This window comes from Talpa occidentalis, unplaced genomic scaffold, assembly GCF_014898055.3.
Source record: "Talpa occidentalis isolate TD23 unplaced genomic scaffold, MPIMG_talOcc4v2.1 talOcc4.6, whole genome shotgun sequence".
Lineage (NCBI taxonomy): Eukaryota > Metazoa > Chordata > Mammalia > Eulipotyphla > Talpidae > Talpa > Talpa occidentalis.
This window is the reverse complement of record NW_023604972.1, coordinates 30456066-30523128: the sequence shown is the minus strand read 5'-3', so window position 1 is coordinate 30523128 and position 67063 is coordinate 30456066. Positions and strand designations below refer to the sequence as shown.

At 40.6% G+C, this 67063-nt stretch overlaps 1 long non-coding RNA gene across 1 annotated transcript; it reads right to left on the bottom strand.

Moving 5' to 3' along the window:
• Window positions 1–6621: 6621 nt before the first annotated feature.
• LOC119260829 (uncharacterized) lies at window positions 6622–29720 on the bottom strand. Its single transcript, XR_005128830.2, has 3 exons — window positions 29654–29720; window positions 7593–7759; window positions 6622–6970 (listed from the first exon to the last, which is right to left on the bottom strand). It is a non-coding gene; the product is annotated as an uncharacterized LOC119260829 (long non-coding RNA).
• Window positions 29721–67063: the final 37343 nt, after the last annotated feature.

Below are 67063 nucleotides of genomic sequence, written 5' to 3'. Positions count from 1 at the left end.
ATCGCCATTTCTTTGGAGATAATGGTTTTTCTCCTTTACAGCTTTAAAGATTTTTCTTTTTGAATTTAATGTTTGTAGTTCAACTACAGTGAGACTTCTTGTAGATTTGTTTTTAATCTGTACTGCTCAAGTCCTGGGTCGTATAACCTGAAGCCTCATTTATTCCTTCATTTACAGAAAATCCTCAGTGATAATCTTTTTGAATATTTTCTCTCTTCTATTCACTATAAATTTTCTATTACATCGATTGGAGATTGGAGATTTTCATTCTATTACTACGTTTCCTTGGTTTTTCTTTTACATTTATCATTGTGTTAATTAACATTTCTATACCTTAGTTTCCACATTTGTGACTTGTGAGTTAAGTAGTTCTCACAGGCCATGGGTTTATGGAAGAGAACAAGGCAGTAGGAAGCCTCAAAAATTGTCTCCAGTGATCTTTAAGGGGTGAAGGAAAGAGGATGTGAGAGTCATGTGGCTGCAACATCTGTCCCCCCATTGCCTCCTAGGGTTGGCTGGCTAGGCGGGTGCCCCCTTCTTCCGTCAGGGTTCCTAGTGCGGCCCTCCTGAAACTGTGCCTCCATCAAAGAGGTTAGCCTCCCCCAGTAGAGACCGGCTGTTCTCCCTTTCAAGCGTATCCCAGTAGCTGTGCTGCCCTGCTAGAACCTCCAAACAAGCTCTCAAAGAGTGAAGGAAGGAGAAGAAAGGAAGCAGAAGACGGAGAAAATAGAAGAAGGAAAAGGAGAAGAAAAAGAGAATGAAATTATTATCCCCTACATTTTCTTTGTAAATAAGACATTCCTGCAAGTCTATTGTGCAACAAAAATGTCAAGGCAGAATGTAGCAATGAAGAATGCCCATGCATGCTCCAATCACATGCTTGGAGATTTACCCAGAAGGAAGATGAAATCTCCAGCACATGTTCAAATATATAAAGAGAAGTCCACAAAAGTGAGCAATTACAAAACAGGTCAAAGTTAATGTTTTAAAGCGTTATTTGAGCAACAAGGATGAATCCTATAGATGGAGTGTTGAGCGAGAGATACCAGTGACAAAAGAATAACTTTGGTTGGGAGTTTTATGAAGTCCTCTTACATGAAGTTTAAAAACAGCAAATCCTTGTTTGTCTGGTTAGTTCAGTTGTTTAGAGTACAGTACTAATAATAAGAGTTGGCAAGTCCATAATTATTCATATATATGTGTATACACACATCTATGCACATATATACATTTATGTGTGTTTGTGTATGTATAATGCACTACATCTATATCTATATAGTAAAGAAGAATCAGGAATTTTTTTTTATCATTAAAGATTGACTAGTGATAACCTCTGATGATGAAACAGGGGAGGGCATCCCTGATGGCCTAGGAGTTAAGTCTCAGAGCTATCAACACTGCAGCCTGAGTTCAATCTCCAGCCACATAACTAACCCAAATATGGCGCAACAGACTTCTGTCTCACTTGCTGCTCCCCTTAGCAGTGTATTTCACTAAATCCTCTGCTCTGTTCCCCACTCTTGTTTCTGATGAATCCTCTCATCCCACCTCCATACATACATCTGGTGTACACCCCAGTGTCCTCTATGCAAAAAAGGAAGCAGGGGAATGTGATTGGGGAAGTTATGTAAGGGACTTTTGGGAGAGTGGCTATATTCAATTTCTTAAATTAGTTAATCTCAGAAGTAAATCTCTTATGGAATTTGGATATTAACTTTATAATTATTATTTTGTCTATTCTTATAAGTCTCATATGCACTATTCTGGATTGTCACATATTTTATATAAAGCAGAAAACATGGAATTTTATTTTTTGACCAATTTTCATATTTAATAGTATGACATGTATTTTCAGGAATTTAAAATATTCAGGATTTATATTAAATCCATGTGAAATGAAAGGTACTTGCAACAACTTGTCATTTTGGCTGTGTTCTAGAAGTCATTTGTCCTAACTGAAGTCTACAGGTAGGTAGATATTCATTTCTCAGCAAAGGTCTAGCTCAGCAAAGGTTTTCAGCCTTCCTTTTTAGCTAGAAGAGAGAGTAATGAAGCATGGAGGGATAGTGATGGGGAGTGGTGGATTATACTGAAGATATTTTAGATACCTCTTGATTGTCTGCAGAATGAGCTTCTGCCCTGGGCTTCTCCTCATGTCCCTGTACAACTGTGATTCTCATACTATTGTTTACGGAGGCTTGTGACCAAAACAGGAACACTTAAACATATCCAGGGTTCAAATAGATGTCCAGTGGGGAGTGGACCAGGTTTCTGGAGTGTCCATTAAGGGCATGGAGAAACAACAAACCCAAGGAGCAGTCTTCTTACAAAAACAGATATTAAAAAACAAAAACAAACTTAAAAGCTATGCTGGGTGGAGAATAATAATACTGGGGCAATCACTTCTACTAGAGGTAGGAAGCGCTTTCTGGTTTGGACAGGCTTGTATTTACTAGAGGGGGAGGAAGGGAGAGGCGAAAGGCCAGGGAGGATGTGCTTCCTTCCTCCTTTTAATTGTTTAGGCATTTTCTACACACACTCCTTGGTGTATAGAAGGTGTTTGCCAAGAGTGGATTCTCCATATATGCACATGGGGAAAAGCAAGCTAACTAGTTGCTAGCCTTTCTACATTTAGTTATGTGTTATAGTGCATAGAGCACGAGAGCTAAGTGTTGTAAATAAGCTTTGGAGTTAGGCAACTTGTATTTGAATGCTCTGGTCTTACTAGAAGTATATCCTTTGGTAAATTATTAATCCTAGCTAGCTTTCTCATCTCTTTCTTACCTTTCAGGATCAGCGCAAGGATTGACAAAAGAAGTTACTTAACATAGCCTCTAGACTTATAGCTCTTGCTCAATAAATGATAGTAGCATGAGCAGTGGATAGTATTAGTAGAAATGTTTGTTTTTTTTTTCCCTTACTGGGAAAACATATTAACTATTTAGACAAAGACATAAAAGTCCATATTTAATCAAGACTTTGCTAGAAAGTTGCTCCTTTAGTGATGAGTAGAGAGGGTACAGATACAATGTGTGGACCATTTATTTTGAAAGTTGTCCCAAGATTTCTGACAGAAGGGTTCATCTTTCAATCATTTGCGTATTCAATAAATGTGCAGCATGGCTTTACCTAGTGCTAGATACTGTATTAAGTGCTGGGGATGAAATTGTGACATATTTCTGCCTTCATGGGAGTGATAATACAGAGGATTTTCCCTTTTTTCTTTTTTTGGAAATTATCTAGCAACTATATCTTGTAAATCCTTAAAGATATTCACTTGTCAACCTTATCCTTCTGACAGAACTCTCAGTCTGAGTGATTTTGGAAGTAAATGCTTACTTTATTTGGGGATCTCTAGCTCAATCCCAAACAGATCACTAACCATGAACAGGCCATGGCAAAATCATGCAAGGAAATCTCCTACATCTTCAGGAACCTGGACATTTCCGACCTATTCTGGAAGGATTTGAAAATACTTAATATAGATATCCTGCAAAAATCTATTCTACTGGGATCTTTGTTTAGCTAGTATTTACAGAAGCATTTCTTCTATTTCTAAAGCAAGAATCACAACAAAAAAGAGGGAACAACTCCTATATATCACTCTCTGCCTCTATCTCCTCTTCTCAATAAATTTTTGGCTTCTTTAAACATAAAAATTCTAGCACTTCAGTATGAAAAATTTCAAGCTACAGCACAGTTGAGAGAATTTTATAGTGAGTACCTCTGTATACCATCCACCTAGTATTTGCCATTGACATTTAACTATATTAGCTTTATCATGTATCTATCCATCTTTTGATCCCTCTTTGCAACTATTAATTCATCTTTTTTGATTCTATTGCAGAGAAAATAGCAGATATCAGTTCGCATAATATTAGTAGAGGGAAGGATTTGCTTGCAGCTTTTTCCTTTTATGTAAAATATACAAAAAAACTTTAGTATTTGCTGATTTTGACAATTCATAAACTTGCATACCTCAAATAGCCTTCAGGATATAGTTCTCTACCATCAGGAAGTTTCTTTTATGCCTAGGAAGTTGTTGTATGCCCTGCTCAATCAATCACTGTCAATTCCCACCCCATTAATATTTTATTGTGTGTATCAGTAGTTCATTCTTTTATATTACTGAGTACTATTCCATTTTATGAATATGTCACTGTTTATTCATTTTCCTATTGAGTACCAAGATTAGGTTCAGTTTTGGCTATATAAATAAAAACACTGAATATTTTTGTACAAATCTTTTATGAACCCGTTTTCATTTCTTCTAAGTAAATACTTAGGAGGAGAATTCTTTGGTCAAAGACAGGCATATGTTTAACTTTAAAAGATATTGGCAAATTATTTTCAAAGTGAATGTATCAGTGTACACTCCCTCAATAAATGAATGATAATTGTAGTTGACTAACATTGGGAGCTAGTAAATATTTTTCTGTTAGAGGCCAGAGAGTCAATATTTCAGACTTTGCAAACCGTGGTTTCTGTTTCAACCACTCAACTCTCCTTTTGTAGTATAAGAGCAGCAGTAGACCATTTATAAACATCAGTGATTGTGTTCCAAAAAAGATTAATATAAAAAAAAAACAGGTGGTGAACTGACTTTGGTCTGCTGTTAGCAGTTTGCCAACCCACCTCTATGTTCTCACCAGCATTCAGTGTCATCTTTTTTCATTTCTTCCAGATACTGTGATATTTCTTTTCTTCACTGCTGTCCCTATTTCTTTTAGTTTTGTATTTGCCATTTTATTTTTCAGTGTTTGAATTATTCTCCTGAAATACTCCATTTCTTAACTTACTATGCCCTTATTTTTCTATAAATTACTTAACATACATATATAATAATCGTTTCAATGCCTTAGCTTTGGACTGGTTATTCTAATAGTGGGCCATCTTTGCATTTTCTATTGACCACTTCTACATACTAACCTGAAGTATAGGTTCTCTCACATTTTTAAAAAAAATGTCAGTTCTTCCAAGCTGCAACTTTTTATTTGTGTTGATCTGAAATGTTAATAAAGTCTCTTTTCTGACTCAGAACTTACGTAGGAGATAGATGAAGGCAGAATCACAATGGAGTAGGTTCAGAGAAGATGGAATATTTGGTTGGCTCTAGATCTGGATAATCCTGAATAATAATCTGAATAATCATTATATGTGGGAGAGTTTTCTGGGCTCAGTTCTACATCTATCATCTTCTCAATCTATGTACTTTTATTGGATCCTTTACATTTTCATGTTCTGTTCTTTTACATTTTTATGACTCTGATTATCATTGGTATGTTAATGAATTTCAAATCTGTACTTACAGTTCAACCCTTTCTCTTGAGTTCCAGACCTACATTTTCAGTCATGTATATTTCTTCTTGAAGTTCACAGAGTAGTGTGCCAAAAATGTAACACACATGAACAATCTCTCTCTCTCTCCTTTTAGACTTTACGATTTCACAATAAGAATGTACAAAATATTTTATGTAAAATTTTACATAAAAATTTTTATGGTCATTAAAAATATTTGAGTGCCAACATTAGATTCCTAAAGGTATTGTTTCTTGTTAAAGTGTGCACATTAAAAATTAAAATAATATGCAATATTTATATAATTATGCATTTGAATTTTTTCCATTATTTAAGCCTTGAATAGCTAATATTTATGATACACATTTGAAGAGCCTATTAAATGATGTTATTGCTCAGACAAAAAGAAAATTCAAAAATAAAACAAATGACTGTTTCCAAGGAATGTAAAAGAATAGTGTGCAGAAATCAAAGCAATATTTCTTTTTCTTTTTTTGTTTTATATATTTCTTACATCATTTTTCATTTTTGCACAATATATGTATTTTCATCTTGGTTACAGTCCCCATACAAATCCCACCACCCTTGTTTTGATCCTACTCCCTTCTCTCCCCCCTGTAGTTTCTTTGCCATTTTATCCAAAATACATATTAAAAAAACTTGGCTAACCTGACTGAGTTTTCCTGAGTTGATAAACTCTATGAAAGTAAAAGATAAGCATGAATGATATCTATGTTTCTGAAACCTGAAATGACAAGAAAATTTGTTGGGTATATACCAGCAAACAAATACATTCTTAAAAGTCTTGTCCAGTATTTGCCACTGATTTCTATGTTTTTCTCCTATTTTACAGCTTAATGATCATGCCAACAAAGTCTTGGTGTTGGTCTCAAAACCATCATTAGGAAATTCCAAGTTCTATGCTCATGTCATCTCTGAATTGGATTCACAATTGGGCTTTGTTTTTCCATGATCAATAAAGTAGTCAAAAGAGTAGAATGGATACAAAATCAAAGAGTCAAAAAGACCTGTATTCAAAACCCAGCTCCAAAACCATTGCTTGGATAACCTTACAAAATACTTACCTTTTCTTCTCTGAGAAAAATGAAAATAATAGTACGGTATTACACGGTTGCCATGGCAATTAAATAAGACATTCTAGTAACGTTATACGTAATTTGTGCTCTAATAATACTAATTTTCTTCCCTACTTCTTTTCCTTTCAGCCTCTAGGCAAGCTATGGGAAAGAGTGGTGAAAATCACTGATGAGAGCCACAAAGACATTAGTAAAAGTAAGGTCTGCGGAAATGGAGATTGTGCATTTTTGCATTTTTATTCCCCTTTATTCTTTGTTAATCCTACAGTTTGGTACTGAAGGAAAGAAGAAATTATGTTCTTCTCCTAAGGTTGGCCAATTTCAGCTGAATCCAATTTGTTTTGCAAAATTTCCTTCAAGTGGAGAGCAACATCTTGATGCTACTTTTCTATCGGCTACTCTGAGCTCTGAAGGTGTTTGCTCTTTGCAGGAAAATTGCTTTCTGTAGGGATGCTCTGTACTGGTGGAAGGTAGAGCCTGGGAAATACTCATGGTAAAAACAATCAAGTTGACAACCAAGGATTTCACAGTGATTCAAATTTTTCTCAGTTTAGTAGCCACTCTCCATATTAAACCTAAAGGAAAAGAGAAGCTCTGTGAGGAAGGTGAATTTGGAACACAAAAGCAAAGGATTTCTGATATTAATAAACACATAACCTTTTTTCCCCCGGTGGCTCACAGGGAAATTCAAAAACAACACTGCTGTTCTGAAAGCTATTTCAGGATTCCGTACTTCTTGTTGACGTTTGGATACAAACTTAAGCAATGGTGTGCTGGTAACTGGCTCTCTGGGAGGGCGGGGATCCTATTTGCGGTAACTGCTGATCTTCATGGTGTAAATACTTCCACCATGGCCAATTATAAGCAACCATCATGACGTCACCGAGTATGGTGTTAGGAGAACCATGAACAATCAGCTCTCCTGAGTTCGTACAAGTTGGCTCTGCCACAATGCTGAACTTGAAGCTCCTGTTTAGGAATAATAGCTATTGGCAAATTCAACTCTTGTTGAAAATAGACATCATCAAGTTCTAGAGTTCACTGCTTCTTGTTCGATGGCCTGCATTTCAGCCATTGTTTCTCCAGTCTTTTGAAGCAGTTAAATAAATCTCATGGCAGTGCACCCAGACCTTTTGACTTGATGAAGATTGATACCTTCATTAGATTTTGAAAAGGAATGCTGGGGCACTTTATTACCTGGTTGCTGGGGCCTAGTATTCTCTGTTCCATGGTCCATCTCCCCCACCTCCTGTGACACATTCCTGACAGGGCTCCAGGAAAAAAATGTTACAGCCTTGGCAGATCAACATTTTCTGATTGTGCAATGTCCTTCCTGAGAAACCCCATCTCCAAAGGCAGTCATTCTGAAATAATAGCGAGAAATGGGGGTACAGGTGGGCCACTGGGAGGGTAGATAGTGAGCCAGGTCAGAATAAATCTATGGAATATAGCATCCAAGTGTATCTCACTAGTTTTATGGATTTAGAAAACTGTCAAAAGTTTAATCAGAAAGGAGGTATGAAAGAATGGTTACTTATCCAAATATTCCATTTTAATTTTGTTTGTTTTTTTGTCTCTTACAACGCAAAATTCTCATTTGATCCTCACAGCAGGCTAATGATACACAATAATATTATTGTTAGTATTCTAAATGGCAAAATATATTACATATACTATGTTATGTTGGTTTAGTATGTAACATCATAAACATTAATAATAATGTGATAGATGAATATTTTCCCCTTAGAGATGAAGACACCAAGACTCAGAGGAGATAAATGACTAGCTTAACAGTCATCTTAGTGACAGTGGAGGAATTTGCACTTCTAATGTCTGATGCCAGGCTAGAGCTCTGTCTGTACCAGACATTGTGTATACATGGTGACTGGAGGTTTTATCAGTCAATCTCTAGTTATTTAATTACTTGTGTTAGAGTCAGAATTGTTAGAACACTTAAACAAGTCAAGCATTAGGCTACTGTCTGAGAAATTTCAACAGGCTTCTGGGGGCCGATGTTCTCCAGGGTGTAGTTCAGTAACACCTTACTTATCCAAGGTTGGCAAGAAAGGGGGGCATCCTGTAAACATAAAATGTTTATGTAATTGTTCATATACCTTAAGCTTTCAAATTTTGTATGGAATCTTTCAAATTACATTGCACGTCTTCCTATGTTCTTAAACATAGACTGTCAAACATAACTTATTTAACCTTTCCTTGTTGACTTAGGACATCATTGTAAAATCTCAAACCTTTTAGACTTTGATTTATTATCCTTTAAACTCTCCATTGCAAGATTCCAGATTGCTGTGCTATTTCTTTTTTTTTTTTTTTAAAGATTTCTTTATTTATATAAGCACTGGGTACAGTCAGAAGCGCGGGAGGGTGAGAGAATTCACCAGAGCCAGAGCAGGGATCAGAACAGGCAGATGGACTGAAAACACTGCTGAGGGGAGCAGCGGGTGCAGCAGGAGGGGTCTGCGCACCTTGTGGGACCCTCACCAGCAGCCGGGAATCGAACCGCTTCGCAGCCCAGCGCTCAACCGCTGCGCCACCCACCGGGGAGGCCCTGCTGTACTATTTTTGATTTCCTAATTATTTCTTGCTTCTTTCGGTGCACTTACCTTTTAAAAGTATTTTGCTGTTTCTAATTTATTAAGGAGTGAGGAATAGTTCAAATAACCATATTGGCTAGACTTGTTGTTCAAGCAGGAAAAGATAGGTTTTAAATAAAGGCTTAAGTAATTCTTCTTGGTGTAAACACTTTCTATCATCTTTACTTTTAGGGATGAGGAAGGGGCTTTTTTTGTGCTGCTCAGACCCTTTGACCAGACCATTCTGTTGGCACTTAGCTGGTGGAAGCATTGGTGACTAGTGACTTGTAACTGTACCTTTCAGTGAGGACTCATTCTTGACTACAGGATGTGCAACACTCAGAAATGCCAGAGTTGTGGTCCCCCAAGCTCTGAGTACGGCTTTCAGCTAACTATTGATACAGTGTACAAAAACCCTTTGCCTCAAAGTGGAACATTCTGTGAGACCACTCTTGTGCCAGAACTCCCCATGTGATTAGGGTGAGGCTGGACTGTGACTGAACCCACAACCTTACTTTGCTTCTCTCATGCCCTGCGTCACTTTTTTTCAGGCCCTTGTAAGAATTTTATTTCAACAGATCCAGTCTTAACTTTTTGTTTTTTTTTTAAAGATTTATTTATTTATGTACACAAGAACTGGGGTACAGTTCAGAGGTGCGGGGGGAGGGTGAGAGGATTCACCAGAGACAGTGTGGGGAGCAGAACAGTCAGATCTACTGAATTACGCTGTTGAGGGGAGCAGTGGGCGAGTCAGGAGAAGTCTGTTGTGCCATGTGTGTTGCCCCCTGGCAGGCAGGGGATCAACTTCGTGCTGCAGAGGCTGTGGAGAGCTTCATAGTGCTGTGCTTAACCCCTTGCACCACCAGGGAGGCCCCTTACAAGATTTTTTAGTGAGCATTTGCACAAGACTCACATCTCAGCTTCTGATTCCAGGGCCCCTAACAAAAGACAGGAGGCTTCCTCTCTTCCCTGCTTTTTGTATTCCCAACTCTATTCTGGAGAAATAAGATAACAAAAGACACCTGTTCTCTTCCCTCTCTTCTAACTCAGTATTAACAGAGAAGGAAACAGGGAACATCCATATAAGGGGGAAAAGTCCTTTTATATAAATATATTTTCTAAATAAAAAGGGAAAAAATGAAAAGGGAAAAAAATCATGTTTGCAAAAGATATATTAGAATTTCATTCACTTGTCAAACTCTGACTTCAATCTTCCATGTGAGTCACTGTAATAGGATCTGAGGATACAGTTATAAAAGATATAATCTTCCTTCATCTCACCCTTTGAAAACCCACAAGACATTTGGACAATCACCACACATCATAGCAAATGATCATGCATTTACTCAAGAAATATTTCTACTTCTTTTCTTTTTTCCCCAAGGGATATTTCTTATGCATCTACTATGAGCTCACAACATTTTGGGGTCTAAACAATCCAGGGCAAAGGACTAGAGAATTCAAAGACTGAAGAGGACATGATAGTTTCTAGTTTGGAAATGATACCAGAGGCGGTCCTGGCAGCATGAGCAGGGGTTACCAGGTGAGAAGGTGAGGAAAGGTGTTCAGATTGAGGGATGGTATCCAGAAAAGGTGTTTGGAGGGGAGAGGGAGAAGTTTATCACAGGAGATGAAAAAGGCAAAGAACTAGGCAAGGATGGATATGAAGCACTTTATCTGCTGGACTAAAAAAATTGAGTTTTAGCATGTAGATTATTTGAAGGCGAGAAAATTTTATGAACTAAGAATGTGGCCAAGGTCATTTCTGTAGGAACATGACTGCCACACACTGGTCAGACTGGGCAGGGAGGGGGTGGGAACTCACAGCTTAACCAGCAGATGCCTATATCAGGGAAACTTTGTGTGCAGTACCCAAACTATATAATGGTATGATGAATAGAGGTTTGGTGGTGCAGGCCTGGAGTCTGCAGACCCCAGGTGGGATCTTTCTTGCTTTTTGTCTTCAGAATTCAATATCGAGACCAAAGTTACAGAAAAGCAAGAGGTTTATTGATAGATAGGAATAAGGACAGTAAAGCTGTCTGAGCAGAGAGGGGTCCTGAATGGGTAGCTGACTGAGGTAGCAAGAAGTAGGTACTTATGTGGATATAGTGGGTACAGGAGTGGGAGAAGGTGTGTTAAGAAGGTAGAAATCCATGGGGTTTTCTTATTCTTAACACACTAGTGGGTTTGGCTGTTGAATGTCTCCACGTTGTGTCTTTGGCTGATTGTCTGGGCCCATGGGGGTCTCCTAGGCAACCGAGGCCCACTGAGGGTTTCCGCGTTACCCAGCCTACTTTTCAGAAACTGGGGCGGCGGGGGGAGGGGGGCGGGGGTGGGCAGGCACCCTCCTGATCTCTGATCTGTGATTGTTTCTCAATCAGGCTGATAAATGGACTTGGGGCTTGGGGCACCCTGTTCCTAACTGACTGCCTGTACCCACTTCCTAACTTCCTCCTTCAATCTGACAGTCCTAATGAGCTATGACATCTTGGCTTAGATATGGCATCTGTGGCCTATTCCATGTCTCTGCCATCAGGAATATGTAGAATTTTTAAAGTTCTCACTCTTTAAAATTTAATGTAAAGGAACTTGAAGTTCTCCTGCTAAGTATTAATTGTGTTCAAGGTGGTTGGCTATCTGCATAGAGGACTAGATAAGATCGAGAAACATCCAAGAGAATCTCTGTGTCCAGACCCCATATTCTCTTATCATTGCCTGAAAAGACCACACTTGCACATGTATCCCTATGACTCATCAGGCTTTATCGAATCTGGGGTCTGGGCAGTGGAGAGCAGAGGGCACAGAAGAGATTGTGAGCTTACTATGGCGCAGTGGAGATAGTGGGAAATGATGGGAGAGGGAACTGAAAGAAAGTGAACAGGCAATAAATCAGATATTGAGGGAGGTAGTAAGTATAGATTTTCTTTACAATGCTGCATTGACAGGTTCTCTCTGTTCAAATTTACATAACTAATAATTGCAAGTATTTTGACTTTTTTGTTATGGGAAAAAAGATTTTCCCCAGGACAGACACTAATTCCTGCCTTTGATCATGTTTTCATCAACAGCAACAACAATAAACAAACATTGTTTGAACAGTTACTATATGTCTTGCATTGTGCTAAGAGCTCAGCCTGTATCTTTTCAATCTCCCCTCCACCCGCCCCCTCAAATAAAATCACTTAGAACTCATTTATTATGGAAGAGGAAAGTAAAACTTAGGAAGTTTACTCAACTTGCTCAGGATCACACAACTGGTGAATGGCATACCCAGGTCAGCCTGCTCCTTCGTGGTCAATACTTAAACGACTGTGCTATATGACTTCCCCATTTAGGGTTACTTGCTCCTTCTCCTCCCATTTCAAATGCTTTTCATCCTTCAAGGCTCATTTCAAGTTTCTTAATTCACTTAATTAACACTATTGAACACCTTCCTTGTGTATTGTGTCCTTGTCATCCATGGGGTTTTCTTATTCTGATCTCTACCTCTTAACATACCTTTGAGCTTTTAAAGTGAGGAATGAATCTTATTATGAATGGACTGGTTTTGTTCTCAAAATGGCTTCAGTGGATAGATTTTGTTTTCACTCCCTGAGTATTTTAACTAATTACCAGGTCAGGATCACTTTGTCAAGGTCTCCATCTTCTCAGTAGCACTCAACACAGTGTTGAGTGGATGTGGCAGGAAGTCCCTGACTCTTTAAGGCAGAAGAAATGCATGTGTCCATGTGATAAGGTCTGAGCCATATCTGGAGAAGATGCCCAGGGAGGGGGGATCAGCTATGTTTACCATTTACATCCACAGCTGTAGGCGAGATAACTCTCACCCAGTCTGTGGATAGAAGTTCATGCAGATCACTGCTGGACAGGCCAGGGTAAAGGTCTCTTTCTTTCAAAATGTGTGAAGGGGCAGGAAGCGTATGTACCAGGTGCTTTGTATTCATGACTGCCTGGGAGAGATAATTCTGTCTGTCCGATAAGAACATTGTGATCTACACATCAGGTTGTTTTTCCAGCAGCTATTTTCTGCCTGCAAAAATGAACATCGCTGGCTCTCAACTTCTTTCCGCAAAACCCTCGGGCTATAAACAATAACAAAAGGTATCTTATATTTATACAAAGCTGTCCTCGGAAAAGCTCAAGGACCTGAACCAAGTTTGTTTTCATATATGAGAGCTCTTATATAATCCCCCGGGGGAAAGGAGCAGAGGGTGACAATTGAGATAGGAATGTTGTCATTCGCAGCTGACAAAACGGAAAAATGAGGCCTTTCTGCAGAGCACAGGGATGGTCATGACCAGGACAGGAAGCCCTTCTTCTCCACTTCCTGTTCAGGGCTCTGCACACTGCCTTGTCAGAAATCTGAAACCCTAGAGTAGACCACTGAATGGAAGCGACTGGGAGAAAAAACCCAGCCACACGAAAAGGGATGCTGCGGTCTCACTGCCTTTTGGAGACTTGTTTCCACTGGTGAGGATTCCGCAGCTGCTAGAATGCGTGTCCCTCTTCCACGGTAACTGATCCTGGGGACAATGGTCATCACCCTCACCAGGAGATATAGCTGAATTACAGATTTCAGAGGTTTGGGGAAAAAGAGCTATCCGAGCAAAGGGAATTTTGTAAATATTTATTGCACATGGGATACAAAAATGAGTAAAACATAAGCTCTGTACTCAGTAAGTGTATCTTCTAGCAGGGGAGAGAAACACAAGATGAAAGTCTCTATTAGTGCTGGATAGCCCTAATAAGTCAGTGTTTTTGACTGTGCATTTGAATCAGGACTCCATGGGAGGGGGCTTTTCATCTGGGGCTTGAAGGACAACAAGGCACAGATTAAAGGGCCTCTGCAGTGTGTTAGGATGGTAGCTCTATTAAAACCACTGGGCCTCCCTGGTGGCGCAGGGAGTTGAGACTCAGCACTATGAAGCTATCGGAAGTCACTGCAGCAGGAATTCGATCCCCTGCCACAGAGGTGACCCACTTGGCACAGTAGACCTCTCCTGACTCGCCTGCTGCTCCCCTCAGCAGTGTATTTCAGTAGATTCACCTATTCTTTTCCCACTCTGTCTCTGATGAGTCCTCTCACCCCCGCATCTCTGGCCTGCACCCCAGCTCTTACATGCATAAATAAATAAATCTTAAAAAAATAAAATAAAACCACTGGGGAGCATGTAGAACACACCCCACTTCTACCTAATCAGATTAAATTTTTTCCAGTGAACCCGGGGTCTTAGTATTGTTGAAGAACTGCCAGGTGTTTTTACCAAGCTCCAAGGATAGACAATCAGAAAGAATGCAGGCTTTGGAATTAGTTCTGTTTTAACATCCTGTGACCTTGGGTTAGGCCCATTGAGGGTAGAGAGTGCTATCAGTCCCCTACAATTTCAGTGTTGCCTCTCTTCTCCCCTGTGAAGCATCTCTGTATGGGAAAGTCCCCCCCCCCTTTTTTTTTAAGATTTATCCATTCATGCATACAAGAACTGGACTGTAAACCAGAGTTGTGGGGCGGTGGTGGGTGAGAGGATCCACCAGAGACAGAGCGGGGAACAGATTAGGCAGATCCACTGAAATACACTGCTGAGGGGAGCAGTGGGTGAGGCAGGAGATGTCTGTTGTGCCATGTGCATAGCTCCTTGGCCTGCTGGGGGATCGAACTCGTGCTGCAGAGGCTGGGGATTGCTTCATAGTGTTGAGCTTTAACCCCTTGCGCCATAAGGGAAGCCCGAAAGCATTCCATTTTTTAATGGTATGTTTTTATTTTACCACAATTTAAAAGAAGTTTGAGAATCAAGGGGCTAGATCATCTCTCTGGACCCCTTCTTCACCTGTATAGCTTGTGACATTTATCTTGAACCATTTTTGTGTGACTGCTTTTTAATTAGTGCCATGTAATTCTACCTATCATTTATTTTTTTAAGAGCGAGGTGGGACAGTGGAGTGGTTAAAAGCACCCTTTTGAATTAATTAAGTCTATGTTTGAATTTCTTTACTTAACGAATAACCAAAGAATTGTACCTGACTTCTTTCAGTCTTGGGCTTCTTATGTAGATGATAACACCTTGGACAGATGATGATTTAAAGATAAAATAAGATGCTGTAAATAAAACTTTTAGCACAAATCACCTTGTTCACAGATGCTGATCGGGATATGGCAGAAATTATTACTTGACTTCCTGTTTTAGGTTCCCAGAATTTAAGGCACAGTCTGTCATTTAGTAACTGGCATATCCATAATCATAAATGCCTTATGCTCACCTGGTTGGAAAAGCATGTGTTCCAACCTCAAGAAGAACCTAATGCTGGAGAGAAGCCATTCTCCATTCTTTTCTCATTACTACACAGGTTTTGGGAGGAAAGGCAGGGAACTCTGTGTCCTCTATCTGCACATCCCCTTCAGCCTTTTCCTCTTCTAAGATCACTTAGCAAGCAGAAGGCAGATACTGGTTACAAAGGATCAAAACAACCTTGACACCTCAGTGCCATAAAAATCAACAGACAGATGGAAACTCAGGAGCAGTCATATCCCAAATGGGCTACCTACTTGAGAAAGTTTCAGAAAGAAGCACAGGACTAAGAAATGAGAAAGAACTAACTGGTAACCAGAACACTGACAAACTGGAGGTTAGGTTCAGGCAGTATGCCAGGAATAAATGGCCATCATCAAACAGTAAACAAATAAGTAACTCACAGGTTCCTAATTGTCATACCAAATAGTCTGGGAACCAAGGCTTTGTCTTGTAAATGATTCATTTCAGGAAATACCCACTAATCAATTACTTGGGCTTCTGTGTAATAGTTTCCCCAGATTTATCGATGCTGATGGTGTGAATTGGATCATTGATTCTAGAATGAGATAAGCAGCAATACTGGTAACCTAATCTACGTACACCAAGTAGCTGCAAAGAAATTAGCCGCCCTCAGTGGAAGTCAGCCCATTACTGAAGAGTGAAAAGAAATCCATTTATCATGGCGGAGTCTCACACCAGCCCAGTCTCCCTGGAGCATTCGGCTATGCTGAGATGTTGATGGAGTAGGGGATAATGACCCATAAATAGATATATGGGAAAGGAGACAGAGAGGTGATGGTGGGGGGTTGGGAGGAAGGTCCCATGAGCTTGCACAGGAAAAAAGTGGACCTTAAAATGATGAAAATGATCAAAGTACAGTATCACAAGGACTAAATAAATAGTACTGTGAAGAGCAGGATTGTTAAAAGTAGTACTTCAGTCCAGTGTCTTTTTCTGGAAGAATACTTAGTTTGAAATTATATGGTGAAAAAGAAAAGAAATGTATGTGAACAATGTAACCCCACCTAGAAATATGTTGCTAACACAATGGTTTTTCAGGAAAGAAAAGGCAAGGATGCCTGGAAATAGCTGCATCTAATCAGCCCCCATCCCCAGCAATCAACTCAAGTCCAGGAAATTCCGTATGTAGCCAGAAGAATAGACATCCTGGAGCATTTTGCCACAGTTAAGATTAGCGGAAACAGACCCCCATCAGTGCGAGCAACAAAGAAGAACTAAAGGTGAAGAAACTGCTGTGGGTCCTGCGTCCCCCTTCTGGGAAGGTGGTGGCCATTGGGGCGAGAAGGATGGAAACTGGGTCGTGGGCAGTTGTGGCTGTGCCCTTTGTTCTGAGACTACTTCTTCAGCAGCAGCATAGAGCAGTGCGTTCTCCAGGGAAAATAGCCGTGGCTAGGGCTAGCCTATCCTTCTGACTTATCCTAACAATTCTTAAAAATGTTTGTTAACAAAAAAAAAAAAAATGTTTGTTAACAGAACCATGGCGCCTTGGGTCTTGCTTAGGAAATCCTTCCCTACCCAGTATTAATAGACATTCTCCTGTAAATGTCTTTCTAAAATATTTAAAATATTCCCTTTCATAGTGAATTCTTCCTTCTCTATGGAATTGAAAGACACAAAAAGCACAAGGATGCTTGTGGATCAAAAAGAAAAGGATGAATATATTTCATTGCATTAAAATCAATAACTTCTGTTTACTGAAAATCTCGTAAAGAGTAGAAAGATAAGCCGCAGACTTGGAGAAAACTTTGACATCACATCTGACAAAGGTTCGGGATCCAGAATATATATAAAAAAGTTTACAACTCATTGAAAAACAAACTTGATAAGGTAATTCACTTGTGGTTTTGATTTGCATTTCCCTGATGATAAGTGATGATGAGCATTTTTTCTTGTGCCTGTTGGTTGTCTGCATGTCATCTTTGGAGAAGTGTTTATTTCACTCTTCTACCCATATTTTGGATTCAGATACTTTCCTTTTGCTGGGTTGCCTGAATTCTTTATACTTCTTGGATATCAGCCCTTTGTCATATATATGATGTGCAGGTATTTTCTCACATTCAGACAAGTGTCATTTTGTTTTCTGTTAGTCTCTTTTGTTGTGCAGAAGCTTTTTGGATCGATGTGATTCTATTTGTTTATGTCTACTTCTGTTTCCCTTGCTTTTGCAGATGAGCCACAAAGACATCACTGAAGCCAATATCATGGAATGTTTTCTTCTATGCAATATAGAAGAAATCTTATTTTCTTATATCCAAATCTTTAATCCAGTTTGAGTAAATTTTTGTGAAAGGTGCAAGATTGTAATATTGTTTTATTTTTTTTTTTGCCTAAAATCAAGTTGCCTAACACTTGAAAATAACTTATTGTGGCAAAAATTTAGTAAAGGAAGAAAATAGGAAAACATTCCTAATGTAGTAAAGACTGCATATCATCAATCAACATTCTATTTAATAATAAACTACTACAGGCATTTCAAATCAGCAATAAAACAATGGTGCTATTGTTGAAAAAAAATAAACTCAGGGATGGAATTCTTCTATTATAGCATAACATTTGTTATGCTAATATCTTTACAAATTGGACTTGAGCCATAGATTGCAACACACTTGTTTTCAGTAGCATTTGAGTTTGTGCAACTTCACTTTCACTGACAGAGATTTACATCTATTCTTTTTGAACAACATGTAGGATGTTTGCAACAATGGCTGGTTCATAGCTCATTTGAATTCCCTATAATCCTGTATCTATGTAAGAAGTGTCAAAAGACTGGAAGCTATGGCAATGTTGCCATGACAGATGAGTTGACCTTGCTTGCTAGATAAAATTATTTCTTCTCTGAAAGGACAATCCGAGTTAATGATCAGTGTGTTTGTAATTATGAGAGGGAGTATATCTGAGTTTTCCCAACTAACACTTCTTCCAAGGTGTGCCATATCTTGTCATTACTCACATGGATCTCATTTCCTACGAATTTGCAGAGAGGCAGAGTTGCTGTATCTCCCTGTTGTATGGACAGAAATCTCCGAAAATGAAACTGCCAAATCAGGTTTTTTATCATAGGAAACACCTCCAGTTACAGCTACGATCATTTTTGATCCCTTGTAAAGATTGGGTACATAGTCTACTAAGTCCTTATGCTTTTAGTTTTGATAATTTCAGTTGGTCCTCCAATTGTCCATCCAAGTGAGAAAGGAAAGGGTCACATTGGTGGGTAGGTACCCAACATGAAGTACTTAATTTTGAGCTTCACATCAACCTAATGAAATAAATGGCATATCTTTATTATATAATTAAAAAAAATGAAAAATTGAAACTCAGTTTTTAAGTTAGAAGGAGCTAGAATGTTCTGAAAGATCAACCAGGTATATTATCCTAGAACAAACCATTAGAAGACCTGTGGGTGGGCCATCCTTACCTCCCTCCCTCCCTCCATCTATCTATCCACATGTGAATTTATTCAATAAATCTTTCCTGATAACTTTCCATATATATAACATTGTGCTAGACACTGAAACACAAACATGAATAAGACAAAGAGATTACATTCTCACATGGGAAGACATATAAACAATTGTGATATAGTGCGGTGACATAAATGACAGGGATTATGAGAACAGTGGGAAAGGAATCCTCACAAAGACCATCTCAAAAAAAGCATTTAGGTGAGTAAGGAGAAGATGGTTACTGATCAAAATGGATGGTGAGAGAGAGGTAAGAACATCAATAACAATGGGGCAGCCTTTCATTTTGAATTTTATCTGCTAGGAGATGACTGTACTTTTTCTATAAAAGAAGAGAAATTAGAGCTCAAAACTATTATCTTTTAAAAGGATTTATCCTTTCCAGTCATTAAGAACAAAAGCTGTTGCAGTCCAGGATCAACTTGTTTGATGGAACACATCAGTGATGGCTTGGTTTCCAGTTTGATGTTTTTTGTAACTGATGCATCACAAAGGGGAAAGACTTGTCTAGTACAGTTGCTTATAACTGCACTTTCCTTTCAATCACTCAAGTCCCTGTGTCAGGAGTTCTAATCCAATTTTCTCAGACCTATCTACAGTTTAACAAACTTTCCATGTGCAATCTTTCAAAATTAAGCTATAAGCTTTTGTTCTATCAACAGCTCAAATCTGAACAAAGATATCAGATCCAGCTACCCCAGACACTCTTAAATTCCTACAAGAGTAGATTTGTCTCATACCTTTTTAATGGTGTGGAATTTTCTTCTACTCAACTACTTTCTTTCCTTTGCTGGTTATACCTAATTAGGTTTATCTTTTGACTCAACATGATGGACAGACCTTTTGACAAATGGACTGTGTTTATTTCTAGAGCTTAAAATATATGGGTCATAGACACCACTAGAGGCTAAATATCCACTGGGAATCCTTATCCCACTCAAGCTGTTTGTTCTGAAAACAAAACTGTCATCAATGACCCTGGAAAACAGAATCTGCAGCTTTAAGGATGTTGTAGCAGTTATATGATATTACAGCTAAAGTGAGTATCCCCAGTGGTGTTAATTGGGGTCAGCTTCCAATATGCTTTTGAGGTCTGTGATTGCTGTCACTACTACCTAAGACTCTTAGAGCCCAAATACTTATCAATAGCCCAACTGGGTTCCTGGTCTTTTAGATTAGTCATGTAATCATAGTTGAGCATCTATTTGGAGGATGGTGTCTTTCCTAACTAAAATTTTGCTGAACAGCCTCTAATGAGTCCTTTATATCTGAATTTTTTGGTAGTGCAGTTTGGATAGGACAGAGAGATGTGTTTCAAGAGTTGTCTGATGGTTTCTGATCCTTTTCTGTGGGTCCCCACTGCAAGATGCTTTAGACTTGTGGCAGGCTTTGGGGCCTTGCTCTGGGCCAATCCCATTTGGATGGACTTTTACCCATGAGGGGACGGGTAACTTTGGGTGCTCGATTTAGAAACTATATTCTTTGCCTTTCCTGTATTGTTTCCTAATTGTATTAAAGTTCCTTCCCATTAAAAAAAATAAATAAATGTGTGACCTTGGGCATGTTACTCAAACTTCCTAGGTTTCTTCACCTGTAAAACTAGGACAGCAATATTGAGTTCAAAAGTTTGTTGTGAGGACTAAATGAAAAAATGAATATAAAACACCTAGCATAGGAGCATAGCATAGAGTAAGTGCTCAATAAATATAATTGTTCTGATTTCCCAGTTGACAAGGGCACCATGTTCTCAGTTTTACTGAGAAGGAAGAGAAACTACAGACTTGCTATCCAAACTGCATGGAAAGCAAGAACCACCGGTCAAACTGGGGACTGGTTGACTAATTTTCCACTCATTTCTACTGAAATGAATATTTTTCAAATGTCTCCTGCTTTTGATCACATATACTTATGTGATCAAATTTCCTTTTCATTAGAGCACGAGTTGGCAAACTATAGCTCATGGGCCAAAACTTGTTCATTTTAGACCCCACAAATCTAAATTTTGTTGGGGTATGGTCACACCTTTTCTTTATGTATTGCCTTTGGTTGCTTTCATGCCTTTCTGCAGAGTTGGGTAGTCATGACAAAAGTGCTTGTTTTATAAAGCCCTAAAATATTCACTATCTGGTCCTTTCCAAAAAAACAAAACAAAACCAAAAAAAACAAACTTACTCACCCCTGCTGTAGAGAATAGATTTCTTTATTTTTGATATCCTATTCCATTTTTCTTGGATTTCCCATACTTTTCCCTTATATCTTGAGTTGTTTTTTTTCCATGCTACATATCAATAAAAGAGATGCAACAACACTAGGTGTTTGTCATAAAGCAGGACGCAGAGACTTCCCTCAATTGTCCTTGATGATGATTCGCTTTCTGATTGAGTTCCTTGTCAGGTCTACAAAAAATCAGTCTAATTTTGTGTCCAGTCAGTCCTTATGCAACTTGGCTCTAGCGTTTCAAGAGATTATTTCTATCTCCAGTCACAGTTTGCTTCTCAAATACAAATCTAATGAAATCATTGGCATTTCTATTACTTTTGAAAGTTGATAGAATTTTTGGAAGCATGGATTCAGAAACTAGGTTGTCTGGTTAAAATATGGGGGGGGGGCGGGGGAGGAGCACAGGGGACTGTGGTGATGGCGCACCGGTGCATTGGTGAAGGAAATTCAATGGGGACTACAGCATGGGGCGGGGGGAAGCAAATACCGTTTAAAAAAGAACAATGATGTAAAAAATTAAAAAAAAATTAAAAAGAATAAATGGTAATTAAAGGTTTTTTTATAAAAGAAAAAAATCAAGTCTACCACTTACTGACAGTGTAATTTGGGTAAATTCCCTTTGTGGCAGTTTCTCATCATCTGTAAAAGTCACGGGGGTTATATTGTTTCCTTCCTTACAGGAGGTGTGGAAGAGATAGAGCTCACTGAGATATTCATGAGCTTCTCAATCTTTCCTGGCCTCCCTTGCCGGGAGTGGGGCCATGTGACTGTTCTAGCCATTGCACAGGAATGGAAGTGTCATGTGTCATTTTGAGGTTGAGGCAATTAATCTCTGGTTTGCCCTTGGATCCCTATCCTGCTGTCCCATAGCCTGACTTGGGTGGTATCACAAGATGGAGGAAGCCTGAATCCTTTTCAGGAGTTGCCCAATGGAAGAGAGTCACTGCTTACTCAGATCCAACTTTCTATGAGCAAGAAATAAACTTTATTGTGTTAACTACTGTGATTTTGTAGGCATCTTTACCACAAAATAGCTGAAGCTGTTGTGACTAACACAGAATTTTTCCAGCACTAATTAATGCATTAAAAGTACTTGGATGAATGCCTAGCATATTAAGTGCTGTAAAAATGTTTCCCTTCCTATGCGTTATTATTATTAAAAGGACTGATACCCATTCTCAGCATGGACTTCCAGTTTTTTTTTAAAGATTTTTAATTTATTTTTATAGAAGAACTGGGGTACAGGCCAGATGTGGGGGAGGGAGAGAGGATTCACCGGAGACAGAGCCGGGAACAGAAGGCAGACTGAAGAAATACACTGCTGAGGGGAGCAGCGGGCAAGACAGGAGAGGTCTGCTGCACCATGTGGGATTCTTGCTGGCCAGCCTGGATCGAACCTGCGCTGCAGAGGCTGAGGACAGCTTCACAGTGCGGTGCTCAACGGCCAGCGCCACCAGGGAGGACCTAGACTCCCGGTTTTTGACTCACAGCTTTATAACTCATTATTCTACTTATGATGAACTGGCCTTGTAAAGATGCATTTTCTATCACACACACACACAGTGTTGCTTTAAATAAATGGAGAGTCTACAAATAGATTTAGAAACTTGAGGGTGAGGGGCAAGAAACAGTTCTCTCTCCATCTCAAAAGATAGCCAATCACATATAAAGTCCTGTTTAGACAGACTCTGAGTCTCTGAGCCAGCGTGTAAGGCGTTTGTCTGTTTTGTTACCTGCTCTCAAGTTGCTAGGCTATTCTGTTTCGTGAGGGAAAACTTCGGCAGTCTGCCATTTTGATTTATCAATACACTTCAGTTCACCTTGAAGTAGAATTAGTGGAAATTACTAATGAGTAAATTAATAGAAACTTCTCACAGATTCTCAGTAGGTTGTTTTTATTTTTCAGTGTTAATCATTTTCATTTTTTTCCTCGAGTCTCCATTGTCTGTAGCAAATCATTCATCTCATCTCAAGACTCCGGTGGCATTCACACAGTCACGCCTCTCATCCAGATTGTCTTTGGTCCATACGTTCTCATCCTCAATGCCAAATTTAGGACTTTGTATTGTAGAGAATGTGGTAACTTGATGCAATATTAATTTTAGAAAGACCATGCTAGTGAGAAACATGGAATCCAGTAAACAGGAGGAAGGTGATGAGGCCTGGAGCAAAGTGAACAGGTCCAAGAGCATTTAGTTTACTTGCTCACCCTGAAGGTAACAGAGGCACGTAGAACTGATAGGTCTTAGGATCTGGTTGACTAATCCAGAGATAATAATAATGATCTGGTCAAATATTTATTATTTGACTGACTTGTGCCACTGTGAATGTTAGCATCATTTATTAATGAAAAATCAGCCCACAGGAAGAAGAAAAGATTTTTGGAGAGGGCATTTTCTCCTTGGGATGTATTATATTGGAAGTATCTTTGAGACATTTCTGTTGAAATGTCCAAAAGGTATTTGGATTTATAGGACCAGACCTCAAAAAAGGTACCCAGGAGAGAGAAGAGCAGAGAAGCAGCTCATCTAACCATCAGCTGGGAGAGTCAGCTGTGAGGCAGTGGTGCTGCAGGTAGGGTGGATGCAAATTATATGAAGTGGCAACTGGGAACTGAGGGATGCCAGCAGTGTGTAAAAGTTAGCATTAGTCTGTTGTTCCAAAGTCACACTGGAGATCTTCAGAAATTCTAGATCTTCAGAAATTCTAAAGGGAATTTCTGAAGATCTCCAGGAGATCTTTTAAAGGGAATTTCTGAAGATGAGGAAGTAGGGTCCCGAAGTTAGCTGATGGGGGCTTCGGAGCCAGCAGAAGCTGACACATACATAGCAGTATCATCTCCTTAGCAGCCACCTACAATGGTTTGCTGATTCATCATTCAAGATTATCTTATTATTCAGTAACAGAAAGTCCTTTTCCTTGCCTTTTCAAGCTTTATCTTGATCCTTTCCCCCTTTCATTCACACAGAGACCATTGTCCAAAATGGAGGCATCATGTTGTGGAAATAGCAGGGACTTTAGAGCTTTTAAATCTAGATCTGAATTCTGGGTAGAAACTTACTAAGTAGGTAAACTTGGAAAAATGACTTTGCTTCTTTCAGTCTTCTTTTTGTAACCCCACATGTTGTTGAGAAGATGAAATAAAGTAAAAAAAAAAAAAGAACATTTAACTCAGCAGATTTTCCCTGTTTATTTTAATTTGTGATTTGATGTCAACATATTAACCAGTGACTTTTTTTCCTGACAAAAGAAAATTTTTGTGCCACCTTCTGGAAAAGTTTCCTGTACTTTTCATTGAGGTCCAAGAACCTGATCCTCATTTTATGAGTGTTGCTTTTAGTTTCCTTTCGGGTATCTGATTAATTAAGCAGGGTCCTCTTTCACTTCAGTGAAGTACCAGAAAACCACTCTTCAACAAAACAGATGGATTCTCTCTTTTTCAAAATATGGCTTTTGGAAACTGCAGTCAAGTCCTCTTGCCTGACACAACTTTGTTTTTCTGAACAACATAGATGGATAGAGATCTCTGTTGCTTTTGTTTCTCTTTCTGCCCATGAAGGTCTAATCTATCTCATTCACCTCTTTAAGGTTTGTGATCTCAAATTTCTGTCTTATTTAATGTTTTTACTGATTGAACTTCATACCCCACCAATAATCCTTGGCCTGGGGAATCTGTGAATTCCTCCAGTCTTTTATAAATGGGGTAGCAATTTTATGATTGTTCAAATACCTGCTAAAAGCTAGGACTATCTCCACCAAAACACTTGGTCATCATTGTTTGCTTATGATCAATGAGTGAGGTATTCCTGAGATGAATTTAGTGATCCTTTTATTCCATCAAGCTTTTTCTAAATCAGATTCTTAAACTGTGTGGGTCCTCCTTTTGTCATTGTTAGCTTGGAAACACGGGCATTGAAAACATTTGGGACAGCTGACCCATAATCCCTGACTTTAGATTACAGAGACAACTTAAAGGTGAAGATAATGTATGGAATATTTCCAAGGCAATAATGAAAGACCAGTCTCTCTTGGACAGTCTTGATGATTTTTTAGGAAAATGAGCCATTGATACAACCTTTCTCATCCATGCTATCATTTGATATTTCTTTGTCCCTTTCAGGAGTTAAATATCTAGTGTTTCATATCCTTAAAGTGACCCATATCAGACTATGGAATATGTCGCTTCATCTCAACTACCTTCAGGAAAGTGCCTCAAGGTACTACCCTTGAGTACTATCCTATTACAAGGTACTATCCTTGTAAGTCTTATTGTTCTAAAATACTTTAAAATACATGGAATATTATTTTACAGCTTCTGTGAACATCTTAAATTCCTGAAAGGCTTTTAAACATAATCATTGCTTCTTTATCTTTAAAGTTGTCTTTCTTTTTTTAAAGTTACTTCAGGGATCATCTTTCAGAAGAAAAACAACCTGGTAAATTATCACTTCTGAGTCTGTTTATACAAAGTGGAAGGTGAGGACTCTATTTGGTGTGAAAAAACAATTTCATGGATATTAAACTGTAGTTCCAGGATTCACCTTTAAGGACCTTATATCTTAGGCCACTGTTTAATAAGAGGATAATGATGCCAATGTCTCTGGGGAAAACTGGAGGCTAGATCGAATATTAAAGAATTTGTTTTCTGAATAAATATTTAGATACAGCTACCCTTCATGTTTCATCTTCCACTGCACAACAGATTAAACATCTAAAAAAGTAGCTGCAAAGTTGAATAATCACCATGGTGAGGAGCAGATATGATTGTAACTCATGGAGAAGGGGCTAAAATGGGATGGGATAATAGCATGTGGTGATGACTAGGGAAGGAAGACAAAAGAGACAATCAGAGATGAATCTCAGGAGAAGGATGGGGGAGATCATTCTGGAATTTTCCCAATCTCCGCTATGCCAGGTAGGTACAAGCTGAGATAAGAATTGATATATACTTGTGGTCATTGAGTTAATTATTAAATGAATTTGGAAACTATACATCAACTTTGAGGTTAAAGGTTAATGGGCAGGGTTTCAAAACCAATTTCATTAAGTACATAGTGGTAAATTATAACTAATTTCTTGTGTTCCTGCATTAAAATAAGAAACTGTCCTGGATTCAAAATTACAAAAATGTTTGTGAGACTGAAGGAAGCTGAAAACTTAAGACAGAAATAAAACAGTAATGTAGTATATAACATATATTGTTATAGGACGTTTGCTGGGTATGTATTGATTTTCCTCAATAGATCATGATTCTATAGATAATGATTCATGGAAGGACCTTGTCTTCAACTTTCTGTTCCTCACAGTGTATTGAATTAAACTGTATTTTATAAATGGGAGTAGAATTCAATTCAATTCAATGTCATACGTCCACTGTTGTTATGCATTATGTATGGAGGTGGGAATCAAGGAAATTGCTTATTTGCTGAGAATTCCCTATTACGAATTTAATTCACTTATACCTTTAAACTGAGAAAAGAATTAAAAAATAATAAGCTAATTATTCAATAAAACTAAGGTACATTTTTAAAAAAGATTTATTTATTTATGCATACAAGAACTGGGGTACAGGCTAGAGGCTTGAGGAGTGAGAGGATTCACCAGAGACAGAGTGGGGAGCAGAACAGGCAGATCAACGGAAGTATACTGCTGAGGGGAGCAGTAGGTGAGACAGGAGAGGTATGCTGTGCCATGTGGTAGCTCCCTGACAGGCAAGGGATCAAACTTGTGTTGCAGAGGCTGTGGATAGTGTCACAGTGCTGTACTTAACCCCTTGTACCACCAGGGAGGCCCTAAGGTACATTTTTTAAGCAACTGGAAAGAAACCCAATTGTTATGTGTCACTCAACACAATCAAGGGGCTGAAAATGGATTGCTAAATATTACCATACCACAATAAAAATAGCAAACTCTCAGAGTAGAGACACTATTTGAAGTATTTTACATTAACATCTCATACAGTCCTGTAAGTACTGTTATTGTCCCTATTTTATAGACAAAGAAACTGAGACCCAGGGCATACACTTGCCCAAGGGCATACAACCAGTTAGTAGCAGGATCTGGATTTGGATCAATGTTCCAGACTGCTGTGGACCCTCAATTTACTGCTCTGTTACTGTAGTATGAAACAAAATAGAATAAAACTAGAAAAAAATACTATAAAAATACTGAGGTATTCAAGAAAAGTTTTATAAAGGAGGCGCCATGTGAGTTGAAAGAAAGAATTGGATTTCAGTAGATGGAGGACAGACATCTTATAGGATAGGCTGGGTTTGCATAGATGGAAGGAGGAGATGATGGAGAATGAGTCAAGCAAGAGATAGGGATGAGAAATTATATAGAGGGGGCCTCCCCTGGGGGCTCAGGTGGTTGAGCGCAGCACTGTGAAATTGTCTGCAGCCTCTGCAGTGCCAGTTCTATCTATCCCTGCTGGCCGGCGAGGGTCCCATAGGGCGGGGCAGACCTCTGCTGTCGTGCCCGCTGCTCCCCTCAGCAGTGTATTTCTAACGAAAACAGTCTGTCTGTTCTGTTCCCCTCTCTGTCTCTGGTGAATCCTATCACCCTCCCGCACATCTGGCCTGTACCACGGTTCTTGTATAAATAAATAAATAAATCTTAAGAAATAATTATATAGAGGAAGGTAGATTCAAGGAAATTTGGGAAAGTAGTGAATAGACCGTTTAGCAGAAGACAAATAGAGTACTGAAGGGGGCAATAACCTTAAAAAGCTCCTGATGATGAAGAGAGGAACTTGATCCCTTTGGTAATGGGAAGTATTGAATACTTTTGAGCTAGTAAATGACAACAATAGAAAATCTTCCTGGCTTTCTCTCCACCAAGAATGGACCTCAAGACAAGGAAACTCATCTGGTCACTGAATGAATTTAATTAAAAACCAAGCCCAGATATAATGCATGGGTTTCAAGGGATTGAAATCTTAGTTTTACAATTATATTATTTTGTTTAGTTTCCTCTTTAATTTTAAAAGCACTATGGTAGGCTCTGAAGGTATATTAATAATTGAAACAAGCAAAAATTGCCCTTTTCTCATGGAGCTGACAACTTAGCTGGTGAAAACAATGTACACGATAAAATAAATATAAAGAATATATAATTATTTGGTAGTGCTACAAGAAAAAATAAGAAGGGAAGGGAACAAGAATGGTGAAGGTGTTGCATTTTAGACAGGGTTTCCTGGCAAAACCTCCATAAGAAGTTACCTTGAGGGCCTCCCCAGTGGCGCAGCGGTTGAGCGCTGGGTTGTGAAGCTGCCCCCGGTCTCTGCAGCGCTGGTTCCATCCCTGGCCATTGGCGAGGGTCCCACATGGCGCGCAGACCTCTCCTGCCGCCCGCTGCTCCCCTCAGCAGTGTGCTTGGGTCCTTCTTCCTGTTCTGCTTCCCGCTCTGGTGAATTCTCTCACCCTCCCACGCTTCTGACTATACCCAGTGTTTGTATAAATAAATAAAATAAATAATTTAATAAACAAATAAACACAGAACTTATAAAAAAAAAAGAAGTTACCTTGAAAAAAGAATTAAAGGAGTTGAGGAGGGAGCCCAGTGAATATTTTGGGCAAGAGCATTCTGGGAAGAGTAAATGCAAAGATCATAAGGTAGAAGACGTCTGGAATATTTGAGGAAGGGGGTCAAGAGGCTGGAGTAGAAGGAGTAAACGTGTGGTTAATGGAAGATAAATTGAGTGAGGTGGGTGAGGGACAGATCACATAGGTCCCATGGGTCTTAGTAAAGATTTTACTCCCATTGTGGATTTGAAGCAGAGGGTTGACAGGATGTGACTAATGTTTTATCTGGATCAGCATGGCTAGTATGTTGAGCATGGGCCACGAGGATGAGTGAGTTAGGAGTCAAACGCAGAAGCAGAGAGAACTGTTAGGAGCCTTTTGAATATATGTTAAAGGTAAGGTCTATAAGATTTTCTGATGTACAAGATGGGGAGTGTAGTAGAAAGAGGTTTCGTGAACAGCATGATGGCTTTGCCTGAGTACTTAGTGAAGGAACTGGTTTCTTTTTGGTAGTAGGGGAAGGAGAGCTATTAGCTCAGTTTTAAATTGGATGGGTTGGAGATGTCAATCAGACATTGAAGTAGAAATTCAGTTAAGAAGATAGATAAAGGCCTCCATAGTGGCACAAGGGGTTAAGCACAGCACTGTGAAGCTATCCACAGCCTCTGCAGCATGAGTTCGATTCCTGGTCCTGCCAGGATGCTGCACATATGGCGCAGCAGAACTCACCTTCAGCAGTGTATTTCAGTCGGACAGCCTGTTCTGCTCCCCACTCTGTCTCTGGTGAATCCTCACCCCCTGCACCTCTGGCCTGTACCCCAGTTCTTGTATGCATAAATAAATAAAATCTGAAAAAAGTAGATAAATAGATAAATATAAGATCTGGATTCAGCAAAGAGCTAGATACACACACACACACACATTTTGGAGGGGTAGCACGTAATGATATTAAAGCCATAATTGGAATGGATCACCTGGGGAGTGAGCATGGATAGAAAAGAAGAACTATAATTGTTGGTTTCTGGACACTGAGAGGTTGGAGAGATAATCCATCCAAGAAGGAATGTCCAGGTAGGAAGAAAACAATGAATGTGACTCCCTAGTTGCCGCAGGAAAAAAAAAAAAAAAGAGATTCAAGGAGAAGCGAGTTACCAGCTGGCTCAAATGTTGCTGATATGGCAAATCGGCAGAAGCCAGAAAAATGTGCCCTACAGCTACCACCTTGAGGCCATTGTGATGTTGAGAAGAGAAGCAAAGGTCAAAGGGCGAGAGAGTGATGGAGTAGTTTGAGACTATGTCAAGTTTATTTGAGCAATGTCATTCTCTTGGCTTGGCATATTCTTAGGTGGGTACCAGGTAGGGGAAATATTTGGCTCAAAACAGTGCTTCTATGGAGCTCTGCATTTGAGTAACTTTTATCATTTGTTCATTTATGAGTGTAAGAATTTTCTTGCCAGTAAATTTGTATTGATTGAACCATGCTTTGGGGCAAAGATATAGTGCTGGATATATTATGCTGGATTGGGATGGTAGAGGAGATTCGGAGGAATCAGAGACATCATTCCAGCGGTTGCTACAGTGATCTTTACACTGCCCTCCCCTTGACTCTGGAAACACACTTCACTGTGGTATGGATATAAGTGAAGTTGTCACACCCCCACCCAAGAGTTGGCAGGTGACCTAGACCTGGCCAACCAGAATGCTGCCTTTCCTCTGCTGTGGTGACTGGTTCAAGAGCCAGCAGCCATCGTAATGATGGGCTCCAGCCTGCAGGACCTGCATCCAACTGTGTGCTGACTTGGAGAGGACTGGGGTGTGACTGTGCTGGAATGGGAAGTTTTCAGCTCCCCCTACAGGCCCCAAACTGTCCACATACATAATGCAGGAGGCAGTGTGCCTTCCAGAGGGCAAATGGCAAGCTCCAGCAACAAGAGGGCAGCTGTTTCTGCAGGGAGATCCCTAGCAGAAGGGCAAATCACACAGGGAACCTCCCTTCCGACTTGGTCCCAACAGCTGACTCAGTCCTTCATTGGAGTGACCTCAAGAACTGCCTGTCTGTTTTGCATTATCAGCATCCATTACAAAGCCATATGATAAATAATGACCTGTTTCCTCACTTCTGTTTTGAGGGCACCACCAAAGGACATCATATTCAATAGCGATGCTGGGCCAGGACTCTCCCTGCACACTCCCTCCCTCCCCCAACATGAGTGAGGTTCTCCCCAGTTCATGACTGATTACAGGAATGGCAGGACTCCAGCTGAAGCTGGGGAGAGAGGAAGGATGGGCAGTGGGATTAAAGTGGATGGAAAAGTTAAAAGACTGAGAATTTTTATTTTTGCAGTGTGCCCCTCTGCTAACCATTATTTCAAAGCTTCCTGGATGGAAACAAATCAGGAAACAGCAGTGAGACTAATAAAATCTTACTGGGGAACAGCTGGGGTTAGCATCAGTGATCATTAATAATATCGCTATTGTGTGGGACCTTTGGCCATACATAAACTTTGTTGATACCTTCCCCCGCTTCAATGTCCCAAAGTTTAATTTTTTTAGGCAATGAAAATATAATTCAAAGTGTTAAGTGACTTGTCCAAGCCCCCCCACCCCCAGTGGATCAATACAGAACAAAAATTGAAATTCAGTTCTTATAATTTACTCTTTTTCAGCTCTCCAAGCTGGATGAGCCTATTTTTCCTGGTAGTGCCCTTCTGTCCTCTCCCCTCCTCCCTACTACTAGGGGTAAGCAGGGAGGAATCCAGCTCATTTTCAGTATCAGTTAACAATGCTGAGGTTACTTAGAAGATGAATATCCTAGAACAAATTTCCATTGTTTTCCCCAATGATTGACCTGGTTGACCTAACTTGAATATTGCCTTAAGCAAAAGCACTTCATGTCTTAAAGAATTCTTTTCTTTTCTCCTCTTTCTTTTTGGGTGGGGACTTCTGTCCTCCTAGTTATCAATTTAAAAAAATCACATTGATTTTAACGTCTCTCATTTGCTCATTCATTCATCAACTCCAGTTATAAAGCATCAATATTTATGGAGCATTTACTAAGGGCCAGATGCCACGCCAAGTTCTGGAAGGTCAGTAATCCAAACTAGTTTAGGGGGTCAGGAACTCATTCTCCAAGGAAGGACCAATTAAGGGTGAATAGGTGAGTAGGAGCTGGAAGTCGTCCAGCACAGCCCATACCTATACCTGCAGGAAATAGTAAGGCTCCTCGGTGTTCAGTTAGCAAGGATGACTGCAGCATGAAGGCAATTAAATACTGTTGACTTTCTCCCAAGAGCAATAGATAATGGGAGGGTTTTAAATCCACATGTGTCTAGTTTTACCCACCTCTCTCTCTCACTCTGTGGGAGAAATCAAATGCTTTTATTTATTTATTTGTTTATTTATTTATTTTTTAAAGATTTATTTATTTATGCATACAAGAACTGGGGTACAGGCCAGTGGTGTGGGGGGAGAGAGGATTCACCAGAGATAAAGTGGGGAACAGAACAGGCAGACTGACTGAAATACACTGCAGAGGGGAGCAGTGGGTGAGTCAGGAGAGATCTGCTGCACCATGTGAGTAGCTCCCTGGCCGGGGATTGAACCAGGGAGTGGCTATTTGCAATGGCTGCAGATAGCTTCATAGGTTGCATCTTAACCCCTTGCGCCACCAGGGAGGCCCAAGTGCTTTTAATAAATACCTGAGTTCTCAGTGGTAACTCTCAGATCTCTTTAGCCATAGAGTGTAAATTCCTTTCAAGACCTCCCCTTTCAGGAAATTAGCCTGCTTTGATGGAGAGAGGAGGGGGGCCATCTTCAGGGGTACTGATCATCCCTTGGCTAAATCTCATTTCAAGAGTGGCCCGGAACAGAAAATGGTTAAGAGAACTCCAGTGACCAAGGCGATCCAGAGAAGGGGATTAGGGAGCAAGCAGAGTCAGGAAGGAACAATTCAGTCCTAAAATTCTGTGATCCAAGGCCAAATTCCACGAGTACTTCTGAAGGCACAGAGCCATACTCATAACTACATGGGGAATCAAAACACAACGCCCAACGGGGGCTCCCTGTCTCCTGCTGATTTGTTTTGGGTGTGCCCTTTAGATTCCGTTCTTATTCTCCACTCAGGGAGTGGAATCTTGGAAAATGATCCTTTTCTTTTAACCTTTACCTCTCCTTTTCACCAGTGCACACCCCAATTCCGAAGAGCTGTCCTGGTTGAAACCATTTTCACCATTGTCCCTACTGCTTCAAAGTCATTCCCTCTGTTGTCCACAGAATAGAATTATCTTGGCTGAGGCCTCCTAGCAGTGGATGCCAGAGAAGCCAGGTCTTATTTGTTCATTGTAATGGTCCTGCCTCAGGACATTTGCTCGGACTATTGCATCAAATCAGGTATTTTCTCAAGATATCTGCCTATCTACTTCCTCATATCAAGTCTTTGCTTATATATTACTTTCTTGCTGAGACCTACTCCATCCAATGTAAGCCCACCATCCGTTCAATTCCTCTTACCCTACTTTCGTTTTTCCTATACACCTCTTATAATGCAAAATAGAATTCACTGTTGTGTTTTATCCAACTACAATAGAAGCTCACCCAGGGCTCGAGTGTGTCCCCTGTGCATGGAGCAGTGGCTGGCATGTGGCAGGGGCTCAGTCAAGTGCTCACCAAGTCGATGGATGCTCTCTCCATGATGGCTGTCACACTGTTGGCCATGGGTGTGAATATCATCAAGGAGCATTGGGTTATGCGCAGGCCCCGTCTCTGCCTCAGTGACCTATGAGGTACCCTCAATAGCCAGATACATGGCAATGACACAAAGGACAAGTTTTGATCTCTGATAGGTGCTGAGTATCAAAGAGTTAAGCCTTGATGCCTGTAGGCAGATTCATATACAAATACTTTTTAAAATGGGACAGGGGCACTTCTGAGTCCTGAGAACTGCCCCTTGATGTGAACTCTCATGAAATCAGGAGGTGGAGGCCAGCAAACATTGACCATACTCCAATCAACAAGGTCAGTGAAGAATTTACATGCAGGAAGTCATCTATTTTTAATATTGCAATTGTTTTCCTGTTTTGCTTTATTCGGTATGTCACCCCAGGAGTCCCATTCCAAGAGTTTTGTTTGAATGCTTTCCTCCCTTATTTTTCTTTTTTAAATTTGGATATGGCCTTGTGTTTAGAGAGAGCAAGTGTTCTCCTATTATTTAAGGAAAACCAGGGGGCTGGGTCATCTGTCAGGGGGAACAGCTGTCCCAGGGACAGAGTGAGTATCATGGGGGGGGTGGGGAGGGTGGGGGAAGGGGTTAGGGTGACTAAATGGTTAGACTGAAAGTGGGCTCCCTTTGGAAACGTTAGGAAAGGGTGTGTGACCAACAAGGAGAGGTTGACAGTGTGCTGGATGAGCCACTTTGGCAAGATTTCTTGCCAAGAAGCAGGATTTGAAGTGAGTCCCCAACAGTGCAGCCCCTGCCCCAGTCCTACCTCACCCCACCCCCATGGAGCTAGAGGGAGACATTCCTTTCATACCCAATGCTGTCCAAGCCCCTCCTGAATGGATTTTTCTGGCCAATTATCTGTTATTCACTGGTATTTTGTAAGCCTTGTTATTTTCCAAGCACCAAAATTAAAAAGTTTCACAACTGTTTGTTTATAACTAAGCAATTGACTGTTTGCTTTACCCTTTGATTAGCGCTTTGCAGGGCCATGGCTGGCAAAGCCTGGACATGAACAGAAGCAAAGCTGTCAAGAGATTTTCTGAACACAGGTTCTTTATTGTAATGCAATTAATGTTGAACTACTTCTTGGCCTGGGTAATGTATTTCGTTAGCTCCCCAAAAGCCAAGGCCTGTCCTCACCTCTGTGGAGCTGAAAGATTTGGAGTTGAGTGGATGGACTCTTGGTCCTCCTTGGAGTCTCTTTGCTGGTTCTCAGCCAGCCTCCTGGCTCTGCTTATATGGCAGTTCAGCTTTGCCCCAGCAATCCCAAGGCAAGCACTTCCCTTTCTGAGAAGCGGCCCCAACTTCCTGCCCTGACCTTGCAGATGTTTCCGTAATTTCTCCTGGAAATCTTGATGGTCTGGTACCTCTGCCAGTCCTAGATTCTCACCCCAACCTCTTTCTATGTCCCTTGTTTTATGCCTCTGAGTCCGTTCAGCTGTCCAGATTGGCTTCCTCTTTGCCCGTAGCTGGCTCTACTTGGTCCCAGTAGATTCCTATAAGAAAAATGGTTTTCTAGAACAGAAGGACATTGAGCATACTGATCTTTCACAAAGGCAACGATTAACATCGCAGCTGAAATAGGATGACTGCTGAGTGCCTGACCTAGAAGTTTCCTGCACAAAATTATTTCAAATATTAACCCATTAACCCAAAATGAAGCAAGCAGTGAGCAATGGTAAGAGAACCTTATTAGGGCCTCCCTGGTGGCACAGTGGGTTGAGCGCAGCACTGTGAGGCTGTCCGCAGCCTTTGCAGTTCCGGTTCGATCCCCGCCGGCCATGAAGCAACCCACATGGCGCAGCAGACCTCTCCTGTCTCACCTGCTGCTCCACTCAGCAGTGTGTTTCAGTCAGTCTGCCTGTTCTGTTCCCTACTCTGTCTCTGGTGAATTCTCTCACTCCCCGCACATCTGGCCTGTACCTTGGTTCTTGTATAAATAAAATTTAAAAAAAAATTTTTTTTTTTAAAGAGAGAACCTTATTAGAAAAGAGACCCCTGTCGAGGTTAAACAGTTCTGACTGGTCAGGACACAAGTCCAGCAAAGAGGTCTACTAGTGGTACCGTCTCCAATGCAGAATCTATGTTTTAGGAAAACAAAGCATTTCACCTTTTTTAAAAAATTGAGCGGCCTCTCTGGTGGCACAAGGGGTTGAGATGCAACCTATGAAGCTATCAGCAGCCACTGTAGCACGAGTTCGACCCCCGGCCAGGGAGCTACCCACATGGCGCAGCAGATTTCTCCTGATTCGCCTGCTGCTCCCCTCAGCAGTGTATTTCAGTCAGTCTGCCTCTTCTGCTCCCCAATCTGTCTCTGGTGAATCCTCTCACCTCCCCACACCTCTGGCCTATACCCCAGTTCTTGTATGCATAAATAAATAAATCTTTTTAAAAAATTGAGGTAACATTGGGTTATAACACTGTATGTAAAGGGTGCATGCCCTCCTCCGGTCACTGCAGCACTATTGATGATAGCCAAGCAATGGAAACAACCTAAGACATCCTAAGACAGATGGTTTAGGAGATAAAAACATTAGAATACTACTCAGCTATGAAAAGATAAGCTCTTGCCATTTGTGACAACAGGGAGGGAGATGGGGAATTAGGTTAAATGAAATGAGTTAGAAAGAGAAAGACAAGTACTTCATGGTGTCACTTATATGTAGAATTTCACTGTAGAAGAGACGAGCCCCTTGCTCTAGACTCAACACTATTGTCTCAGGCATCTGGACACTTTGGAAAAAAATTATTATTTCAGTCCAAATAGGCTTATTCATATCCCATGCCTTACTCAACGAAAGAAATATAGGAAATAAATATAGGAAATAAATATAATAAAATATAAATTTAAATTGAAGAATGGGGTCAGAGATATATAAATTAGAACAAGGGCAGTATGATGATGAGCAATCCAAAAAGGTCTTACAGAGCTACAATAATTGAGCAGTAAATTGCCCCAGAGCTTCCTCATGGCCAAAATAAAGAAAGAAATATGATCCTCTATATAGATGTTATTAGTCACAAGGGAAAAATACACTTTCTTAAAAAGTAACGCATTTTGCTTTTAGTTCTGAAGGAGAGCTCTCATAGAAAAGTCCAACAAATGAAGGAATGTGTTCATAAAATGATAAGTTTCAGGATTATCTGTGCAGTGAAACTCTGGGTCTGTAGCAGAACCGTTCTGCACAGCAGTTTTCCACCATGACCATCCTTATCTGGGCAGAACTGGGGTTGATTCACTTCAGTAAATGTATCTAAAGATTTCATGTGTGAAACACTGTGCTATGTGCTCTGGAAACATGAGGGAAAAAAAAAAAAGAAATAAGATATTGTCTTTGTTCCCTGAGTCTATAACGCAGTGTGGTGGACACATGAAAACACAAATAAGTCTCATAAAAAGTAGCTTATCTTCGTCAGTTCAGGTTGTTATAACAGAATACCAAAGAGACTAAGTTGGATTAAACAACATTTCTCACAGTTCTAGAGGCTGAGAAGTCCAAGATCAAGTTCTAACAAATCCAGTGTGTGCTGAGGATATTGTTCTGTTTTACAGATGGCCACGTTCTTGTATCTTCACATGGTGCTGAGGAGAGAGGGAGAGAGTGAAAGCAAGAGCGTGAGCAATCTCCTGTTTCTTCTAATAAGGACACTAATCCCATTTGTGAAGATTCCAATCCCCTGATCCAATCCTCTCTCAATGACTCCACCTGGTCTGACCCAAACATTCAGTCTGTAATAGTTTGAAGTGTGAACAAACAGCTGCTGGGAAAATATGTTTTCAATAGAAATTTCTGATAACATTTTGATATTGTGTTATGAGCTAAGTCCTTACATTTCTAAAACGACTTGAGAATGGTAATAGCCATCAGCCCCAGGTCTTTCTCTTATTTGTACTTAGGGTGTGGACATGTGATATATACTTCCAAACAGAAGCCCCAAGTGAGGAGAACTTAGTGGTACAAAGCCCCAAGGGGTCAACCCCTAAACTGACCTCTCCTGCCAGGGGTGTGGGTTCTCTCCTTTCTATGGCTAGGCCTGGGTCACATGCCACCCCTGTAGTTGGACTGAGACCCAGAAAATGTCATTGCCCAGGGGGAAGTCATGGACTTTTTTTCTAAAATGACAGCTATTGGGAAACTCAAAATTTCAAATCCATGACCTGACTTTCCTTCTGCAAATGTGTGAACTCTTTGCAAAGCTGAATAATTTAGTTTCTTTTGAGATCCCTGCCACTCAGGTTTGGTTGTTATTTCTAACTGAATTTATTATTAAAGTTAATTATGTAGGAACATTATTGAATGTGATGGTGATAACAAAAGTCAGTGTTACTCCTGGCTTGCAACAAGAGGAGAGAATTTGTCAGGGAGATATGTCCTAGACTTCTAAAACTTGCTTAATTTAATCCATATTTAAACAATGGTTGCTTTTGTGTTTCTGTGAATTTGTGGGCATATGCATTAATGTGTTCCTGGTTGGACCAGTGGTTCCAACTATCCGTGAGCAACTCACTTGAGAATGCTCACGAAAACAGGCGCTTCTTTTGACAATGTGACATCATCTTGAGATCTTCAGCAAAAACCAGTATTTGGTGCAGGCAATTCAACATGAGGAAAACCAAGGTTAAAGCACTATAGGCACCAAATCTTGTGCAGAAACAGGTTTTTCAAAGAACGAGAACGCCTCCTGCAGGATATTGGAGGAACTTGCAAGATGATGGAATGGTCAGGAAGGCAGTTAACTGTGTAACTGCAGGGAAGAGAAAGCAAGAGTCAAGCAAACAGCAAGTGGAGAACAACTTCCAACTGACCACTCAGTGAGGAAACAAGCAGATGGCAACTGGGCTCAGATACCAGTCGCTGAAAACAATAGTGTCAATACTGTGTGACTCTGGCAAAGACTGTTGGTCAAAAGCCTGTCCTTTCGGGCTTCCCTGGTGGCACAAGGGGTTAAGACGCAATCTACGAAGCAGCCCATAGCCTCTGCAGCATGAGTCCAGCCAGGGAGCAAGCCATATAGCGCAGTAGACCTCTCCTGCCTCACCCACTGCTACTCTCGGCAGTGTACTTAGGTCAATCTGCCTGTTCTGTTCCCCACTCTGTCTCTGGTGTATGCTCTCACCCCCCCACATCTCTGGCCTGTACCCCAGCTCTTGTATGCATGAATAAATAAATCTTTTAAAAAAAAGTCTTTCTAACTCTTGATCAAACAGATAATTATAACGCTTACATATTCACATGCAGGACCAGCATTTTTATATTTTCTTCATCACGGATCTCTTTGCATTAAGTTTGACTTTTAAAAATATTGCGTCAATATATGTAACTTGATTATTGCATTTTTGGGGGCCCCCTAAAATTTTTCTCCTTATTTGCCTCACTTTGCTCCTGGCTTTCTCATTCCAAATTGAAGTTTGGCAAATACTGCCACATATGATCACATTCACTCCTCTTTGCAATCCAAGAAGTAGGTATTGCTAGCTCTATTTTCTATTGAAACAAAAATGAACTGCAGATAGATTAAGTATCTTGTTAAATTTCATGAAGCCAATTAAAAAAATTAACCTGTTCAAGTAGAATTTGAACATAAGTTACATTCTTTCCACCAAAACCTAATAGCTGTCCAGGACAATATTATTAAGGGAGTCAGGTAATATTGCAAAATGTGAATAAAATTCATCCTAGGGAGTATTATAATTGAAATTGAGACTATAGGAGTCTTAAACCAGGTGCCTATAGGGGTCCAAGAAATTGTTTGCTGAAGAGTACTTGATGTGTATCTCTAAAAAATCAATGTAGAATCAAATATTTCCATGATATTCTCTGCTCCAACGAAACATCTTTTTTGATAAATTCTTTAAATTATTGGCTGATTTTGGCATGCTAGCTCAAAACCTTACTTGTGCTCTCCAGTCCATCATAGCAACCTGCTTTAAGAATTCATTTCTTCCTAAGTTAAAACCAAGAATTAGTTTCCCATGGATACACACCATCAAAGCCATTTTTAATTAAATTTTTGAGAAACTTGGCAGAATGAAGGAAAAACATTTGACTAGCCAGGCAATCTTCATGAGAATGGTATCCATAAGTTCTGCAGAAAAATTGTTTTCATTATTTTATAATTACAGCTCATTCTTGCTCACATGCTTATCTACAGAGAGCCTTCTGAAGCAGATAGGCAATAACCTGGAAAAAACTCAAACCATTTGGACTTTGGCCACACGTGGAAACACCCCTAAGGGGCCCTTGTAGCACAGACTTCAGCACTAGGGAAGATGGCGCTCCCTTTCAAGTACTTAAAAAAAGTGCAGCATTTATTATGGAGATCATTGGATAACTCTGCCATGGAAGCCCTGAGAAAAGAGAAGAACTTAGCAGGTTTCTCACATTCTTCCTTTCAGCTTGGGTTTTAGTGACAATAAGGGATCAGAATTATATGTGGATTTTGCTTGTGTTGTTCAATTTCTAGTACAGAGAGAACATTCATCTAAATTACATAAATGCACAAGCAAAGATTTCTTTCAAGAGAAAAGATTGTGATAGTGATCCTCTCTTTAGGTATCTCTAGGGAATTCACTATTATTAAACACTCCTGAAAAGCATAGTAAAATATCCCCAAAGGGGCAGGTTTGTCTGTATTAGAAGTCCCTAGTGAACTGTTCATTATTTATTTCTTAAACAGATATTGATGGTACAGGCCTGCCTTCTTGAAGTTTACATTAGAGGGAGAAGCAGACTATAAGAAAACAAACAATTGAATAACAATTTTAGGTACTAATGAAAAACTGTTAAGTCAGGGTCAGGGGATAGAGATTGATGGGGTGATGAGGGCAGACTAATGTAGTTAGGATATTCAGAGAAGAACTTTTAAAGAGGTGGCATTTGAACAAATGCCTGAATGAGTGAGGCATGTGAGTATCTGGGGAACAGGTCTTTAAGACAGAAGGTTCATGAATACCATGAAAGTATACATTTTGCTTTGTTCCTTTTTCCCAGGTAAAATGCCTGGGAATTTCAGGGTATTTGGTATATGCATCCTTGTTGAATCTGTGCTAGTGCAAAGGCAAAGGCCTTAATGTTGGAACCATTAAAAGAGCAACATGGTCAGTGTGACTGAAGCTGACGGAGCTAGGGCAGGGGAGGATGAAAAGTTGTCGTTTTCTCTAGCATCATTATTCATTAAGCCTCCTTTCAATATCAAAAGATCTTGATTTGAATAGATAATCTCTATGATCACTTTCCTAATAGTCTCTGGTAAAGAGTATGGATTTAATTGTGGATTGAAACAGTAGAAGTCTGTAAATAGGGGAACAGTGTTGTTTCTTTTGTTAAAAAATATCATTATTCTCTGCTTAAGGTTTGGAAGAATTAACATTGTTGAAATGATCATCCTACCCAAAGCAATATACAGATTCAATGTAATCTTTATTAAGGTTCCAATAACATCTTTCAAAAAAATAGAACAAATATTACTGAAATTCATATGGAACTGCAAAAGACCCCATATAGCAAGAACAATCTTGACAACAAAAGAGGAAGATAAGTGGAATCACACTCTCCGACTTAAATGATATTAGAAAGCTGTAGTAATCAAAACAGTGTGGTACTAGAATAAAAACAAACAGACCTATGGAATAGCATAGAGAATCTAGAAATAAACCCACACATCTATGAACAGTGTGTTACAAAGGAGCCAAGAGTATACACTGGAGAAAGCAGAGTTTCTTCAGCAAATGGTATTGGGAAAACTGTAGAGTCCCATTCAAAAAAATGAAGCCAAACCATCTCACACCATACACAAATATTAATTCAAAATGGATTAAAGACTTAAATGTAAGAACAGAGACCATAATATACATAGGATAAAATATAGGCAAATGATCCTAAATAAAATATTAGTGAGAACAAGCTAATAGTATATCAACAATAATGATGAAAATAATAATAGCTCTTGTTATTATGCCAATGAAAATGCGCCATTAAGAAAGTTCTACCTCCAAAAAAACGAAGATGATTCAACACCAGAAAGTCAATCAGTGTAACTTATGATATGAATATACAAAAAGAAAAAACCCAAATTGATTATTATAATAGAACCAGAAAAATCACTGATGCAATTCAGTATGATTGAAAAGAAAAACTCTTAGCAAATCAGACCTGGAAGAAAATATCCTTATTTTATAGAGGTCATATTCTAAATAGCTACAAAAACATGTTTGCTGGAGAAATTCTAGAAGAATTCCATCTAAGATTAGAACAAGACAGGATACTCACTATCACTACCACTGTTTAAGTTAATACTAGAAGTCTTGGGAAATTTTAAAAAGAAAAGAAATGAAGTAAGAGGCAAGTGGATTTGAAGAAAAAAGAAATAATTGTCTCTTGCCCTGGATGAGATTATCTTCACATAAAACCAATAGAATAATCAACCAACATTTAGAACAAGGATTCAACAAGGTTGCCAGATATAACTTACAAAACTCAGTAGCATTTTTCTATACCAGTAACAAATATTTACTAAATATATTTGAAAAATGGGATACACTTTACACTAAAACCAAAAGCTATAAGCACCTAGGGACTAATTTATCAAAGACAATTTAATGATCTCTCTGTTATAATGGGGATATAACATTTATACTCATGAATATATAATATTCATGATTTGTAATATTCATACCCACTGTAAAAATAAAATTTAATGCTCTTTTCTGTATGGAGGTTGTATGTAAATAAATAAGCTTTAAAAAATTTAGCTAGGAACATCCTGAAGAGTAAAAAATAGGGAAAACTAGACTCACCAGAAATTTAGAAGTATTATAAAACAATAGTTAATAGCAACTACTTGATTAAAAAATGACAAATGCTAGAGGTATAAATAAGATCTAAGTAAATGAAGATTTATCCCATGCTGGAAGCAAATGAAGGGTAACTCTGCTACAGACCCCCCTGTTTGGCCAGTCAGTGTGTAGGGGGGCTGTGTTGAGCGTAGTTCTCAAGGAGGGTGGTCCAAGGACTTACCATACAAGACTGACCTTGAGGAAGTTGCTTGTTGAAGAAATTATTGAAAGAAGGGCATTTGGGGTAGATACACCCATGGAAGTATATAGCCAGAAGGAGTGTGTGGAGATGGGGTGGGGGCAGGAGGGAGGCAGAAATAAACAGGCCAAGTTTGGGAATAGTAATTAACTGGCCAGGGGCCAGAAGCAGAGTGTCTCCTGTACTTTGGGAACAGAGATGTCTGAAAAGTAGATTTATGAGATCAGGCAGTGGTGTCAAGGTGCATAAGGAAGAGAGCCCTGGAGCAAGTCCTTGGAGACCATGTAGTAGTGAGGACACACGGCATGGATGCAAAGGGACCCAAATTGGCCAGATAAATTTAGGCTGATGGGTATATTCTAGAAATAATAATTCAAAGTGTAAAATATAAAGGAAGAGGGCCTCCCCGGTGGCGCAGCGGTTGAGCGCTGGGTTGCGAAGCTGCCCGCGGCCTCTGCGGTGCCGGTTCGATCCCCGGCTGCTCCCCGGCCACCGGAGGAGGGTCCCGCATGGCGTGCAGACCTCTCCTGCCGCCCGCTGCTCCCCTCAGCAGTGTACTTCAGTCCTTCTGCCTGCTCTGCTCCCCGCTCTGGCTCTGGTGAATTCTCTCACCCTCCCGCGCTTCTGACTGTACCCAGTGCATGTATAAACAAAAAACAAACAAACAAATAAATAAATAATAACATGCCTCTATAAAAAAAAAAAAAAAAAAATTCTAAAAAAAAAAAAAAAATATAAAGGAAGATACAGTGGAGCATAGTTAAGGTTACTAAGTCACAGTGAAAGAATCAGTAAGTCAGTACATGTGCATGTACTGAACTTCCCTTAAGGCCATGGAAATCATGCACTGATGGAAATCATGCACAGATGGCCATGGAAATCATGCACAAATTGGCCAGAAAAATTTAGGCTGATGGGTATATTCTAGAAATAATAATTCAAAGTGTAAAATATAAAGGAAGATGCAGTGGGGCATAGTTAAGGTTACTAAGTCACAGTGAAAGAATCAATAAGTCAGAACATGTGCATGTACTGAACTTCCCTTAAGGCCATGGAAATCATGCACTGATGGATATCCATCAACTCTCTGATGGATAAATACTTACAGCCAATCTCTGTTTTGATTTGTAAAAGTGAAACTTTCAAGCCTATTACTTTCAAGCTTCTTTTTCTCTTTAAGTACCCATATCTATCACTTTTGTTCCAGAAGCAGAAGCTCTAACATTTTTTCTTAACTCAGATTCCTATATCCTTAGCTAGGCAGCCATGTAATCATTTATTTTAATTATTCATGTTGTTGGTCTTTAAGGACCAGGAAGTGCTCAGCATGTCACCATGGAAACCAGCACAAGCACTGTCAGGTTTTATCAATCTTCTCTATCTAAAATCCTCCTGCTGATTTGATCATTAAAGCCTGCTGATCTGACCATCTCAGACAGTAGCTGGGATGAACTCCAAATATAACCCAATAACCCCCGAAATCTCAAAATATCACACCAGAAAGCAGCGTGAGCAGCTATCTAGGCTTCAGGGACACTTACACACATAGAAAGGGAGTGACTGAGACAGGGTGAGAAATATCTTCTTCACACCTAGACCTCCCTTGTCTACCTTTTCAGGACAGATCTAAATATTTGAAACAGGACAAACCTAGGTAACTGCAGGTGAGCCAGTTGGTGGGTCCTCACCATATGCTTCGGACTGCGGGACACACAGTGTGAAACAATAATAATATGATTTATTTACACACACACACACACACACACACACACATAATTTACAGGCTGACTCATCACCAGATGCCATCTCTCTTACCCCATGTAGCCTCTGCTGAGCAGAGACTGAGGGCAAAACTGAAGCCTTACATGGCAAGCCGGTGGTTTCTCCATAGTCGCTCCTGCCCACACCAGCAATCTAACTGCCGAAGGGTAGCAACTTAATTGCCTCAAAGCCCAGGCAGCTTAACTGCCAAAACCCCAGAGGTTTAATTGCCAAAAGTGCCAACTCTACCCCTTTATCAGATCAGCACCCTGCATCCCAACTCAGGGGGTAGAGTCTAGAAAGGTCCACCATCTATCATCTAGGTGATACCAGGTGCTGAGGCCGGGAGACTCTACCCTTTACTATTGAGTTGGGTATTGGCCCCATCCACGCACTAGGAAGTTACTCCTCACTGTTCCTTTTACATATCTAGTACTTGAACCTCTGGGGCTCTGCGTTTAGAGCAATTCCCTTTATGCCATTTTGTTTACAAAGAGTATGCTCATGTCTTTGGTAGGGAGCCTGGCAATTATCAGAGTGGGGATGGATACAAGCTTTTCACTAATAACAGACATTCATTTACTTGATATTTACAGGAAAAGAAGCACACTGTTCATCCCAGTCTGATTCTGAAGGAATAGCACTAAATTTTACATAAGGTATTAAAAATGATCTCATTTGCAACTATGAGTCTAAACACCATCATCCTTAATATGATCCCTTTGGCAATGGACCTATACTCTCTGCGCTCTCTCATCCTTCCTGCAGATGACACATTCCTGACGGTGCGGACTTGTCACTCTTGCTCATTGGTCACTACCCACGGGGCCTGGAGCATGGAGAGACTCCATAAAAATTGTTGAATAAACATCTGAATAAACCCCTGGCTGACTATTCTTCTCTTAACTGGCTTATTGATGGCAGTAGTTCTCAGACTTCTGTATTCTCACACAAGTAACCTTTCAAAATGGTGCCTACTTAGATGATTAACAAAACAGAACAAAATAACATGTAAACAGCTTGATGATGTCCACTTCAGGAAAGTAAGGCTCTTGGTTTATTTTAATTTTAGAAAGGATCTTTCACCACTGAAAGGTAGGAAAGATTTCAGAATAAAAGTAAATTCTTCAAATTCAACATATTTAGCTTTTTGAAAAACTTTTTGCAATGTCCTTTTTTGCCCCCTCATTACAGACCAGTGAAAACCTTGTCATGGATTAAGTCTGATTCTCAGAACAGGGTTTGGAAACCAGATAGAATTCACCGGCTCGCCTAAAATACCATCAGAAGGAAATCCTTTCATTTTTTTACTCTCTACCCTAGTTAGTGTCTTGAATTAGATTTTCAGTTTGCAACATTAGAAAAGTTTTCCATTCCTTTACATAAAATAAATGAGAATTACCCTATAATTTACTTGCCTAAAGACTTTCAGTTGTAATTATTTCCTTCTTTTCCTTGTTTTATTCTATTCTAGTTATTAAATGAGTATGGCTTTAAGAGGTGTGGTGTCCTTTGCTTCTGTCGTTTTTGAGATCGGTATTCTTATAATTCTTTTAATTCAGGGAGCTTAGCATGCTTGGCATAGTATCCCCTAATCCTCTAATATAGCATTTTCCTACTTAGTGAAGGGGGAGGTATTCATGCTGTATCGAGGCTCAGTCTTGGTGATTTGGGTGTTGAAATATTTGTAACACCTTCCCCCAAGTGTAAGCTTCTCGGCAGAGACTATGAAGTTGAATGATGGGTCACGCTTGCCCAGGGCATGCTGGAATCAGAACTGCTGGTTTCATTGTTGAGAGGCATCGCCAGCCAACTTTACAAAAAAACAAAAACACAAAAAACCAAAAAACTCTAGTTTGACTAAGGGCTGGGGCACTCTGTCCCTCTAGTGGTGCACCTCATTTTTGCAATAAAGATGTGACTACAGGAAAACATTCACTGTTATCAAAAGATAAACGGATTTTTCATTGCGGTGAAAGGATATGTGAAAGGTAAGACCTTCCTATAATATCAATTTTATGATAGCTGCATTCTGAGTTCTGTTTGTTTTTCTTGGAAGAAGTGAACTTTCTCTTTCCTGAAGATATCAAATAGCAAACTGTGCAAAGCACCCCACCTAGCGTTTAACTTTGAGGTTACTGCCTACGAGAAAGACTACTTACTCATTTTAATCTTTCCTCGTGCTCACGTGAGAGTATATTCTGTTGTCTGTTCTGCTGCCTTGAATATTCCTTTTGATCTTTGCTTTGAAATTGAATTTACCCATGATCTGGGTTTTCAGTTTCCAATATTGTGTATCCTTTTACTGTCCAGGTGAGTGTTTGAACACATGATTTTGCACCAGCTCACACAGAGTTCAGAACTGAGTTTAAAGTGGGGGTTAAATATTCACCGAGGTTGATCCTTTTGGGTATCAGATTTCACCGCTTCCAAGAAACCTTCTGTGATCTTTCTTCCAATACCATTCTCTCCCTGATGCTCACCCCATTTGTATTTTTTAAGACAATACATACACGTCGTAAGTGGCTACTTACCTGTTTCTCATTGAGTAGGGTGCACATGCCTCCACGATGAGCATTGGGTCTCCCGGGTATAACTTGGGACTGTGTTATGCCCTGAACACAGAAGTGCTCCATCCAAATTTGTTAAATGTGCAGCTCCCAGGTTGGGGAACCAGAGCCATTTTGTACACTACTGGGTGGGATGGCAAGCTTCGCAAGGACAGACGTTCTCTGTTCCCCGCCCTCACCCCGTACTTCTCTCTGTCTGGCTATTGATTCATGTACAATGGATTCATTTTTCAGATGTCCTTCCAAATAATACCTTTGTGAGTCCATTGGGCCATTTGGTAAATGAATACTAACCTATGAAGTCAAACTAGTTTCCTGTAGCACCAGCTACCTAGTTCATGTGACTCTGAGAAAGGTAAAAAGGTAAGCCCCCTTATTAGAAAATTGTGAAATATTTTAATTCCTGTCTTGGACCACGCACAAAAATTAACTCAAAATGGATTAAAGATTACATGTAAAACAGGAAACTGTGAAACTTCTAGAATAAGACATAGAAAAAAGCTCTGTGATTTTGGTCTTGGCAATGGTTATTTTGGATAGGACACCTAAAATGCAAACAACAAAATTAAAAACAAACAAAGGCAACTACATTAAACTAAAAGCTTCTGCACAGCAAAAGAAACAAAATGAAAAGATAAACTACGGAATGAGAAACATTATCTACATGCTATTTTTCTGGCAAGGCAATAGTATCCAAAATATACAAAGATCTACAACTCAATAGCAATACAGCAAAAAATCCAATTAACAATTTGGCAAAGGGCCTGAATAAACACTTTTTTCAGATATGCTAATGGTGAACAAGTACATGAAAAGGTGCTTGACATCATTAATCAGTGAAATGCAAATCAATATCACAACGAAATCTCACTTCATGTCTATTGGAATGGTGATCACCAAGAAGACAAGAGATAAGGAATTCTGGCAACGATGTGGAGGAAAGGAAACCCTCTGTACTATTGGTGAGATTATAAATTGGTGCAGCCACTATGGAAAATGTTATAGAGATTCCTGACAAACTTAAACTAGAACTACCATAGGATTCAGCAATTCCATTTCTGGGGCTATATCCATAGGAAACAAAAGCACTATATGAAAGAGATGTGGCCACTCTCGTGCTTGTAGCAGCATTATTTACAATAGTAATGACATGGAAACAACCTAAATGTCCATCAAAGCGTGAATAGTTTAAGAAGTTGTCATATATACTATATGTATAGGATGGAATATTATTCACCCATAAAAAGGGGGAATCATTCAAGATTCTGCCATTGTCATAATATGGATGGACCCTCAGGGCACGATGCTAAATGAATGAATTTGGGTAAGTCATAAATAAATAAGTTAGACAGAGAAAGACAAATAATTTATGATGTCATTGAGATGTGGAAAAGAAAGAAAAAAAATCAGACTCAGGAAAAAGAGTCTGGAATGTGCCTACAGATGGGGGAAGGCACACTGGGTAAAAGAGGACAAAAGGTACAAACTCCCAGTTATGAAATGAATAAGTACTAGGGATGTCATGTACGGTCTGATAACTATAGTTAACACTCTCTTACAGTCTATGTAAAAGTTGTTAAGATAATTCCTTAGAGTTCTCATCATACCAGAAACAAGTATGTTTTACTTTTCTTTATGTAAGCCAAATCATTGAGTTCATGCCTCAAACTTCTGTAGTGCTTTATGCCAACTACGCCTCAGTCAAACTCGAGGGGGAAAAAAGGTAAAAAAACACAGTTGAACTAATTAAAAAATATGTTGAATGAAATGAATGAATGAATGATGCTCTTTCTAAATAGGATTAAAGGACAAAGCTAATATTTTTCTTGTAACTCTCTTCTGTGCTCAGTAAAGCACTGTGTCTTGAAATAGCTGAATTTAACAAAATAACTCCATGTAAGATCCTGGCAGGATGATCAAAATTCTGAGTTAAGGGGAAAACCATGATTTTAAAGGTGAATTACCCTCTAATGATAGTTAGGTTATGTCTGCCTTCTAAAACTGGATTTCTAGCTCTGTCTAGTAACTTTCCATGGTGGAACCGGACTGTCTTTCTCTTATACCAAGGTTCTAATCAGCTCTGACCTGCTTAAAATATGTGCATTTGTTTATTTGCTGCAGATACCAGAACATTCAACTTGAAGAGGAGTAGAAATGGGGAGTCTGCAAGGGGGGAGAACCCCTTTAATGAATTCCAGGTCTCCTTCCTAGAGGCCCATAGCTATGGAATGAGCTCCTCAAACACCTGACCCAAAGAATAGTTTAATCCTCTTGTTTCTTGTGAGAGATGCTCTTTATCTGAGCTTAAAATAATTAATCCCACATGTGCCAGAGTGTAAAATGACCTAATCCTGATTAACAAAAGTCCTGGGGTCTCCAAAATATGATTTGGCTCTAAAATGGAGAGAAAATACCCACACAGTCATGAGCGAAACACTGTACTTCACAATTCCTTTCATGGAGGAAAGATAGTAAAGAGTATGAGATTTGGGGTCCAGTTTTCCAGATGCAAAACCTGTTATTTGTTGTATGACTTTGATAGGATTATTTAGATTGCTAAACCTGTTTCTTCCCCTATGAAATGGGCATATAGACACATTACCCACTTGTAGGGTCATGGTAAGGATGACGTGAAGATCGCTTCATGTAGCGCGCCTAACAGACTGTCTGGCACATGAGTTGGCACTGAATGCAAATATGACAAGGCAATTAAGATTCATTTTGGGCAATTCTGTTCCCAAATCCTCCAGTGTCTTAGTCACCATCCTATGTCCTGGACATGAAAGAGTCAGGTTATCCTTCAGGATCCAGTGACCTGTGGTTGCCAGGACAATTCCTCCCTCATGCCCTCTCTGGCCTTTTCTCCTTTCAGAAAGTACTGCTGCTGAATAGGCCACCAACACTACCCGCTCCTCCCCCTGCCCCCAAGTCCTTGTCTAGCTGTTCTGTTGGCCTGGAGCAAAGCTACCTTCCACCTCCACTCTCAACTTCTTACCCTTCCAGGCCCCAGCTCATATGTTCCTTTCTGTAGGAAAGGCACCTTGACACCCACAAGTAACACACAAGCCCCACCAGTAGGTGCCTTTCTCCACTCATTCACAGGTATCTGTCTTCCCTGCCAGCCTGTGAGCGTCTGCAAGTGGGACCTGTGTCTCATTCACTCCATCTCTGATGCTTATTTTATGCTTGGCGTGTAGTAGGTCATCCCCAAATGCTTCTGAGACCCAAATGTTGGGATTGGGGCTTCCATTGCTCCTTTCTAGTGAAATCCCTAGAAAGAACAGTGCAGGGAGTAATGACCTGTCAACAGTCTCAGCATATAAGTGAGAAGCAGGGAGATGTTAACTGTTAAATAATCAATGCAAGTGGCCCTAGACTAGAAGCATAAGGGATGTTCTCCAGGGACACTTGAGAAGGCCAATGTGAAGCTGTGGTTTGGGATGTCCTTTGATATAGACAGCTAAGTACTTTGTCCTTTGATATAGACAGCTCTCCCTCAAAGAGTGGTCCACAGGGAGACAACCTCCTCCACCCTCTGGATTTTAAGATGGATGGAGCTTTGAAACAACCACTGGTAATGTTTGCCTTCCAAATCCCCTGCCACTATTGTGTTAAAAGAGTAAAAGAGAATACATGAAGTTCAAAGGCAGGGCATGGTGGGACAGATCTATAGCATCCACATTGCATCTCAAAGAGAATGTCTTTGGAGTGATGGAGGTCAGTCTGATTGAGGGGGCAGCTGTTTCATTGAAGAACGTATTTACACATGTGTGCCTGGGGTCTGGCAGGAGGTCTTAAATGAGGTCTTTTCCTACCCTGGAGGTTATACACAGTTCAGATGCTCTCCTGGTGGGAAAAGACCCTACATTTTCTAGGGCCAAGTTCAAACAGGAGATAATTCTTGGAGGAAGACTCTCCAGTCCCTGAAAGTGAGAGCTGCTGACTGGGGATTAGAACATATCCTGACAAGGGATGCAGAGTGAAGGTCAAGGCTAAACTTCCTTGGGGAGAACAATAAAGAGAGGCCATTTCCTTACCTCTACCTCCCATGATGGTGATGGTTGCCTCCCTGTGGACCACTCTTTAAGGGAGAGCTGTCTATTTCAAAGGACAAAGTACTTAGCTAAACTCATCCCAAACCACAGCTTCACAATGGCCTTCTCAAGTGTCCCTGGAGAACATCCCTTATGCTTCTAGTCAAGGGCTACTTGCATCGATTATTAAACAGTTAACGTCTCCCTGCTTCTCACTTATATGCTGAGACTGTTGACAGGTCATTACTCCCTGCACTATTCATATCTCCAAAGTTCAGAGAAGCAATCCACTATTTATTTGAAGAACTATGGATTCTATAAGAAGGGGTGATGTTCCTGCCTTGATTAGCAACCATCAAGCTTTCTGACCTGCCTTGCCTGACCTGCACAGGACACAGCCAGAGAAGGACAAAGAATGTCTTCTCGGGCTGCTGGTCTCTGAGACCCTGAAGACATATTGAGCCCAAGTCCTTGATTGGGGCTGCAGATGATACGTGGTCTTGGGGGCACAGACTGCTCAGCACCTGCAGAGTGGAGACCAGAGATGCATATGAGCTCAGGGAATGCACTTGTGGGGTCTGCATTTGTGGGCCAGAAGTTAATGGATTCAAATGCCTCTTCATTAGGGACAGTTATACTTTCTATTTATAATCCCAAAGGGGTCTATTCCTTAGATCCAGACCAGTGGCCACAAGTTTACAGAAAGTGAGTAAATAATCTCTCTCATCATACCTACCCTCAAAGGGAGACTCTCTCTCTCTCTCTCACCTCCTAGAACATTGCCAGGGGAGTAACTATTAGAAAGAGGGCAGAGGGAGAAATCTTTCCTTCAAGACTAGCCAAACCAGCCTGTCCTGGGGAGGGCGAGGGAGGAGGGGGAGCAGGGACAGTTTTGAATGTAAGATTGAAATATTAAAATGCATAAGATTAAGTCATGGTAACTAGAATGAGAGTCTTTTAATTACCAAAAATGAATTAAAAGTTAAAGAATTGGATTGAGAGGCCTTAAAGGGAGCCATCACCCACTGGAGAAGTGGGGGCTTCAATGAAGGACAATGAGCAGTTAACTAGAAAAAAAAATCAATTCACACTTATATGCTAATGAGTCCTACTTTTTCCTAAACTGGTTATGTATATATATCTGTATGAATGTCTTTCTGTATATATATATGTGCACATACACACACACACACACACACACACACGTGTGCGCGTCTGTATTAATACTCCACTTTTCCCAAAAGATATTTAAGGCAACTTTAAAAAATTAGTATTTATATAAGTTCACTTAATTTATAAATAAACCCTGAATGAGTTAAGAATTTCTTTAAAGCATGAACTTTGTCCATTAAACTTGAGCATCACCAAGGTCAGAGACTGAGCATCTTAGGCCCTTGCCAATAACCCTAATGTAACCTGGTGACAAGCACTGGTCTATGTTAGATTAAACCAAGAAAGTGGGGCATACAAGTATTTTTGACCTACAAAAATGGCAATTTCACTTGAATCTGCTTAATAGAAAAAGAAGCAGGTGAGAAGAAGAGAAGTAAATTGCCCATGGTGATGTATAGCCAATAATAAAACCAACATTTACTGTGTATCTAGCTCAGGGCATGGAATGGCTCTTTCAATAGTAGTAGAGATGAAAAACTCCCCCATGATATCTGTTCTAAGTGTTTTATGTATATTGAATCATTACTCTTCAAAACAACCCCGCAAAGTCAGTGCTATGTTACCCCTTTAATGGTGTAGGCACAGAGAGTTTAAGTAACTTGACTGAGGTCACACAGTAGGGACTAGAAGCCAAGCAGTTTGGTTCTGGACTCCTACATGACATGTTGTCTCAAAGTAGGTGTTGTTATGTCCAGTTTACAGATGAGTAAGTTGAGAAACAGAAAGGTTAAAACTTGCCCTACGTCAGCAGCTAGGACAGCACTAAGATGCCATTTGAACCCAGTGCCGCCCAACTCCCAAGCTTCAGCACTTCCCCTTGACCCACGACAATAAGTTTGTCCTTCGAGGTCTCTAGCAATCCAACTCACCATGTTATCCTGTCCCTAAAAAAAAATTATGTGCAGATTTCAACACATTGCACCTGCACATCAATCTCTGGATGCTTTTATTGAGTTTCCCTCACTGTGATGCCCTGGGGCCTTCCTGTGTGTGTAACCAATTCAGAAGGAAATTACTGTGGCTTGTGTTAAGACCACTGCCAGGTAAGGGATCTAAGTATCTCTTTTGACTGATATGCTAGGCGGCCTCACACCTATTCTCACTCCCTCCTCCTCAAAAAAATGGGGCATTTGATATAAACTTGTTTACATTTTATAAGTGTTTTTATGTTATAGCTGGTTTATGGTTTACACTATAGCTGAATAGTGCCAAGAAAGACGGGCATTATTTCTCTGGACGGTAGACTTCTTGCTGTTTCATGGTGAGGCAGTGTGGGATCCCCAGGGTTCAAAGATCCCTGTTCCAGGCAGGGCATCATTACCATCAATGCTGAACTTCAGTGTGTGCAGTATTTAAATTGGCCACAAGAGGGCTCTATTTCTTTGTCCCACAGGTCCATTGCAATAACAACTTTTGGGGCCACAGATGTGAAATGCTATTCTGGACACAGTAATTAAGACACATTTAGTGCAATTTACCAAAAATAAGTGAAATGGTGGAATAACCATTTGTTTGGTGGAATAACGAATTCAATCATTTCTTTAACCTTCAAATACAAAGAGGGAAACCTTTTAATAAAATGAATTTGTCTCTAGCAGGCATTCACAGGAATTTCTCCCACTTCTATTTGGATGGTAGCATTTGAAAAATGGTAATTCCATATTAAAAATGTCCTCACCCCATTTTGCAGTTGAGCATCCTAATGGGAATCTCTGAAAAACTGATAGTAACTGAGATGTCAAATGATTTTGAGTTTCTTTCTAAGGCTGCATATCAATAGATTCCAGCAAGGAAAGCACAAAGCATATTTGCTATTGCAGCAGAGGAATTTAACATGGAGAACTGATCACACAGGTGTGAGAGGACAGAAGTAAATAAAAAAGACCGCTAAGTAACTAATGTCATTATCGCTGGAAGTAGCAACTTCTCCTGGGGCTGGGAAATACAGGGACCAGGTAGGATGATTAAGCTTAGATGTCCCGGGGAACAGACTTTGTGCTGATACCTCTAAGAAGGGCAGTGAGGCTGCTTCTGGCAATGCTGACAATGCTGACAACAGATGGATGCATGGAACTGTCCCTTCAGGGTGAAGGGTCCTTGTGAGTTGACCGTTGGTAGAGGTAGCAGCTCCTCCTACCCTAAAAACTTCCTGCATCCTGATAACCCTCTAGTGCCCCCCTATTGGCAGAACATAACAGAACCAACTGTCAAAAGGGAGAAAGTCCCAGCAGCCCTGAGCAGAATATAGACAAATAGCATTGGTGCTAAGAGAGAAGGGTTTAATGACTCACATAGTCTACTCCCTGACTACTCAGCTACTAATAGAAACTTTCTCAATATGTTTGCAGTTCTATAAAAATATAGTAACTTTTGCTTGGGTTATAGAGGCTGTCATTTTCTATTACCTTCTACCTTCATAGATGGATGTACTAAGAAATATCAAGAACTTCTTGGGTTCCAGAATAGAGTTCTTGTACAGTAGAAATATCATTTCTCTCAGTAATCAGCATCAGCCAGGATGTTAACCCCTTTTTCTACTTGTTAGTTCAGCAGGACCAGGAATCCCAGATAGCTGGCTAACAGTCTCAAATTCCAAATCACTGGAGCAGATCTGTGTCACCTGGTAGCAGAAAAGCATTTCTCCACTATGGAGGTGGACCTCTGAGCCAGAAGAACCCGAAGTTGCAGGGACAGAAAGCAAATGTTCTGTGAATGGATATTAGATATAATATATTCAGAGAAGTCACTTCCACTTCTACCTTTTATCCCTGGAACTGTATGTTCTGACTATGGGAGAAGCAGACCACATATTGGTGACTCATTCAGAGCATATGTACCATTTTGTACATCTTTGAGGACTCATCCCCAGAATAAAGAAAATGAAGGAAAATATAAACAGCTGGACTATATCAAACTAAAAAGCTTCTCAAAAGAGACAAAACCAAAACGAAGAGACAATCCACAGATTGCACTCCATACAACCAATAAGGGACTGATATCAAAGATCTTCACAGAGCTTACATAACTCAACAAAAGCAAAGCAAACAACCCAGTCAAAAAATGGGCAGAAGAACTAAAAAGACACTTCTCCAAAATGGAAATGCAAATGGCCAACAGGCATGTGAACATATGCTCAACACCACTTACAATCAGGGAAATGCAAACCAAAACCACAGTGAGATACCACCTCAACCATTGAAAATGGTCCATATTTAAAAAAGCAACAACAAATGCTGATGAGGATGTAGAGAAAAAAGGAACTCTCTTATACTGCTGATGGGAGTGCAAACTGGTCCAATCACTATGGAAAGCTTTGTGGAGTTTCCTCAGACTACTAAAAATGTGTCTACCATATAACCCAGCATTTCTACTGCTAGGAATCTACCCAAAGGACACAAAAACATTAATTTGAAAGGAAACCTGCACTCCTGTTTATTACAGCAGTATTTATAATAGCTGAAATATAAAAACAACTTAAATACCCCCAAACATGAGTGGATTAAGAAGATATGGTATATATACACAATGGAATACTACTCAGCAATCAAAAAAATAAACTCATTGCTTTTGCAGCAACATGGATGGAACTAGAAGGGATTATGCTCAGTGAAATAAGTCAGAGGGAAAAGAAAAACATCGGATGGTTTCACTTATAGGAGGAATATAGGTAAAATGAACAAAGGGTTAAAAAATAAAAAGACAAAACTTGCAGGCAAACTATAGACCTGAGGCATACAGCAGGGGTGAAGGACAGAGGTCAAAACAGGGGAGGGAAGCGTGCAAGGGACTATGGTGACAGTTCACTGGTCATGTGGGGGTGGGAGATTTATGGGGACTACATCCGAGGGGAGAAATCAAATATTGTACAAAAATGAACAACAATGTAAGAAAAGAAAAAAGTTTAATCAATAATAGCAATAGTAGTAATAATAATAATACAATAATAAGCACATGTAGCATTCTGAAAGCTAAAACCTGAGCTTCAAATGTTCTCCAAGGTTGTACTCTAATTATATCTTCGGTAAGCCATTCCACTTTCTATTAGGCCGTTCCTCCTGAGTGATGGGGCATGTGATGAGATCAGTAAATTTCATGGCATGAGCTGTATGTCATAACTTTTCCCCCTATAAATTGAATTCCTAGATCATAAGCAATGCCATGTGGAGTTCCACGCCTGTGAGTAAGGTACTATGCAAATTTGATTATGGAAAGCTTTGGTTAAACATGAATTTTGTCATGACCCAGCTTCTTGGCAGAAAATAATCCATTGGATGACAATGTCCGAAAAATCAAGCCAGATCTGCCTCTGTGCTGCCCTTATCACTCTCCAGACTTTCTTCTTTGTTCCAGGGTGGAGGGCTTTCCATTTATTTGAGGACCAATAGCCTTAGTGATAGTGAGTCAGGTGTCCATGCCGTCAGTTTGGTATGTTCCTCTCTCAGGAAGAAAACAGGAATGGGTGGGAAGGGTCACTTATGCATTTGGAGGCAAATGTTTGCTGAAAGTCAACTTGCCTTCAACCTCTGTCTTTATTTTCCTAAGCATCATGACCTCATGGAAAATGGTTACCCCATACTCAAACACACTCAATTATCATTTATTTTTATGTTTACTTTAAGGAAGAAGTATATGCAGTCATTGCTTCACTCACACCAAGAATGTAGACAATTTTCTCTATTTGATTAATAGTGTTACAGGAACACTGTACAGATTCCATTCTAACTCTGCCAAGTAGTCTTACAAGCATTGAAAGAACTGTAAACTCATTCTACCACGGAATATTTTAGGATTGAAATTATAAGGACCAATTCACAAGGGAGGGTGTGTCTAGAAGGCACACATCCCGAACACCAATCCAGTTCTAGATGGTCACTTGGTTTCCTAGATGACAAAGTCCCATTTGTCTCCCTCTACTTTGATTGACTTTTTCACATTTCAATAGCTTGTTTAGTGTGCAAATTCTCTGTGATTATGGAAAGAAGAAAGTTGAATTGTTATTTAAGTACTATCTATTCATGAATCTTTTTCAACTAACTTGTTGCAATTTTTTGTAAGTCCTCTGCCTCTCCTCTCTAGGGTTGCTTACCTTGCATGTTTGAGAATTTAATCTTTGTGACCTCTTTCTGGGGACTATGTTAGCTTTGCCCTGGTAAATACTGAGAGTTGAGACCAGAAAAAATGTGTCTGTTGTCAGATTCAAAGGGTGAGGGCAATGCCAGAAGCAGGAAACCACACTAGTGATGAGGTCAGGAGATGTGTCAAGTGAAAATCAAGAATCCTAGAATTTACCTTGGAGGCAATGCTCGCACCCACAATTCTTCAAGCTGTATACTGCCAGCTCCAGAGGGCTCCAATCACATCAACACAGTGTAGTTGGCAACCCCTCAAGCTGTGTCAGGCCGAACTGTATAATCCTTGCTCTGAGGCCTGCTGCCTTTTGCCTTGGGACTTGATACCATGGGGCCTGGAGGGCATGACTTGAAGGCAGACCAGTTCCTTCCTCTACCCTTCTTCTCTGTCAGAACCTGTCACTCCTTCCCCTTCAACAGTCTTACTCCCTTTCAGAAATACATCTGTGCCAGAACTTCTGGTTTGTTACAGAATCAAATGATAATCACATTGTTTTTGTCTCAAACATTTTAAAAACTTGCTTTTCCTAGAAGAGGGCAGTCTATTTCCCCCACGGTGGAGTGCTCATCTGTCTCCCTGCCTTTTCCCATCCATAGCCTACTTCAACTTGGCCCTTAGCAATTTCCTGTCCTTGATGATTGTAGTTCTGATCTGTTACACATCTGAAATACTAAGTTCCTAGGGCCTATAGAATTTTGTCCTGGGTATCAGCACTCAACTCCTCAACATATGTCTTTTTCTTTAGGCAAAGAGATGACCCTGGCCCATGATTCAGGTGCTAAATGATTAAGTTCACAATTAGGTAATTCTTCCTGGCACATGGTAGAGTTGCACTTATTTCTTTGAAGTGCCATGTTTGGTCAACTAAATGGAAGCAGGTATGATACGCCTGGGTAGAAACTGAACAATTTTAACAAATTGTTAAAATTTGGGCATGATTTAATGTTAAAATGTGGGCACGAGAGGACCAGGAAGGCACATGTCATGACAGAGCCTGCATTATGTGGGTCCCTGGGTGACTCCTATGTAGAGAAGCTACCGGCATCCCATGTTGGATGTGTCACAGGAGCAAGAAATATACTTGCTCACATTACATGAGAAGCTGAGATGCGTAGATTGTTTATTAAGCTGATCCCTTACCTATTCTGCCTGAGAAAGGTCTCCGAACGAACGTCTGCAACTGCTTTCAGTCATACAAATCAGGCCTCCGTGTTCCCTCTTTAGCAAAACAAAGCTGGCAGTCCAGAAAACCGCTAACCTTCAGGTGACAGTCATTACTGTCTCCTAAAATCAAAGCAGAGGCTCGCCATCGTGATTGCTGCTGTATTGAAAGAGGTTAACTGGCAGTTCTTGGATTTTATGATTGTTGCAGTGCTGTGACTGCAAAGGGGGAGAGAAGAAGGTAAGTGGAACAGGATACTCAGAGGTGGCTTTTTGAAGAACAGCCAACACTTACCAAGAGCTCTACTAGTTGATCTGAGCCAGGTCAGTCGGAATCTGGCTCACTCGCTGGAATGACAAGAGCGAACATCCTTCCTGACTGCAGAGACATGACAGAATTGCCAAAGCTGGGAAGAGTGGCTGCACCCCGGGATTCTTGTGTCACTGATCTCTATTGGCCCCCACCTGGACTTTCTGCTGGTTCCCTGGGATGTGGTGCTCTGAGTCAGTTTTGAGATTTTGTGATTTGTGACCATAACAAAGGGATCTCTTTGGTTAAAATTGTTCAGTTGGCAACTTTGCTTTTAGAACTCTGCTCTTTTCAATTCTCATCCTGTGAACACCACTCCTTCCCACTCCGCTCCACTGAGGCTTCTTTCTGGAAAGGCTGGCTATCAAACAGCTCCTCATGAGCAGTGGGAAGCTGATAATACTTTAACAAACAACACTGTGACATCTCTTCATTGTGTGCCTCATGTGTGAAGCACTGGGCATAAGGAGGTGGTAAGGTTTCACTGACTTACAGCCTAGTGCTGGCTCAGCAAATTGTGGTCCATGGTTCAGATCCAGCCTCCCATATAGAAGTGAAGTTTTCCAGAACATGGTCATGCCCGTTCACTTATGCACTGCCTGGGAATGCTGTGGGCTACGTCTGCAATGGTGACAAGTTGCAGTGGAGACTGTAGGGTCCCCACAACCCATAATATCTACTTGCTGGCCCGAAAAAGTTTACTGGCCTGTTTAGTGGATTATTAGCTTTTTTTTTTTTAATATGCTCCTTGTGTGGTTTTATTTATTTTTTCTTCATGTTTTATTATTATTATTTTAAACAATATTTGCTTCCCCCACCCCCTCAGCTTGAGTCCCCGTAGAATTTCCTTCTTAGCTTTTTAGGGGAATTTGCATTTTGGCATTCTTTTCAAGTCCATTTCTGACAGATGCAAAGGAACTGCGTAAATGGAGGAGCTAGTCCGAGGGAAGAAGTCATGTGAATCATATGTTGCAGGCAGCTGTCTCCCCTGTCTTTCCAGGGAAGGGGCTGCTTTTTCCAAGTCCCTGTCTGCAGTGGGAAAAAGTGACCGTTCTCAAGGTTGGGGCTGGTTCCCCTGGAGAAAGCGAGAGCACCCTTCCCCCAACCCCACGCCCACCCACCCCATGCGTCTCCTGGAGGCCCTGGCCCTCAGGGTAGCCAGCCTGGCTGTGCAGATGAGGTTGATGTCCACTTCTCTACAACCTGCTGTTTTCATCTATGTTGTCATCACAACAGAGCAATTTTTTTTGCAAGTCCCCAAGAAAAACTTTACTCTTCTCTCTATCTGTCAACAGGCACAGAAAAGGGGAACTGGACAGGGAACTTCAGAAAATTCCATTGATTTTTTTTTTAGTTAAAGGAAAAATCAAGATCCAGGGTCAGGGCAGGAAGACTTTTTGTCCTGCTCTATCATTCCCCGTGTGAGAGGATTGCTTCCACACATCTTCTCTCATCGGTGAGGAGAATCCTGCTACCAGTGATGGAGGCCAAGCATGTTTCTTTTCTAAAGGAACTGTGGTCTCTAAGAAGCTGGAGGACTTGGCCCAAGCTCCTCGAAAGGGGGTTGGGCTGGAACTTCTGCCCACTGAGTGTGGGTCAGTCATCTGAAACCCAAGGACACACTATCTGGGGAAACTGCTGACTCAACACAGGGCAGTACCTTCCCCTCTGGCCCCAAATGATACCTCATGCTTGATAGGCTGAGAAGGAAGCCTCCTCTGTCTGTGATGTTAATTCTAGTGGAAAGGAAAGAAAACCCTACAGGTCTCAGAGCCCTTCTTTCTCCTCTGGTATTGTCATGGAAACATCCCTCTGAGCACGTGGAGGCAGAGTCTCTGGGGAGCAAGGCAGTGTCTCCACAGGCGCTCTGAGGAATACAAAGCATGTTGGACATGGTGGCATTGCCCTTAGAAGCAGGGAACAGAAGCAGAATAGTAAATAACAAACTCCAAAGCAAGATGGATGGTGTGAAATCTCTCAAAGAATTAAATCCCGGACTTTGCAGAGAGATACATCTAGATTTAAATCTGAATTCTGCCACTTACCAGCTATATGACTTTGATAGTTTTGTGAATTCACTCAGTGAACATTAATTGAAGTCCAGATATCCTTCAAAGTATGAATTTTTACAGAGTGGCCAAGAAGGTCACTTGCTCTCATGGTATTTCAATGTTCTGATTTAGGAAGATAGACAATAAGCATGTGAACAAATAAATTAAAAAAAAATATTTTCAGAGAATGATAGTGGCTATGAAAAAATAAAGTGATGTTTCAAGTATGACTCAAAGTGGTAGCTCTTTAAGAATGAGTGGGCAGGGAAGGCTTCTTGGAGGAGGTGACCCTTGAAAGGAAATTTCAGGAAGGATGGGTCAGATGACAATCTGGAGAAAGAGGATTTCAGGAAGAAGGAAGTGTTGATGCAAGTCTGCTCTAGCTTCTGCTCAAAGGTGATGGATCTCATCATAAATCTGCCTACCTACCTACCTACCTACCTATCTACCTAATAGGAGTATTGGTTCTGTTTCCCTGGAGAACCCTAACTAACATAAGGTCTCACCCAAAGGAATTCATTTTAATTGATTAATTAATTTATTTATTAAATATATTTACTTAAATATATATATATATTTCACATTGCTCTTCACTTTTGTATAATGTTTGATTTTTCCTCTCAGGTATAATCCCATAAAATTCCCACCACCAATTCACCTGTGAACTGTCACTATAGTCTCTTGTGCTAAGGCCATATCTCGAAACACAGCCATGTTTTGAGGGTTTAATGCTTCAACATATGAACCTGGGAAGGAGAAAGAGCACAAATCAAACCCATAACCGTGAGCAAATAATCCTTTATTTACTTAAGCCACTGTTCTTGCTCAGCTGCTTGCACAGGGATAGATTCATATACCAAGTTTGATGATCCACGAGATGGCATCTTGTTCTACTTCTTTGTTAGCAGGTTATACTGCTTCCATCCTTGAAGAGTTGATCTTTAGAGCTGGGACTTGGAATGAAGCAGGTCTCATCTTACAGGATGTCAGTTTGAGGACTGCTTTTTGGGGCAGTTTCCAACTATGCTTCTATTTGTCCATTTCCATGTTGTGTTAAAGAAAACCACACATGCCCTTGATATGAAGGTCATTCAGATACTGAGTCCTCATCTGAGCTTCGGGTGGGGAGGCGTGGGTGGGGGCGATCCAGGCACTGTGGAAAGGCAGCTCTCTTTAGCCAAACTTACTGAAATGTCCTGATGCGTGCCTTCAGCTCATGTCAGCTGCTAATCTGTATGAATTAATGCAGTAATAATTGGGCCGTATTCAGCAAGCACTAATTTCTTTCACCACATCAAATCAAGCCTCATGATTGTTTCGAAATAAACATGCCATCCCCAGAATGCTGAATCCCCACACCAGCAGCTGGGTTCTGAATGGGTCTGGGAAGTGGGGGGTGAGGGTAAGGGGTGGGTGAAAGAGTGGGGGGCGTGGGCAGGAAGACTGATGCCCAATGATGGGACTGGTTCCTAAGCCTGGGAGCCCAGACAATGGTGTGAGGCCTGATGGGTCCAGTCACATCACAGAGGATGAGAGGAAGCGAGCTTTGTTTCTGGCCCGTGTCCAGGGACAGTTGACTCAGGCAGTGTCCCTCAGTGTTTCTGTTTCCTCAGGAGTCTCCACATTTGCAGCCTGCAGCGAAGATGTCCAGATGAGCTGGTGCTACCTGAGCCTTGGTGAGGAGGCCTGGCTTTGCCACTGGAATGAGGAGACCATGAGAGCATATTTCAAAGATTCACAGGTCAGACTGCAAATAACCTCAGAGGAAGTGTCTAACAGATGCTCACAAGGGAGAAAACAGGAAAACCGAAGAGAGAAAAACTGTAAGCCAGTGAGCAAGAGGCGCTCTCCTTTGCTCTGCCCGCAGGAGGGGAAAAGGGAGAAAAGAACAAGATTCAGGACGAGGATGAAGGAATAGGGTGTGTGCTGGGGAAAATAGGCGGTGGTTCCCCTCATTAGAGGGTTGACGTGTCGGTAGGAGCTTTGACGTTCCACTCTGGTTGCTGGGCTATGCCCTGACCCCAGTCACGTGGGTCATGGTCCCCACCTCTCACCTCTTCTCTCCATGCCTGCGCTCTCATATTGATGTGGCCCCTCTGACCTGCACCAGCGAGCAGAGCAGACGTACACCCTGCCTTCCCTTACCTCCTCTCCAATCACGCTCCATCTCTCCTTCTTCCTCTGTGCCGAGGATCTAAATAACTTTGTGGGGAGAATTAATATTCTGTCTGTGCAGCCATTGTTTGCTAACCACTTATTAATTAATTTTCCAAATAAGCAATTCAGGACTGAATTCCACATCTTTTCTCAAGATGGTTATGTGCAGACAGAGGCTCTCCGGCTCCCCACCCTACCTGGGGGCCTCTCTCTAGCTCTGGCTGCATGTTGGCTGCCTTGCACTCCCTTCCCATGAACTGCTTATTCATCCACAAGCTTATAATGTCAGCGCTTTTAAAGCTTCTTTAGATTTCTCTCCTCTTCCCTTATGTCCTTATCCTGTCAGTCAGGATGAAAGAAATTAAGTTGTGTAAGTCTGTACATTTCTCTGTGATCCTCGCTTCCAGGCCTTCGAGCTGCTGGGGAGTTGCCTGATCACTGGGTCAGGATTCCGCTCTGAAAAGCTGCAAGGCTTCTGGGAAATAGGTGCCGCTGTGTTTCTGAAACTCCAGCTGTTTGGTGCATACTGAATTGTATGTGCTGAGCTGTAACTTGTAAGCAGAAAGGAAGCTCTGACGCTCCAAGGACCCTGCTTTGAGCAATGGCGGCAACGACCCACCACCCTGATGAGATTCTGGGTGCCCGTCCTCCTCAGGAGCAGAACTGCAGCCATGCGTGGGGGCTGCTCACTGCACAGCGTGCCAGCTGCGGGGGCAGCTCTAGCCCTGAGCTCTGAAGCCCCAGTTCTATGCTCCTGTGCCCCCTAGGAGGGGGCCTCTTTTTTTTTTTTAAGATTTATTTTATTTTATTTTATTTATTTATTTATACAAGCACTGGGTACAGTCAGAAGCGCGGGAGGGTGAGAGAATTCACCCAGCCGGAGCGGGGAGCAGAGCAGGCAGAAGGACCGAAGTACACTGCTGAGGGGAGCAGCGGGCGCAGGAGAGGTCTGCGCACCATGTGGGACCCTCCTCCGGTGGCCGGGGAGCAGCCGGGGATCAAACCGGCGCTGCAGAGGCTGCGGGGAGCTTTGCAACCCAGTGCTCAACAGCTGCGCCACCGGGGAGGCCAAGAGGGGGCCCTTTTGTTATGCACTTGCCTTGCTGTTGGCCCAGGGGTTGCACCTGCTTAGAGGGTACCTCTTTTTCAAATACTCATAGAGACCAGATACACCAGTATTAGTTAGGTATATTAATGACAAGATACAAACTGACTGACTTTTTTTTTTAATAAATTTTATTTTTATATTCCCCATACAATTATAACCCCCTTCTTTTGACCCCAATCCCTCCCCTCCCCGACCCCCACTCCCCATAGAATGTCTCTGATTCATAGTTTTTGTTGATTTTGATTTTCACTTTCTTATAGTTATTCATTTTCCTGGTCCCTTATTTAAGTTTTCTAGATTCCTGCTATGAAAACTGACTGACTTTTTCAAGTATTTTTATAAAACATTCTTCCTAAGGTATGTTTTGGAGTTATTATAAATTCAGTGCATTCTCTTAATACCTTTTATATATTGAAGAGTATGTAATAATATATATATATTTAATGTAGTATATAAACTAATACAATAATAATTATATATTACCAATATATTAATATATAAAATAGACTATATTAATACATAAAATAATAATATGTTATGTATAAGGACTCCCATTTATATGGACCTTCTAGGTACCTGGTACTGTTCTGGGCACCTGTATAACTTGTTCACATTCTTCCTTCCCTACTTGCTTTTGTTGGGTTCACTGTGGATGAAGTGTTCTTCCTGCTCCATTGACTTGGCCATGGCCGTGTGCTGTTTTGGCTTATAGAACATGGGCAGAAGTAGCAATGTGCCAGTGCAGGTAAGGCTCGAAGATCCATGAGGAGATTTTTACCAGCCTCTTGAGGTTCCACCCTCCATCTTGAGGAGAACACGCTCCCAGACCATTATTGCTCTTTGATCTGAAACAGAGGACCTGGGGAACAGACCTCAAGTTCACACAAACCTTGGCTTCCAACTGAGTTCAGGCAAACACAGCTGTGAAGACCCAAATCACATCGCACAGGCCCTTGAACTTGAAATTGGTGTTCACGATTTCAAGTCATGGGGAATTGGGGAATGTTTATTATGTGGCTTTATCACAATAATAGTGAACTCTTAAGGCATCTGAATCTGTTCTAAACAAATTCACACTGCCACTCTTTAAGGTGCATGTTTCTGTTTTTACATAAAGTAAAATCAAGCTCTGAGAGGATAAATACCTTATTGAAGTTAATAACTGTGAGATCCAGTGTTAACATTCATAATAAGACCTTTCTATTCCAGTCTTTCTACTTCTACTTCCTTTATATTTTGCTCAGAATATTGAAGCTCTGTTGCCCCCAGAGTTCCTTAGCTAACAAAAATGACACTATGAGGGTCAGTAAGTATGTGTTCTACTTATTAAGGCAGGGAAATGAACCAATGGATTTTCACTTTGCAGGAAGGCATTCAGAGCGTCTCTCTGCTCAACTGTCAGTTACACACAGCATCCTTCAACAGAATTCATCCTTTCCTTTCCCCTCACCCACTTCCTGCTATCTACAGATTTAAAGTTTTTAATATGATTTCTATTTCATCAGGATGAAGTTACTTTAGGTAGAGTTTAACTTGGCATCTTGTTTGTTGTCATTGCAATGAGCCAGGACCTGTACCGATAGTGGAACGAGGAATGACTTCTTAAGAGTCACAGAATTTAGGGCAGAAAAACAGTGCCTTTGATGTATTGTTAAATGAAAAGAGCAAGGCGTAGAACAATGTGCATTGTACATTATTATCTGTGCAGTTAAGAATTATATACATATAGGAAGGTTTACATCTGCACGGTGTCTCTGGAAGAATACTCTAGAAACTGGTAGTGATGCTTGCCTCTAGAAAGGGCTGGCAGGTAACAGGTGTGCCAGAGAGAACAGTTTTTTACTTACTACTTTTGCACAACTTTCTGAATCAATGTGTATGTTCATATTATGGTGCAAAATAATGAACACATTGTCTAAAGAAAGAAAGCAAACCTTCTCTGGCCTGCCCCTCTTTTCACTGCAGGCAGCTTATATCTCTTGGGTATCAGATCCCTTGATTCCTTGAAGACATTCGGAAGGAGGAGCTCCCTCAAGAGGAGGATTCCATTCTTCCATTTGCTTCCTCTCCGTAGTTGAGGTGTCCTATAAACATCTTCAAGGTCTTCACAGACAATAAACACAAAATGAAACATCAAGAAGTGGAGCCTATTGGTTTCCCCAAGAGAAAGTGATCATGTGTTTTCTTCAAAACAAGACCCCCAAATGCCCTGTAACCTTGCTCTGAGTTACATTATAGAACATTCCAAAAGTCAACATCCTTAGATTGCCACCTGCAAGCCAAGGATGTTTTTCTGTTCAATTCCAATCATATTATTAGAGTTTATTAATTGTTTCAACAAACAGGCAGCTAAGTCCATTCATTAAAAAAAAAAAAAAAGGCAGGGTAAATAAATCAACTTTCAAATCATGTCCTTCTGCAAACACCAGCTGTACCGGAAAAGGAAGGCAGCCTGTTATGCTCTCACTGCAGTGCTGGGTCGGTGTCTGCACACATGCCCAGAGCTGGCTAATGTGTCCTGCAGCCCACAGGAAAGAGCCTCAGCGGAAAGCAAGAAGGCAGAACAATAGTGAGAACCTGCCTCCCTTTCTTACTCTGCAAACATCTGGCTGCGGGATGTGTCATTTCTTTAATTCAAACCTGCTCTGGGGCTATTGATAGGGCAAACCTCCACCTGGGTGAGGAGAGGGCATGGGTCCACTACTTTTCGTTAAAGAATAGTTAGCACAGACTCATTTTTTGTAGCTAAATAATGGAACAAGTTGATTATAAGGCACGCCTCTTCAATCGCTCAGCTATGTCTCAGCCAACTCTTTGCAGAGAGACTAAAACAAAAGCTGGAAGCAACAAGACAGTAAGGAGAGTCCTGATGATTAGAACTATCGAAACAACAAAACTAGCACGACGCCATGTTGGTATTGGCTAACCTAGGAGAGTCTCTGCTGTTTAACATGAAGCGTTTATAAACACAGATGTCAGGGACGAGTTTATTTTTGCAGTTCCGCATCTTACGTTTCCTCAGTTGATTCTTTCTCTTATCTTCTACGTCAGAATAGCCAAACAGGATTCAAGCAATGCATTTGGATGGCTTGTTTCCCTGAATTGTGTCTTTATTCATGAATAAGACAGACATTTAATTCCACTAGTGGACATGGCTGTTCCCACGTCCTGCTCCTCATTTCATTTTGCCAGGGTACTTAGGATAACAATCTCCTGGGCTATTTTGTTGGCAGTTAAAAATCAGTTTGGTGGTAATGTTGCTTGGAGATCAGCTATTAAGTTTATGTGCTTGTCAAACTTTAACTACATGCCCAATTTAAAAGTAATTAGAGCCACTTAAATTTGGTTGGACTCC